Source organism: Lactuca saligna, chromosome 3 (assembly GCF_052625555.1).
Source record: "Lactuca saligna cultivar CGN05327 chromosome 3, ASM5262555v1, whole genome shotgun sequence".
Taxonomy (NCBI): Eukaryota; Viridiplantae; Streptophyta; class Magnoliopsida; order Asterales; family Asteraceae; genus Lactuca; species Lactuca saligna.
This window is the reverse complement of record NC_136419.1, coordinates 20,862,551-20,934,639: the sequence shown is the minus strand read 5'-3', so window position 1 is coordinate 20,934,639 and position 72,089 is coordinate 20,862,551. Positions and strand designations below refer to the sequence as shown.

The window sequence follows — 72,089 nt, the reverse complement described above, 5'->3', positions numbered from 1 at the left end:
CATGTACGCTAAGTAACCTGTACATCCGTGCTGAATATACTGTCGAGCTCTGGCGGTTGAAAGAAACCCTGACCCCAATCTGGTTCCCTCGCCATATACCATCAGTTGTCCCCCACTTGGGGTTCGAACTACCACTCTTTGTCTCTCGTAATCTATCATGCTACCAAAACGACTAAGCCAATCCATACTCACAATCACGCATACTTCCCCCATGGAAATCAGAATCAAATCTATCGGAAAGACCACTAAAAAGATCTCCAACTGACATCCTCAGTATACCGAAGAAGTAGAAACTTTGTGTTCGTTGGCGATGGAAACTTGCAACAGACACTCTAGCTCGTCAACTGGTACACCAAACCCCCTACCAAATATCTGAGAAACGAAAGACCGACTCACCCATGAGTCAAATAAAACCAAAGCAGGCAAGGAGTTTACTAAAAACGTACCTAAGCGCAGGTACCACATATAAGCATAACACATATATAATAAACGAGGTAAAGGAAAAAGACATACCAACAACCACATCTGGTGCTGCTCTGGCCTCTTTTATCATAAGTTGGAAAGCCCGCCCCTGAGCCTTTGGAGGCTCAGAATTAATAGGCCTCCTATCAGCGATCCTCAAAGTAGCTGGCACTGGAACCTGCGTCGGCTTAGCGGCTAGCAATGGGTAGTTGGCCTTCACATGGCCAACCTGATCACAGTGGTAGCATAACCTCATACCCAAAACTGGGGCGCCTTGGCAGCAATCCTTCACATAATGCCCATCCTTGCCACACCTGTGGCACCCGCTACCCGTTCGACACACTTCAGAGTGACTCCAACCACACTTTCCACATGTGCGGCTCTGCTGACCCCCAGCCCTAGAATCAACGGTCTTAGACCGCTTCGGCGCCGGATAAGACTGTGTCGGGGCCGGATGCTGCTCCCTCAACTGCAGCTCGATCTCCAACTCACGTCGCCTAGCGACCTCCTACAACTCCAACAGAGTATCACATCGTTGGGTGGACACAAATTGACGGATGTCAGTCTTGATCATGCTCAGATAACGAGTCATCTGAGTCTGCTCGGAAGCAAATTTTGGGCAGAACATTTCCCTCTTTGTGAACATACAGGTGATCTCCATCACCAACTCTCCATCCTATCTCAAACTCAAAAACTCCTATGCCAACCGCTCCCGCTCCACCCGTGGAACATAGCGAGCACGTAACATCTCCCTAAACTGCTCCCAAGTAACAATAGCTCTCTGATCATCAGTGTATAATCTAGTCGTCAGTCTCCACCAATCCTTGGCCCCTAACCTCAGCAGGTTCAAGGCACATCTGACCTTCTGGTCAGTAAGGCATGAACACGTGAAGAAACATCCCTCCACATCATACAACCACCTTATAGTTCTAATCGCATCTTGTATACCATCAAATGTCGGGGGCTTCGTGTTATTGAAGTCCCAATACTGGAAACCCCGTCCAACTCCACCTCCTTTTGCCATTGTTATAGCTGATGCAGCTGCAGCGGCAGCCGTCTCTGCAAGGGTTGCGTAACGCTCGTCAAAGTACTCAATCATAGTGGTCTTAATAGACCCAAACATCTCAGGTATCTGCACCCGAAACAAAGCAGCAACTGCATCATGTAGGACCTCTCGAATCCTGGCATCTAGCTCATCCATCCCCATCTATACCACAGGCTCAGGTGCTATCAGCACCTCCTGGCCTCCGTCCCCCAATCCTGATCCCGACCCGAATGCAGTCACAAATCGTCTCGTCATCACCATACTGAAAACACACCAACAGATATCAGATAATCACATAACAATAGGGGACCAACTCCTGACTAAACCATAAGGGTTGTGAATTCCTTGCTACGCATATGGGTCCTGTGTTTTCAGTAGTACGAGCCCACACTACCTTCCAAACCTACCCATAGTTGTCTCAAGTATCACCACATCACCCTAAAAATATACATAACATAGCTAGTGCCCAACCCTCATTCTTAGATGAATCCTAAACCGTCTTACGATTTCCATGGCTTATCAAGACCCCCCTCCCTCCCAATCCATGAAACTTCCATCAACCCTGCAGTACTAGCATAGGCTAGCCATACATAACGCTGGACCCTATAGACTTTCGAATATCCAATCCAACCCTAAGGTCGAATTAAACATTCTCAGGCTATAAGATCTTGATTACATACATCCGTGATGCATACACAAGTAACTACAGTAATGCTGTCAATCTCATATAAGGAAAACTCTATGTTAGCGAGCATCATGTAATCAGGAAATTCTATCATGCAACTCCTGAAGATCCCTAGCCTAGTACTAGCATGTTGTTCTAACATATCACATAATCAAATAGTTGTATGGTATTTTGGGATCTACTTACTGGCTCCGGCTGATCGTACACCTTGCATCCTCCTTCACTTAGTTTGAAAACTGTTTTAAAAATCTTTTGAAAACCTTTCCCTGATTTGAGATTGGATTCACACGAATGTTCCTCCAATTCACTAGAACCAAGGCTCTTATACCAACTTGTAACACCCATAAACATTCAAGCCAATTTAAACTTTTTTAAAAACATTTCAAATCCATTAAACATTACAAACTTGTTTTCAAATGTATCATATCAGAGTATCCCAAAAACAAATTCATGAAAAGTGAAGAGCTATACAATCACGCCTTAGCCTTGCCCCGATCTCCTGAAGTACCTGAAACAATAAACTGAAATTGTAATCCCGAAAGTTTGGTGAGTTCCCCTAAAATACCGATACACATATAGTTCACATAATCATGTCAGCAACTTCATGACATAACAAAGTGAAACAGCATAAATTGGGTCCACAACTTTACAGACTGGATTACCCCCTGGGCCCACAGTGTGAGTCTGGATTGCTTCCGGCCCACAACTCACATTTGGCTTGCCATCGAGCCCACAATACGAGTCTCCCTTAGCCCATAATAGGAATGCTCCCAAGTTTGTTGGATTATAGCACGAAGCAGTCTCACCTCAACCCATCCCACATAACATATCAACATGTATCATAACTAATGCACATACAGATAATCATACAGTATCACAGGTAGTCCTACAGATCTACCCGACTAGCATATCAACTGGAATACATCACTAACTCAACTCAACATATCAATAACTTCTAGAATATCAAATCTAGTAGGCTGACCTTGGTGCCTTAGACCCCTTAGTATAGTGAGGATAACTCACCTTGCAAATGTCGGCTCGGTAACTAAACTCCAACTCTCAGATCACGACCATAACTCCACCACCTATTATCATAATAGACCCATACTCGTAAGTTCTCAATCTTCCAAGGTACCCCATAAGTCAACGTGACATCCCCATTTTCACGGCCAGAAAAGACCGATTTTTTTTATGCTTTGTAAAAGTCATAGTACCTCTTTTAATAAAAATGTTGTGGAATTTGTTCCTAACAAAACATGATAAATACATTATCAAATCATTTTCAAAGAAAAGTATTTTTATTAATTTTAAAACATTTAGGATGTCATCGTCAATATAGAAACATAACCATAAACAGAACTTATATTCATTATCACTAGTGATTTATATCTCCTTAATCTCTCAATGTAATGTGACTTCATATCAACACTTGTGATATAAATAAACTGAGTGGGTCAGGTTAGGAAACCTGGTGAGTACATACGGTTTTAAACCCACAATAATATAATTATTATGTTTAATCATCAAACAGTTAACCCAATTACCCATCCCCATTATCTTCTTTACTCTTAAGGATATACCATAAGAATCAACTATTTCTCATTCATTCATTCCTAAGGATTATCCTAAGGAATAGATACGAAGTCCATCGTTATCAGTGAAACAGTTGTCAAGCACAACTATTAGTTCTATCACATAGGTGCAGTTGCTATAATTGAGACATTCTATGTGAGGCGTAGCTGCCAATATTGTTGTTCGAGCACAATTACAAAGGTACCTCGTTTATTGACAGTATCGTTTTCGAGAGTCCACTCGCAATACACATCAATGGGTTTTTAGAGTACACCGGTGAACACATCGTTCACAACACCTACAGGTTGCGAGCCTGCTAGTGTTCTACTGGACTGTCTAGAATAGTCCATGGTTGTCATCTATACTCTACTAGATGACGGGGCCATCGCTTGGGGCATCGCTTAGGTCATCATTTGGCTCATCGTTTTAGCTCATCGCTTCTCACCATATTTTACCACTTATATATATCATCGATCATCATTCATCTCATCGCTCATCATTTATCTCATCTTTAATCTACCCATGTTCTACCCAACACATTTTGTAGATATAAAATACGTATACAGTTTAAATCATTTGAAACATATATAAAATCGTTCATGCGGCATAAACAACAAGTATTCAAGTAATATGCACACATAGAACGTAGGTTATATAAAATACTTCATTTTTATGTTTAAGATGAAAGTAACTATGCACCCGCCTGATAAGGTGGTGACTCGGTACTCGGGTAACACTTCGTTTACTTTAAACAACACCTTTGACAGGACCTAGTATCATTACCACTAGAGTTTAGTATAATATTCATCGAGACTACTTAATAGTCTAACTATTATTACTATTATATAAGCGTTAAACAATACTCTCCACCCACTATGTACAGACAGGGGCCAGACATAAAACACCGGAGGGCAGGACCATTTTGGCGTATAGCACTTCTGAAACCCAACAACCCTATGCGGCCCTTTAAACCAGATTCCCCGTACCGTGGGTGGTTAAAAAGATATTATAACGACAGTTATATAACTCATAATAATAGCCAAAATATTTATTATAAGGTCCTAATAACATTACTATATTGAATCATAAGCTATACTAAAGATAGGCTAGGCGTAGCTCACTTACAACGGGTTTTCTCAAAATCGGGCTCCGCCGAAGCAGAGTTTATGAGCCAAAGGCTCTTCTTTTCGGAGCCGCCGGGTGCTCCGGGGCTTCCGCCTCGTGCTAGGGGATTCCCTAGGCTTTTTAGGGGTTTAGAGAGAGGTTTTAGAGAGAGAAAGAAGGGATTGAAGAAGTAAGGAATGAGCTTCCCCCGACACCTCTATTTATAGGTTTCCTGGGGTATCACCACGTCATGGTGCCTCTCACCAGGTTGTGGTGTTGCGTAGGCTCCAAGGTTTCGCTTGGTGCTGACACGTGGCATCACACACAGGGTGGAAATCAACTGATTTTCAAAAATTCGTAACTTTCGTATACAAACTCCATTTTTGACTTTCTTTATATCCACGCGTAGGTAAAAACAAGATCTACAACTTTTATTTAGACTCTGTTGGCTAATTCTCGGCCGATCTTAAATTTCACGGTAGGAGGAGATTAGACTGTTAAATGACCGCGAAGAATTCGTAACTCCTTCATACGGACTCCGTTTTCGTCTGTATTTTCATCGTTGAGTTCCTATTAATGAGATCTTCAACTCTCATTTAATTCATGTAGGCCAAAAACCACTCGATCTAGAATTAGAGTTTCGGGCCGTGCACTGCTAAGTCAAAATCTTAGAAAAATCATAACTTCTTAATACGAAGTCAGATTTGGGCGTTCTTTTTATGGACGCTCTCAGGTTAACATATTATATGGTTTTCATTTGGATCAATAAGGCTAAAAGTCTCTCTATCGTAAATTCACTATTTACGTCTCCCGGTGTCGTGTCAGTTTTGCCGTAAAACTTCGACGGGCCATAACTTCTTTGTTATAACTCGGATTTCAGCGTTCTTTATATGTACGGAACCCTTGAGACCTATTCTACAACTTGGTTAAGATTATTTTTTCTAAATAATCTTTGGTCTAAAAGTCATTTCCGATCACTGTTATCTCTAACTTGACTAGCCCGGATCTACGAGCGTTACAATTATCTCCATCTTAGGATGATTACGTCCCGGAATCATCAACGGATCAGGGCTCACGTGATGATTCCATACATTATCTCTTCATCTTAAGTAATAACCGTAACTTTGATGTTTCTTCGAACGAGTATCTAACTCTAAGACTTCCTGACTACAGGCGGTGCCCAATCTCGGACTCGCTCTCTATCTCATGTTAGACTTTCAATTGTGATCTTCATGTCACGATCTCGATCTTTATTGGAGACTATTTATTTAAAAAACTTGAGATAAGTTTCTTCCTTCGATTATCATAATAGACTGATGGGTCATGTTCTAATGACCTCTCATCGTATGATGCATTGCTTGGACTCAGGTCTTTTAGATTCAAATTCCAGAACATAAAATACCTTCCTTCGTGTTCTAATGTGATATAACCACGTCACAGCATGTAGCACTTCTAGCTACAAGCTTCTTTAACAATGAGCGCGATACTTCTATTGATCGCTTCGATTATCTTTCAATTCAATCTTATGGCTTAAGTCAGATGTTACATCGAACATGGTTCTCTGAACCACCTAACATACTCATCGTAGTCGGACACAGTTTGATATGGCCACTAGGTTCTGAATAACAATCATCTTCTTAATCATTACCGAAACAATGGTAACGACATACTTGAATAAAACAGAATCAATTACTAGCTTTTTGGTAACCTTGTGACTTTCCCTGATCCAAGTGTGAGCCATGTGCTTCCGATAGTATAGGCCTCTACTACCATTCACACCTACGCATACTCTTCCCAAGTATTGTCTCACAGTTCTCCAAGTCATTATCACATAAACAATTTTAACACATACAAATGTGTCCAAACAATCATATAATTTTCCCTAGACTCTACTAGGACTTCTTCCATGCGTATCTTCAATCATCAATTCTGCTTCACTCGGTTGGTGATGGAAATGTCATACGATGGGACAACTTCGGGAATTACACCAATTGTTCCACCATCTTGCCAATCGAAGGTGTACTTCAGACGTAGCGTACTCCTCTAAACGTACTATATGACATATTCTAAAGACAGGATACCACTCTTACGATATCTTTTTATTGGTGTCATTCACTATCGCAAGCCATTTCATTTCCTCTATTTACTCAATTATCTATGAGACTTCACCGTGACGTTATTTTAACGGAAGCATGCATTCATTGCATCAAGACGAGAATATAAATAGAGAAGATTTAGAAGTGTAATCCTCCTTATTACTTCGAAAAGTTACATGCCAGTTCTAATACCATAATTAAACGTTTAGAAACCTGAACATATAAAGTTTTCCAGATCCGGTCGGCAACAAACCATAGATCCTATCATATAATGCATATCACAAATCATTTAGCACATAAAAGCATGTTAGGCATTTTCCCTAAATAAGCTAATGTTTGTGTCTATTCAGGTGTATTACCTAATTTTTATTAGACACACTCCTCACAATCATTGCTTAGCATTCTAAGTTTGAGTCTAGAAATAAATCCAAATTCCTAGTTCACTTAAACTAATGCTCTGATACCAATTGTGACATCTCCATTTTCACGGTCAGAAAAGACCGATTTTTTTTATGCTTTATAAAAGTCATAGTACCTATTTTAATAAAAATGTTGCGGAATTTGTTCTCAGTAAAACATGACAAATACATTATCAAATCATTTTCAAAGAAAAGTATTTTTATTAATTTTAAAACATTTGGGATGTCATCGTCAATACAGAAACATAAGCATAAACAGAACTTGCATTCATTATCACTAGTGATTTATATCTCCTTAATCTCTCAGTGTAATGTGACTTCATATCAACACTTGTGATATAAATAAATTGAGTGGGTCAGGTTGGGAAGCCTGGTGAGTATATAGGGTTTTCAACCCACAATAATATAATTATTATGTTTAATCATCAAACAGTTAACCCAATTACCCATCCTCATTATCTTCTTTAATCTTAAGGATCTGCCATAAGAATCAGCTATTTCTCATTCATTCATTCTTAAGGATTATCCTAAGGAATAGATACGAAGTCCATCGTTGTAAATGAAACAGTTGTCAAGCACAACTACTAGTTCTATCACTTAGGTGCAGTTGCTAGAATTGTGACATTCTATGTGAGGCGCAGTTGCCAATATTGTCGTTGGAGCACAGTTACTAGGGTATCTTGTTTATTGACATTATCGTTTTCAAGAGTCCACTCGCAATACATGTCAATGGGTTTTTAGAGTACACCGATGAACACATCGTTCACAACACCTACAGGTTGCGAGTCTGCTAGTGTTCCATTGGACTGTCTAGAATAGTCCATGGTTGTCATCTATACTCTGCTAGATGACGGGGCCATCGCTTGGGGCATCGCTTAGGTCATTGTTTGGCTCATCGTTTTGGCTCATCGCTTCTCACCATATTTTACCACTTATATATCATCGCTCATCATTCATCTCATCTCTCATCACTCATCATTTATCTCATTTTTAATCTACCAATGTTCTACCCAACACATTTTGTAGATATAAAATACGTATACAATTTAAATCATTTGAAACATATATAAAATCATTCATCCAGCATAAACAGCAAGTATTAAAGTAATATGTACACATAGCACGTAGTTTATATAAAATACTTCATATCTATGTGGACCGTTTGACGAAGAGTGCCAATTTTCTCGCTATAAGAGAGGGATCTTCTGCAGAGAAGCTTGCTGAGATTTATGTACGGGAGGTGGTGGCTCGGTATGGGGTGCCGAATTCCATTGTGGCTGACCAGGATGTTCCTTTCATATCCATGTTTTGGAAGAAGTTTCACGAGGAGTTGGGTACCCGGTTACATTTCAGTACTGCATATCATCCACAGACGGACGAACAAAGTGAGCGGGCTATTCAGACGCTCGAGGATACGTTGCATGCCTGCATCATTGACTTTGGTGGGAGCTGGGACTCCTATCTCTCATTTGCTGAATTTTCTTAAAATAATAACCATCATGCCAGTATTGGCTTGCCTCCTTTTGAGCTTATGTATGGGAGGAGGTGTCAGATACATATTTGTTGAGGCGAGGTTAGACAAAGAGTGATGAGAAGCACGAAGATAGTGCTTAGGACGACCGAGATTATCCAACAAGTTAGAAAGAGATTGCTAACGGCCCGGAGCCGCTAGAAGAGTTATGCGGATCAATGAAACTCTGAGCTAGAGTTCCAGTTAAGGGATTTAGTGCTTTTAAAGGTATCACCCTAGAAGGGTGTTATTCGCTTCAGGAAGTGGGGAAAGTTGGGCCCTAGGTTTATTGACCCTTTTCAGAGTATTGGCGCATATGGGCAAAATGTATTACCGGATGGAGTTGTCGGAGGAGTTGAGGCAGTTTCATGATACCTTCCATGTTTCCCATTTGAGGAAATGTATATATGACGAGACAACAGTGGTCCCTTTATAGGATATTCAAGTCGATGATTTCCTGAATTACATAAAGAAGCCTAAGGTAGTTCTGGATCGGAGAGTGAAGACCTTGAGGAAAAAGCTAGTGAACTTGGTCAATGTTTAGTGGCAATACTGGAAAGGCTTGGAGTGGATGTGGGAGCCTGAGTCTGAGATATGTGAGCACTATCCTGATCTGTTTCCGAGGATTTCTTCAATGGCGAAGTCTGATTCTAGTGAGGGAGAATTGTAACATCTGATCATCATGTACTTTTATGTTAATACCTTGACCTAATCAAAGTTTGCACATTTGGTCCCTTGTGGTTTAAGTTCCACCTTTCAGACCGTGCAATGGGCGTACGTGAGGGTAGGCGCAACGTACTCGTGAGAAGCCTGGGATCGTAGAAGCCATGCTAGTATGTTGGGCTTATATGCGGTACGTCGGGCGTACTATCCCAACCTCTAAACCCTAAATTTTAGGGTTTCATCTCTATTTAAAGACATTAAATCACCCTTGGACCTCCCATAATCAACCTCCATGTAACGCCCGTAGATCCGGGCTAGTCAATTTAGAGGTAATAGGGGTCGAAAACGACTTTTCGAAAAAAGATTATTTAGAATAAATAGTCTTAACCAAGATGTAGAATATATTTCAAGAGTTCCGTACATATAAAGAGCGCCGAAATCCGAGTTATAACGAAGAAGTTATGACACGTCGAAGTTTCGCGACGGAACCGGCGCAAACACTGAGAAGACGTAAATAGTGATTTTATGATAGAACGACTTTTAGCCTTAATAATCTAAATGAAATTCGTATAATATATTAACCCGAGAGTATCCATAAAAAGAACACCCAAATCTGACTTTGTATGAGGAAGTTATGATATTTCGAAGTTTCAGCTTGACAGTGTACGACTCGAAACTCGAATTTTAGTTCGAGCGGTTTTTGGACTATGCGACCTAAATGAGAGTTAAATATCTCATTAATAGGAACTTAACAATAAAAATACAGACGAAAATGGAGGCAGTACGAAGGAGTTACGAATTCTCCGCGGTCATTTAACAGTCTAATCTCTTCCTACTGTTAAATTTAAGATTGGTTGAAAATTAGCCAACCGAGTCTAAATGAAAGTTGTAGATCTTGTTTTTACATACGCGTGGAAAAAAAGAACGTCGAAAACGGAGCTCGTATGCAAAAGTTATGAATTCTTGAGAATCGGGTGATTTCCACCCTGTGTGCGACGCCACGTGTCAGCACCAGGCGAAACCTTGGAGCATACGCAACACCACGACGTGGTGAGAGGCACCATGATGTGGTGACGCTCTTAGAGGCCTATATATAGGCTCGGGGCTGCCTCTTTTCATCACACCTTTACCCAATTCTTTCTCTCTCTAAAACATCTCTCTACCCCCCCCCCCCCAAACACCCTAGGGTAACTCCCTAGCAAGAGGCGGAAGCCCAGGAGCACTTGACAACTCTGGAAAAAAAAGAGCCTTCGGCTCAGAAACTCTGCTTCGACAGATCCCGATTTTGAGATAAACCCGCTGTAAGTGAGCTACGCTTAACCTATTTTTAGTATAGCTTATGATTTAATATATTAATGTTATTAGGATCTTATAATAAATATTTGGCTATTATTATGAGTTATATAAGTGTCGTTATAATATCTTTTTAACCACTCGTGATACGGGTAATCTGGTTTAAAGGGCCACATAGGGTTGTTGGATTTCAGAAGTGTTATACGCCAAAATGGTCCTGCCCACCGGTGTTTTATGTTTAGCCCTTGTTTGTACATAGTGGGTGAAGAGTATTGTTTAACGCTTATATAATAGTAATAATAGTTAGACTATTAACTAGTCTCGACGAATATTACACTAAACTCTAGTGGTAATGATACTAGGTTCTGTCAAAGGAGTTGTTTAAAGTAAACGAAGTGCTGTCTGAGTACCGAGTCACCACCTTATCAGGTGAGTGCATAGTTACTTTCATATTACACATAGATATGAAGTATTTTATATAAACTACGTGTTATGTGTGCATATTACTTGAATACTTGTTGTTTATGCTGGATGAACGGTTTTCTATATGTTTCAAATGATTTAAATTGTATACGTGTTTTATATCTACAAAATGTGTTGGGTAGAACATGGATAGATTAAAGATGAGATAAATGATGAGCGATGAGAGATGAGATGAATGATGAGCGATGATATATAAGTGGTAAAATATGGTGAGAAGCGATGACCTAAGCGATGAGCCTAAGCGATGAGCCAAACGATGACCTAAGCAATGCCCCAAGCGATGGCCCCGTCATCTAGCAGAGTATGGATGACAACCCTGGACTATTCTAGACAGTCCAGTGGAAACACTAGTAGTCTCACAACCTGTAGGTGTTGTGAATGATGTGTTCACCGGTGTACTCTAAAAACCCATTGACATGTATTGCAAGTGGATTCTTGGAAACAATATTGTCGATAAAAGAGATAACCCTGGCAGCTATGGATTTAGTGCTTGTTGAGCAAACCCAGGCAACAATGGATTTTATGCCTATTCCTTAGGATAATCCTTAGGAAATAATGAACGAGGAATAGCTAATTCTTAGGGTAAATCCTTAAGAGTAAATAAGATAATGGGGATGGGTAATTAGGTTAACTGTTTGATGATTAATCATAATAATTATATTATTATGGGTTGAAAACCCTATGTACTCACCAGGTTTCCCAACCTGACCCACTCAGTTTATTTATATCACATATGCTGAAATAAAGTCACATTACACTAAGAGATTAAGGAGATATAAATCACCAGTAATAATGAATGTAAGTTATGTTTATGCTTATATTTTTGTATCGACGATGACATCCCGAATTTTTTAAAATGAATAAAATAATTTTCTTCGGAAATGTTTTGATAACAAATTTGTCATGTTTTACTGGGAACAAATTCCGCAACATTTTTATTAAAAGAGGTACTCTGATTTTTATAAAGCATAAACAAAATCGGTCTTTTATGACCGTGAAAATGGGGATGTCACACTCCACCCCTTCCAAACCCTAATCTCGAGTGTATTCATTGTGAGTGAAGATCTTGAAGCTTGGTGGTGATTTTGGTGGCCTTTTGTTGAAGAAGAAGACTAGTGAAGAAGGTGGTGTTTCTTGCAAGGTTATGGGTCGAGAAACTACTTCACCTTGTGCATCTTTTGAAGGTATAAAGATTATACCTTGATGTGTTTCCTTTTAGATCTCCACATATGAGTGTTTATGAGCTTTTTGTCCCAAATCTTAGACCTTTGTGAGTATGGAGTATTCCAGAGCGTATTAATTGTCCTTTTATGCATTTTAGGTATTATTGATTCATAAAAATGGTTGCTTGATGGTCCCTTCTCTTTCCATGTAAGAGTTTGGTAGTGTTGAGTATGGCTTAAGTTATAGTTTTAAGGTTTAAGCTCTTTTCATCAATGCAAAGGCTTAAAGATTTGGACTTTATAGATTACGATGTTCTAGGAAGGTTATATATGTGTTTGGATGCATGTCTTAATGATTAAGATCATTATGGAGTGATTTTTGGGGCCAGACAACGTACGTCCTGCATACTCCTGGCTACGCCCAACGTAGCCAGGTTTGACCTTGATCCCACCTGGTCTTTCGAGTACGCCCCGCTTAGAAGTAGAGTATGCCCACGCATTGGGTAGTTGACCTTTGCTGAATTTTGACCTTAGGTCAATATTTAAGGCTTTGGACCATGGGAGGGGTAAAATGGTCTTTTTGACCTTAAGGGGATTAGTTGTGGGATTTGAACTCACTATTTGAGTTATGGAATTTAATTATTAACTAGGTTAATGATTGTGTTATTAGGCGAAGTCTAGTTCCGACAGTTCGGGTGTGAGATTTATTTTCATCAGTATCCAGTGAGTCTCCGCACTCATTCTTACATGTGTGGTAGAATAGTTGTATTTGTGATGACCAGCTAGGTGTAACTATTATTTTGTATTATGTTGTTTGTGTGTGACTGAGACTTCGGGTAGTCTCCAGGGTTGTTGATAACCCATAGGGCGTGTTGTTGCCCACTACGATTGTTGATAGTCCATAGGGTTGCTGATAACTTATAACAGTTTATTTATGTCGTGTTGTATGTGGTATCTTGGGGAACTCACCAAGCTTCGTGCTTATAGTTGTTGATTATATTTGTTTCAGGTACTTATTAGGATCGTGGGAAGGCGAAGGTCTGATTGTACACACTCGTTGGGAAAATTTATGACTGGGCATTTTGTAGCACTTTGATATTTTGTGATGAATTGTATTTGACACTTATGTTTTCTGATGACTTGGCTTATGAACAATATTTTTGGGTACTTTAAAAATGAAAATTTTGGTTTGAAATTGAAGGTATTACAAAACTTCTATGACATTAGATCATTTATAGAATTTGGGCTATTGTTTGGCATTGGGCCTTCTTGGATTGGACCCATAATAAGCTTTGGGTGCTATTTAGGATTTTGGGCCATATTGGGCTTTTGGATCTACTGGGTTGGGCCTTGGTTTTTTGGTCCAAGTGAGAAAAAGGTAAAATGGTCTTTTACCATGAGTGTTGGACAATTGGACTAGGATTCCAAGTTATAGGTTGTGGACTGATTATTAATTGGGTATTATTTGATGGTATTAGCATGAGGATTTTCCAGATTAACAGTCTAAGCTGTTATCTGAGATATTCAGCAGCTTGAAGTGAGTTTCCTCACTGTGTTTGGTGGGTCGAAGGCACCAATGCTGGCCCATGGTTTATTAAGATTAGGATGGTAGTTGTTTACATGACTCTTGCATGTATGTTATGTGGTAGTTGTCTACATGACTCTACATGAATCTTCCACTAATGCTGGCCCATGGTTTATTAAGATTAGGATTCCTAGCATTACTCTTGTACTCGTATTACCTTCATAATCTTTGTAATCTCAAATTTAAATCGATAAAACACATCAAGGCGGGTGATTATTATCACCTCCCAAGGCTTTATGCCGGAGATCCTACAAAGGATCAATGGCTTTCCTTGTAACTTATTTTTCTCGCCTTGATTACCATTTGACACTTGCATTGCATCAAACACCACAACCTCTCATATAATCTACTCAAATTACATTTGATCATTTTTTGACCAAAACAAACATGAATGAAATTTGATGGCATTGGGGTCCTATTTATAGTTTAGGTAACTTGCAAGCAAAACAAAATATGAATTTATTATATAATAGATTTAATCATAATTCAAATCATTTCTTTTTACGCAATCAGGAGGCTTCTGAAAACCCTATAAAGACTCCCAATTCCGTTCACCCCTTGGATGATTCTAGAATTGTTTCTTTCGTTCAATTATTGAACATTTACAATTCACACATTGCAACTTTAATTAATTCTAATTAATCCTAAATTAACTTTAGATTAATTTTGATTAATAATTCATTAATTCTAATTGATTTCTTATTAATTTATTAACCATATAAATTAACAAATCAATTATTTAACAATTGATATTATTTTAATTTATTAATCACATAACAAATTAACATATCGATTATCTATTCCTAATTAATATATTAATCACATAATATATATTAACAAAACATTAAAAAGACTTTGTTTCTATTTTTTTAAGTTTTTACCAATTTATTTATGAGCTTAGACACATTAATCTAACAAATTATATAGTTATAACAAATTAATTATAATATTATCAGATGAAAATCCTATGTACTCATCAGGTTTCTCAATTTGACATACTCGATTTCTTTGTATCACGGATAGCGGTATAAATGTATTTGATGTTTGGATCTGATGAGAGATTAAAAGAAATGTAGGTCATTAAATGTTTAAAGGTCAATGATGAGTATGTTTATGCTTATGTTTCTTGTATTATGACATCCTAAGTTTTTTTATAAATCAATAAAAAACATTTATTTGAAAATACTTTTACGGGATAAATTCTGCAAAAATATAAACTTTGTTTTTAAACAAGCATAAATAAAAATATTTTTTTAACCGTAAAATTCAGGATGTCACACCGGAGACCAAAATCACAAAAAATTATTATTATTATTTTTATTTAAATTCTTCTGGATCCTGTCCATAAGTTATGACAAACCTTGACAAACCACAAGGTCCAATTTTACAATTTTGTCTCTATAAAATATTATCTAAAGTTTTTATTTCAAATTCCATTATTTTATTTGGATAAGAATTTAAAATCAATCAATTTGGACAAACAAAGTTATCATCTTAAGGATCACATCCAAATACTCCAACTTCAAATTAATAATAATATAACCACTTGGGTTGTGGTGACTTGGTAAGATATGTGAAAGATATAGTGGATAACCTATTGACTCATGTTCAAATCCTGGCACCACTCAGCCCTTGTGGTCATGGAGGTTCGCCTGCAGTGACTCGAGGGCATGATGCAAAGCTTTATGTTTGCAGCGGGGGATTAGTCGGTGGACGAAAGCTGGCCCGGAAACCCTCGTTAGGGAAGTTCCCTTTCCAAAAAAATTAATAATAATATTATGAGATGAAAATCCTATGTACTCATCAGGTTTCTCAATTTGACGTACTCGATTTCTTGGTATCACAGGTAGCGATATAAATATATTTGATGTTTGGATCTGATGAGAGATTAAAAGAAATATCGATCATTGATGTTGAAAGGTCAATGACAAGTATCGTTATGCTTATGTTTCTTGTATTATGACATCGTAAGTTTTTTTATAAATCAATGAAAAGCATTTTATCGAAAATATTTTTATAGGATAAATTCGGCAACATAAATAAACACTGTTTTTAAACAAACATAAATAAACATGTTTTTTGACCGTAAAATTAAGGATGTCACACTAGAGACAAAAATCACAAAAAATTATTGATTTTAAACATTTCATGCAAATCAATTTTTTGGATATTGTTCATAATTTATGACACAAGGTCCAATTTTACAATTTTGTCTCTATAAAATATTGTCTAAAGTTTTTAATTCAAATTAAACGGATGCAAAATAAAATGATTGCAACGACAACAAGAGGAATTATGAGTGCAGGGTTAGTATTGGAACGATATATAAAATTCCAATTTAATCAAGAAATAACGCAACGTGATAGAGGTGATCAAGTTTAAATGTACAAATTTACGTAATTCAGTCGCAGGAAAATATGAGTGTTAACATATGCAGGTTGTAAAATGTGGCAGGACCACCAGGATATCAATGTAGGGGTAAATTTGGAACGACAAAAAAAAAGTAATGAAACAGATACGAATGAGATGTGTGCAGAAACCACTGTTTGTGAAAAATCCGGCAAGACTCTCAGTAACACTCATATTTTTCACAACTCTTGTTGTCCCTGCACTCATGAATTAAATCTTTGTTTGTGAAAAATAAATATGTCAAAAAAAAAAAAACCAAAATTCAATTAAATTTTGTTAATGAAAAAAGGTTCTTAGATAAGTGAGTAGATGTGAAACATCAAGTAAAGTTTATAAGAAGGAATTAAAATATGATACATGTGTGATGAAAATATGGCACGAACGCGAAGATATCAATGTAGGGGTAATCTTGGAACTACAAAAAGAAATTTAAAGTAGTCAAACATATACGAAATAAAATGATTACAGCGACATCAAGAGGAAATTATGGGTGCAGGGGTAGTATTGGAACAATATATAAAATTCCAATATAGTCAAGAAATAACGCAGCTGGAGAAATCTGTACAACTCATATCAGTTAGGAAACAGGTGCATATATGTGTAAAACCAGCAACATGTATACAGGAGTGTAATTTTGGAACAAACTAATCAATAAAAGCAAACTTCAGTTGCAAAATATAACAAATGGAGAACGTCTAGAGGCGGTAGAAAGTAAAGTGTATCATGTGGCAGCGATATCAAGTTTTGAATACAGGGGTAATGTCCATGTCATATACTGGTTTTTAATATATTAAAGGAAATGAAAATTGAATAAAATTTCGGTTTATGAAAAGTAAATATCTTATAAGAAATCTGTTAACATTTTAAAAAAAATCCAAAATTCAATTAAATTTTGTTAATGAAAAATGAGTTTTATACATAAATGATTACACGTTTGGACAGAACTTAGCTGGAAATATGGGTCCATAAAAACAACAAACTCCACATGAAGGTCGATATTATAAAAAACATAAAGTAAACTTTATATGAAGGAATTAAATTATCATATATGTATGATGAGACAACTAAAAACAGAGGAAATATGTAATTTGATATATCCATACATATATCAATTTGGAACAAAGATAATGGATACGATATATACAATTATGGAAAAACATCCAAAATAAATACAAAAAACAAAAGTGAACCCCTTTAACAGCATTGTAGATAATATATAAGAAAATTATTATACACCAATCAGCTAGAAAAAGTTAAAAAATGAAATTTCATAGTCTAGCAAACTATACATAACATCATTTTGAAGTTTAAAGGGGAGGCAAGTGAAAAACGTACATGCTTCAACACTGCCAAACGTCTTGTCTTCCTTAAGAAACCGGATAAAGTCATGAACTTTGATGTTGAACACCCGGACAATGATATCCGCTCTACTATGGGAATCGATTTGGCGATGCGTATCCATATAGCTGGTGATCTCTGGCCACTTTACATTACATGTGAATGTGATAAAGTTTTGTGGATTGCCATACACCCGACATATGGAAAGTGCATCTAAATAATGGTTGTACATGAACCGGGGACCACCTGTGAACGACGTGGGCAAAAAAACACGTTTCCCAACAACACCTGCCTCCCTATCTCCCTTCGAAAGCGCATCATAGAGTCCGCTAACATAATCAGAACGGAGACTTGCCTGATGTTTTATAATGTAATCCAAACGGCTCTCCTCTATACACGTATATGCATCTACCAAATACTATTGGAAGAGTCGCGATGAGTTCAGAATTGGAGACAAGATATGTTGACGTGTATGGATGTGATAGGCATAATACATATTTACTGTAAGATTTTGAGCAGTTGTACATCTCTGATTGCCAAGCCTCAAACGGGGTGACCAACCTTCTTCACCATATGGAAACAATAGCGGATACTGTAAAGGCATGTAGCTCGGATGGAGCTTACTGATTCGTTGAGGCTGGCCAGATTGTGTGTAATGTCATATGTGGTACATGTTGTGTCATCACCACTAACTATACATCCCAAGGACCCTGGTAAGGGCAGATCATACCTACGGTCTTGTATGTTGTTAAATAGCCGAACCACATATGACTGCAGATTACTTCCTTCAGCCATCTGTTTTGCAGTCTTGAAGGTCCGCACGTATTCATTATTCGTACCCAAGAAGTCAACCAAAAAACTGACAACAGTATGATCCAAAGTGTTCGCTCCAGGACGACCAAAAGCTCTCAAACAATTTTTAACCTCATGATTTGTATCAAATAGATAAAGCTGTAAAAACCTCGGACCTTTTGCGGTATCGGGAGACAGGGACCCAATCTTATGACTAATCTGACCTGATATCTTAAAAACATATGGACCCTGACTATCATTGACGTCATCATCAACATTAGCCCCAAAAGAAGTCATGGAAAACATACTATTATAAGCCCTAATATCCTTTAAAAAATTTCGACTCTCGTACAGGCTAATAAATTGAGCGGGAAACCTAGAAGGGTATGGAAGAACGACACTCCCAACTCTACAAAAATGAGTGTACCTTGCATGAGCGGCCGTCAGTGACGAGTCTAGAACGTAAAACTACATGGTTCACAATTTAAATGAAACCGATAGAAAAAAAAAGCAAACAATACTAGTTGCGTGTTCGGGTCTAGTCGTATAAACCAAAAAAGATTTAAAGTTCTTACAACTGTATCCAACGGGGTCTTATATTTTGATATGTTTTTTAAATTGTATCATTACTAATGTTGGATGGGCGAGCGGCGATTGCCGATGGTGGCACCGACGCACCTGAGAGTGATGTCGTTTCGCAATTTTGATGGTCGATGGGCTGATGAGTAATGTCTCATGGTGATCACTCGACAATTGTCAGGCATGGATAGAAAATATCATTTTGCCTTCGTACAATTATTATTTTAATTTTCTTTTTCAATTTAAGTTATATTGGGCTATTTATATTGGATTGTGCTATTAAAATATAAAGTATGAGCTATAAAAATACATGTATTTTAGCTGTCTAAAATACTAAGGTAGTTCATTAAAATTATTTAAGGTGGGTCAATAACTTTAATTATATATACAATGTTATAAAATTAAAAAAATAGGTGGGTCAAGTGACCCACTAAACTTCAACATAGCCTCGCCACTGCCAGCCGTAGATATATTAAGAGCCCTTTCCACATACCAGAATAACGCACCACAATACTCACATACCCAGCTACAATCACCACAATCACCGTACTCGGGAAGCACAGAGAGTCGATCAACACAACGACACTTCCGTCGACCAACTAAAGGAACAGCAGCAGACGACGAAGAACCTTCATCCCGACACCGTTTGGGCGGAACCACCATTACATAGATATACGACCACAGAAGGACAATAAAGGAACGAAAAAGACGAGAATGGAAGAAACAAAAGAAGAACAAAACACAATTTTTACCCTACAGAAACGAAGAGCGAGGCCGAGAAAGAAAAGCGGATGATGACGAAGAAACACAAACAGACGGAAAAGAAAAAGGAGATCAGGGATTGATAAGCAAAGTAAGAGGAATAAGACACTTGGAACCCAATGGAGATCAACACGAAGACGGGAACACATTAAAAATACAATAAATTTACCACTTTTTAGACCGCCTACCACCAACACAAATATGTATGAAACATTGACAAAAGTGGAAAAGTAAGGAAAATAGGAGAGAAAGTTAATATAAGTTCAGGGACCAAATACGAAAAACAAAGGGTTTACTGTTACTTTTTCTTCATAATCTTAATATATATATATATATATATATATATATATATATATATATATATATATATATATATATATAGTAGTGGGGTACCCGCGCGATGCGGCGACGACTATTTTTCCTTTCGACAAAAAGATTCTAGGCGCCGATTAGTTCTTGTTAGGTGAAAAGTTATCTCAGTGAGGTGGTGCGACTGTAATCGTATATGATAATAAATGAAAACCAGCATGTTACTATTTTAATATATATATCGATAAGGTTTATACAAAATTTGATTTTATATATCACGCAAAACTTCTTGATACACCACATTTGATGTGTAAATTCCTCTCCCCTGAAATTCTTTTGTAGGTTTCACTAAGACCTTTGTATTCTCACGGGATATCCCTCTGGAAAGTGCCACATAAAGTTGCCCATGGGAGAATACTGACTCTGGTAGATAAACACCAACGTTTGGAATTGTTTGACCTTGAGCTTTATTGATTGTCGTAGCAAAGCTAAGCCGAATTGGAAACTGTTTTCTTTTCAATTTGAATGGAAACATGTCATCATCGGATGGACAAAGAGGGATTCTTGGTAAAAAAACTCGTTTTCCGGCATGAAGGCCAACTGCTATTTCCGCATCGATCACGTTCATCTGAAAACCTTTGCATATCAATCTTGTGCCATTACATAAACCATCCGAAGGATCAATATTCCTTAACAGTATTATAGGGCATCCAGTTTTGAGTCGAAGGTAATGAGGAGGTAAACCACTGATATTGATAGAGTTTAAGAATTCCTTCGGATAGAAATTGTTCTTATCATCTTCTGCGTCATCAAAACTATAGTAAATCCTCTCATCTCCACATAACCTATCAATCAGTTGATCATTAATTTCATCAACACTTTCAGTTTTTGTTGATAGTATCGCCCTGGAAATAATATACTCTGAAGAGCCTCCATTGATGTGCAAAGAAGGAAAGATTGCATTAATCAACTCGTCTTTTGATTTGTCTTGGTCAGTGTAAGGAATGCACATATCATCAGGTATTCGGACAAAACTTTCATCGATGGTTTCTTCATCTCCGTTGCCAATTCGTATCAAAAAATCTGAAAACCATGGATCGGCTAGTGCTCTCATATTTATAGTTAAACGTATTTTTTTAATCAAAGACCAAAGAGGTGACATCCTCAAACTGGCGTCTACAATCTGTGCTCTAGTACCACGTCTGAATACTGGTAACACCTGCCTAAAATCGCCTCCCAAGATCATTATCTTTCCACCAAAAAGGAGGCTCAACTTTGTAATGTCTTGCATCGTTCGATCCACCGCCTCTACTGCTTGCCTATTCGCCATTTATGCTTCATCCTATATGATTATTTTGGCCAAACGAAGTAGTTGTGCAACCCCACTTTGCTTATTGATTTTGCACATTGAGTTATTATCAAGATTTATCGGAATCTTAAACCGCGAGTGAGATGTTCTCCCCCAGGCATATTATTAGCCGCAACACCGGATGAATCTGTCGCAAGTGCAATATGACCATAGGACCGAACCTCGGCAAGTAAGGCTTTGTACAAAAATGTTTTCCCAGTTCCACCAGGACCATCTATAAAAAACACACCCGGACGATTCTGATTAACGTGGGTCATGATCTGATCATATGCATTTTCTTAGTCGGTATTGAGAGAATATTTTGCACGAAGGTGTTCATCATCCACAACAATGGAGTACTCCTCTTGGACCTCACGATAAAATCCAGATTCCAAATTGATGTGTGTATTTACCATAGGAAGATCAAACTCATTGAGATGCTTACCCATAGATTGCAAAATTATAGAGATATCCATAAGAACCATGGTTTGAACTCGCTCAACACTTTCACATTGTCGCATATAATCTTCAGAAAGTGAATTATAGTGGTCATCCCATAACTTGCGAACATCTCCGGGTTCGCAATAAATGAGTATTGTTGCAAATAACCTTCTAAGAGCACCTGGAAATTGATATAATGAAGCCTCCATAAGACATTGAGATAGGTTATCATCGGTCTCTATTAACCCTCTCTCAAGAGCAGCTTTACGAAATGTTGGATGTAACACGTTGTTCACCGTGTAAAGATCTTCAAAGCATGTTGGCCCTCTAACATGTGATAGAAGAACCCGTAGGTAGTATCTCTCTCCTTCGGCAGGGTTAGCAGAAACCAATCAGCCTCTCATTGCTCTCTTTTTCCTTTGCTTCCAACAACGTTTGGTTGAATTCCATGTAAAGTATCTTGGGAATTCTTTATATAGATATTGCCTCGAAATCTCATCCATTTTATTCATGTCAAAAAATGCAGTCAACATTGAACTCTTATCTTTCTCCATGTCCACAATATCAATCATTGAATCATTATCTGAGAATCTAACCAATTGTTGGTTCGGGAGATGAAGATGCAAAGACATGACGAAAGGGTGGATTTGAGAAAGCACAAAGCTAAAAATCCTCCATATTGCCTCAGGGGGTGAGACGTAATGTGCATCTTGATATCTTTTAATCTCATTGATGATGGGTTCCGCTCCATCTTGATTAATGTGGACAACTTGTTTGTCATGTCCCTTGTAAACGTATTTAAAAGCATATTTCACAGATTTTATGCTCGAGCAAACCTCGACATTCATGTGGCAATTGAACATCATTAACAGCTTCGGGTTATATGGTACCACCCATCTGTTATCAAGTGTATTTCCTCGTACGTTGACCTCTATCCCATTGTTTCTCCTCCTATATAATGGATATGAGTCTTCTCCTTGTGTCGTCGCTTCATTAAATTGTCTAGGATATCTCCACCGACATTGTTTTGGCTCTCCTTGCATACATGGACTGGTTTCTCGTAAATGACCACAAGGACCGTGCATCATGTGCTTCACAACAAGTTCGTGCATTTTGGGATACTTTTTCGGATCGGGAAGTTCAGCACACACCATTTTGTCATAATGGTCAGCATTTGTCATCTTGTGTTCTGGTCTCATTATCAAGAGGAAATGTGCATGTGGCAAACCACGCTTTTGAAACTCCACCACATAAACATATGTTCGAACCACACCCAAGATATGATGCTTTAGAAGTTGGTCCTTTAGATCCTCTAATTTTGCACGAAACACTCTTGATACAAGGTCTGGTCGATCTTGTGCACTTTGCCCGGGTTTCAAATCATCAACAATTTCTGGCCAGTTTGGATTGCATGTTACTGTAAGGAATATATCAGGCTTTTCGTCATCTTGAACTAACGTCATTGCATCTAGGAACCTTCGTCGCATGTCATGTGGTCCACCAATGAAAGATGTAGGTAAGACTATCCGTTGGCCGACTCTACTTGGTTCAACTTCACCGGCATTGACACAGTCAACAATTCCTTGGTAAAGGTCAGATCTTATCTTCTTTTGGTTTAGCTTACAAAAAAGCAAGCGTGAAGTCTCGATCTTTATGTAGATATCTACCACAAATTGTTGTAGCAATCTTCTTCCCAATTTCACACTATAAGTTTATAAAACATAAATAAAAAGAATATTATATCTACTAACTCAATACATAAATTTGTTCAATACTTGAATAATATAGATCAAAGATAATAAATTGCAACATAATAGATATATTAAGGTTACAACAACAAAATACCAATAACCAATATTCTTACATAAACAAACCACCAACAAACGTTCTTAAGTTGTTTATTTTTAAAATTGAAATACATAATTATATCATCCATAAATCACCCTAATAGCATTTGCTTCTGCCATAACCGGCTCAAATGCAACCCTCGAAATGGATGTAGAATCCAAAAAGTTCACTGAAATTAATTTTTATACATTAATACTTCATATGGATAATAAAAATAATTAATTTGTTAAATGATTTTAACTGAAAAGTTTATACTTACTCCCCCCTCGGCTTCGATATTTAACACGAGATACATATATGATCCATTTCTCTTGAATTGATCGCGCGAGTTTAAAAGGTAAGGCTTCAGGACCACCATTCAAAATCAACTGAATTACATAGCCACTATAATAATTTGAAATATTGATTTTAATAGTACTTATAATTAAAATCTTAATAATAATAATATCAAAACTTACGATTGATCTCGAAGAAGTAAATCAATCGAACAATCATGGTGTAAAAGATGTCCATCAATAACTTTGCCAACAACATCTAAACCACCATTTAAGTAAAACAAATTTTAGTTATTTTTTAAAAAATGAGTTAAATATTATATTGTAATAACTATTTAAGAATTACCGATCAGATTTCGTTGATGTGGATTTCTCATCAGATATTCAATAGACTCAACCAATGGATAAGTCGGAAAATGATTTTCAATGACTGGCTCAAGTAGAGTAAATCGTGTAGCTTGGTTGACAATTATGACATATTGATCATCAACAAAGTTGTATCCTTCATACTTGGGGAAGTCATCGGGAGTGGAATTGAGTTTAAAATGATTTATAAAATATAAGCGGCCTTGCATACCTCTTTCTAGGTATCTTCCTATTAAAGAGCTAGGTACAACTACCACCATTTTTTCTCTCTAGTTAATAAAAAATTTGTTAAAAAAATAGTAATAGAAAAACTCTTTATATGGTGAAATTAAGCATTATATATTTGGAACTTACATTTTGGTCAACTACAAGCATAATTAGTTTGCTTTCCCTTATATCCACCCAAACAAAATCAATCCGAACACAAGCAAAATTATACCACGCATATGGACTATTGAGTGACCGAAAAGAGTTAACATTGAAATACATATCCATTTTCTACAAAATTTAAAATAAAATGTAAAAGTTAAATAATTGATAACAATATTATTAATTTAAATATTAAAAATATTCATAATGTTCATAACAATAAATATTGTATCTATAATTATTAAAATAAACAATAGAAAATACAAATATAAAATATTTCAGACTTTCATTTACAATATTAATTTAAATATTAAAAATATTTAAAATGTTCATAACAATAAATAGTGTATTTATAATTATTAAAATAAACAATAGAAAATATAGATATATAATATTTTAGACTTTCATTTACAATGTTAAAAGTTTTAACAAACCTAATTTGATATCATAAATGCTACAAAATTTTATTCTTCATTATATTTTAATAACAACATATTAAACTAAAACCAATAAAAATAATAACTATTCATATAATATATTTCTATAAATATTATACTATTAATATCTCTATTTCTTACATTTGGTCTTGTATATATTTGCATCCACTTTTATATCCAAATCTTTAAACGGTTTATACTTATATTTTAAATGATTTACATTTGTTATAGTAAATAAATATAAAAGAAATTATATAGAGTATAACATGTAACAAAAAAAAGATAATGATATGTAAACAAAATAAAACATGTAAATAAAAGAAACTACATAGTATTATCAAGTTTTACACGTAGGAATAACTAATACTATATTACACGTAGGAATAACTAATACTATATTAAAATATAACAGAGTAAAACATATAGCAAAAAAGGATAATGATATTTAAACAAGATGAATAATGTAAATTGAAAGACTTCCAATTTACCTCTATTTTGGTCACAAGTCAAAAGTAAGCACTGCCCTGTATCATAGACATGATTAAAACAAAAATAAGTTGTTAAAAACCAAATCAAATCTAAACAAAATTGTACGTGTTACTCTAAAGTATATACTAAAAACTTGTTGCTAGGTAAATGAAAAAAAAAACAATACACATCACTTTATATTAAAAATTGAAATTAATCAAATTTAAACAAAATTGTAAATGTTACTCTAAAGCATACACTAAAAAAATTTGTTGCTAGGTAAATGAAAAAAAAAATCAAAACACATCACTCATTTAAAAATAGTAATTGCGATTTAGCTTTTGTATATCAAAATACAACAGAAAGAAAAGGAAGCATACATTTTTTTTCTAAAACTCAAGCTTCTACAATTTGTTTATCAACCAATGAACATATTTATATTGGTTTTCCTTATGGAATCTTTTGCTAGTACTGTTTTTGAACAGTTTTTTTTGTCTATTAAACAGTTTTTTTACAGTCTATAAATTGCTGTTTTCTGACAAATAAATAGTATTTTAGACAGTCTGAAAAATACTATTTATGACCACATAATTACCTACTAATTTACTGTTTTTGACATTGGTTTTTCCTACTTTTCACAGTCAACACTACTGTTACTTTTCACAGTCAACAATACTATACAACCAACAATACTATTACTGACAATATTTGTACCTAACAAAATATTTTACAATTAGAATTTTTTTTTTCACATGCATTCAATTTGTGTTTTTAAAAAAAACGAAATTCCTTTATTTGTTTTATTTTATTCGTTATTATAAATTCCCAGTTTCACATAAACACAGAATCTAAAAAATGTACCTTAACATTTATGATATGCATTAATTTTTTTATTCTATTCATTAATAATAATAAAGCATCCAACTTTAACATTAACACATTCAAAAACATATAGAATATAGATAAATTTAGAATGTTATGACAATAAAAAGTGAGAAAATATGATATTATTATACAAAACTTGTATGATCAATGTTTACAATGCAAGAAATAGCATCATAATTTCAATTTTTTGTTATATTATAATCGAATCAATTAAAATAAGATGATATTTCTTATTCCTTACAAGGAAGCACAAGAAATATCATTGTACTTCAATGCCGATATAATCATGAATAGCAACTTATTTTCGTAAGAAAGAAAAACATAAAAAAATAGGATCCCATAATATAGAAATCTTTGAAAGTACGATGTTATTTCCTACTTTATAATTTAAAAATTGGGAAATAACAAGGTACTTGCACGATTTCTTTATCATTTAACCTTACTTTAACATACATACATATAATTACACACTTATGAACGGATTACATAATAGAAAAAGTATCATATTTCTACCCCTACTAATTTTGAAGGTTGTCCAAACATATCAAAAACTTGTGCCTAGCAAAAAAAAAAAAAAAGGTAAAATATAAGTCATCATAAAACAATATTTACCAAATAGATGTAGATTCAAAAATATTTACCAAACAAGTGTAGTTTTAAAATTTTATATTTTTAAACTTTCATTTTATTTTTACTTAATTTCTTTTAAATATTTTTTGACCTCTCTTTTTATAAAAAAATTGCTATTTTTATCATTTTTTTTATAAACCCCATTTCTTAAAATAATTTGGTAACGTAAAACAAAGATTGTGTCACTACATTTAACTTTAAAATTTGCCAAATTACCATACCGTTCTAGTATGTTAATCTATTTTCACATAAAAAATTAATATCAAAAAGTTTTAAAAAGATCAAAAGAAAAATATTAAAATATATGAAAATAGAATAAAAGCCTGAAAGTTTTAGAAAAAATATAAACTTTGAAACTACACTTATTTGATAAATATTTTTAAAACTACACCTATTTGGTAAATAAAATTTTAAAACAAAATATAATCATATATATTTAAATAAAAGTATAAAGCAATTTTTAAGGCTAAAAAGTTTCATAAACATTTGATTTAATTAAAACTTTAAATTCTATAATGATATCATATAGAAAAAAAAACCTCAGCAAATATATGAAGAGTTTAGAAAAATATCAACTACCTTCAATAAGTATTTATTAAACAATTAATCATACCCTTTCATCAGATCTGAAAAAAAAAACATAAACTATGAGTTAACTATGAATATATATAACATGAAAGTTTAATTAAAGTTAAATAAACACCAATAATTATACCTAAATAACATAAAAGTTAGTTGGTGCAAATTTGATAACATTCCTTCTTGATCTGCTTGCATTTCATAGAATTTTTATGTGTAAATAGATAGAAAACAAAAATGTTGAAATGGTTCGTTCAACAAATAAAAACGCAATAGAAATATAACCTGGTAATATTCTAAAACACAAAGTAAAATCAGAGTTTCATTCAACATCCATGGGATGCACCATTCCAGTTTTTTTGACCTGAAAAAAAAAAAAGATTTTTGTGGCTAATGGAGTTTGTTCATTATTATGGAGAAGAAAACTGAAAAATCAAACCAAGTTAGAAACAAAAACAAACCTTTCTGGATGTATTTTTCTCTTTCTTCTTCTTTTAGGTTGTTCTAATTTTTAGCTTTCTATCTTCATATGTGTTTTGCTTTGTGGTAGGATAAAATTCTATTTGAAGTTTGACATGGCAGGAAGAGCATCAACACAAAGCTATAGAGAAAAGTAGAATATAAAGTAAAGTAGAAGATTCAGTGAAGTGTTTGTAATATTTGTCTCTTTTGTATTTTAATATGTAGTTTAAGTGCTTTAAAAAAACTATATTGTTTAAGAATGAAAAGTAAAGAACATGATGCCAAGACAATTGTACATGATGGCATAGATAGTTTGATGAAAACTACAACCGAAATAGTTTATATTTGTTATCATCTCTTTGTAGAGATTTAAATGGTATTATAACTAAAAATAAAGAGTAGAAAATACAAAAAATTATAATTTGAACTTTTATATTATGTTACTGTTGAACTGCAATCTTATTTTTGTATACTTAAATTCCGTCAAAAGTTTGAAATATAAAGAGAACGATACAAATAAATGAAGTTATAAAAATTTTGGTATAAAATATTAAAACTTATGAATCTCAATTATCATTCTTTGATCATATGGATTGAAGTTTTAATGAGGTATTTATTTTTTATTTTTATTGTCTTTCATTTACACGTAAATTTCATATTTCAATATTTATTTTATTAATTTTCATTTATATCCTCCTATATATGTGTATAAAATTAAATTTGTAAAAAACTAAGTTACTTTTTATTAGTTTTAATAGATTACGTTTTTAGCAATAAGTTTAAAGGGCAAATGCTACATGAAATTACATGACATGGAATCGCAAGCAACACCAAAATCTGTTTAAACAAGATAATAGGTAGACGGTTTGGCGATCTTTTTGAATTATGGAGAACAAAACTCAAAAATCAAAACATGTTATAAACAAACGAACCTTTCTATCGTTTGTTCAGCAAAATCTTCGAAAACCTTGGGATTATATTAACCCTAAGACATGAAATCGAAACAACCAAGCAAAATCGGTTAGCACAGGACAAACCGTAGGGGATTTTGGCGAGTTTTTTGTGGCTAATTATAGAGAACAAAACCCAAAAACCGAAACAAGTTATAAAAAAACGAACCTTTCAATCGTTTGTGGAGCAAAATCTTCGAAAACATTGGAATTGTATCAACCCTAACACATGAAATCGAAACAAACAAGCAAAATCGGTTAGCACAGGACAAACCGTAGGGTGTTTTCACGATTTTTTTGTAGCTAATGCCGTTCGTTCCAAATTCTGGAGAAGAATACTCAAAAACCAAACCAAGTAATAAAAAAAAACGAACCTTTCAATCTTTTGTTCCACACGATCTTCAAAAACTTCGAGATTGTATAAACCCTAGCCCGTGAAATCGAAACAAAAAACCAAGGATCCGTGTAATGGCGACTGTATTAAGAGAGATTTAGAAGGCGAATCGATTAAGAGAGGAGGAGGAGAGATCCGCGTAATGGCGACTGGATCAAGATAGATGTAGACGGCGAATGGATTAAGAGAGGAGGAGGAGAGATTTTTGCTATCATTAGAAACGGCGGAATGAGGGAATGAGAAAGGTCCATACAATTTCATGAATGGATTAGAGGGATCCGTGTATTTGTGTTTGTGGTGTCCTATTGGTTCAAACAATTTCACACGGATTACAAATATCAAATAATCATGACCCTTCATTTTAGATCCAAAGGTCCATAATTGATCTCCTTGATTTTTAAGATAAATGTCTTAAATTATAGAGGGCCCACAAAGATAAACCTTTTATAAAATGGTATATATATATATATATATATATATATATATATATATATATATATATATATATATATATATATATATATATATATATATATATATAGGGTTAGGTTCATGTGAGACGGTCTAATTTTGTGAGACTGAAACGCATTTTTTTTTATTTTTTTTAGTTAATTCAAGTTCCGAAAATAATATTAATTTTTTTTGGATTTTTTCATTTATTTTGCATTTTAAAATTATTTTTTAGAATATGTACAGTGTAATATTTTATTAGAATATTTCACGTATTTTTCAAAATTTTTTTTTTTAGTTAATTCAAGTTCCGAAAATAATGTTTAAAAAAAGAAATTTTAGATTTTTCCATTTATTTTGGATTTTAAAATTATTTTTTAGAATATGTTAGTGTAATATTCTATTAGAATATTTCACGTATTTAAAAAAAAGGGATTTTTTTTATTTTTTTATTTTTTATTTAAATAATTCAAGTTCCGAAAATAATATTTAAAAAAAGAATTTTTGGATTTTTTCATTTATTTTGCATTTTAAAAATATTTTTAGATTTGGTTTTACGGTCTTATAAAATTAGAATGATTTCAAATGAACCTGAACGTGTATATATATATATATATATATATATATATAATAATAATAATAATAATAATAATAATAATAATAATAATAATAATAATAATAATTCCATTATTTTATTTGGAAAAGAATTTAAAATCAATCAATTTGGACAAACAAAGTTATCAGCTTAAGGATCACGTCCAAATATCTCCAACTTCAAAGAAAACCAGGATTGTAGTCAACAATGGCATAACATCTTCCACCTACTTACAGAAAATTTCATATTTTGCCATAGATTTCTTCGGAACTTTCAATAATTCACCCCCAAACATCAAATTTCTGAACTTCTGCCATTCATGCTTAAGTATCATAACATTGTGATTTGTGCTTTCTTTACAAGCTTCATCCTGTTTTACATCCATCTTAGCAAATATTTTTGAAAAAAAAAACTTCTGTTTTGCGTGTAAGTAGTCATTCTTGCACTGGTAAATGGGATTAAGATGTATTCACCCTCACTAATCAAAACCCATTTCATAAAATTTTCAAGAAATCTGGAAGAGAGCGCCAATCAGATCCAAGATCCACATTTGAGGAGCGTTGACTTCGACTATTGATGTTTCTTCAAAGGCCTTCAATGCTTTTCGAGTGATGTTCATATCTATCGGATAAATCTTAAAATACCCATTTCAAGAAACTCGTTGTTCAAGTTGTGAGAAAGCTGAATTTGATGGTGGAGGAAGGGAAAGGCAACGAAATCTATAACAAGGAAGAGCAAGTTGAAGCGGATGAAAATGGAAGCCCCAAAAGAGGGATCTTTGTGGGGTTTAATATTAGGGGCCCAATCGATTGGCTGAGAATGCTATCAAGGGAAACACATTGGAGTTCTGTGGTCGCTGTTGTGGTTGTTTATGGAATAAATCAAGGATTCGGTGGATCTCTTGCTAGAGTGGGCACAGAGTACTACATGAAAGATGTGCAAAAAGTTCAACCATCTGAATCACAAGCTTTCACAGGAATAACAAATATTCCATGGATTATTAAACCCATTTGGGGTCTTCTTACAGATGTCGTTCCCATTTTCGGGCATAGACGCAGACCTTATTTCGTTCTTGCTGGTAAAACCATGTATCAATATATGTTCATTCATATACTTATTTAGTTTGTAATCGATCGATTTATTATCTGTATATTCGCAATTTTTCCAGGTATTGTGGGAATTCTATCGATGTTTTTCTTGTCGTTCCATGAAAAGCTGCATATTGTGCTAGCACTGGCGGCGCTAACAGCCGGAAGTGCTGGAGTTGCTATAGCAGATGTGACTATTGATGCGTGTGTAGCACAGCATAGTGGCGTTCATCCTTCTCTTGCTCCAGATATGCAAAGCTTATGTGCCTTGAGTTCTTCCATTGGAGCTCTAATCGGATTTTCTTTGAGCGGTGTCTTTGTTCATCTAATTGGTCCCAAGGTTGCTTTCTTGTATTTTTTCAACACAAATTGCAACATCTAACGTTTTTTATATCGACAACTGACCTGTTTCCTTTTAAATTAAAGGGAGTTTATGGGTTGCTAAGTATACCATATGCGCTTGTGGTACTGGTTGGTGTTGTGCTAAAGGAACCCCAATCACCTAGCTTTGCTTATAGACAGGTACATATAATTAACTAGCCTTTGTTTCTTTTTTGAATGAGTACTACTATGTTTGTTTGGATAAATTGTTCTTTTTCAAGACTTAACGAGACCAAATGCCCTTTCTACCCTTAGTTTCTTTAAAATAAAGTTGACAATATTCATCAATTTTTGGAAAAAGGAATTGGGAGGAAAAAAGTAGAAAGACAAAAAGGTAAATGGTCGGTGTCTTAACCCATTAAGCCCGTTAAGTAAAAAAAGAAACAACCTGTAATTGTAATTTTTGTAGCCTTGGTCCAATGCATGTCAAACACAGTATATGGTTTATTGTTGAAAATTGACTTGTTTGGGTATGAATCAGATCCGTGAGAAATTTGTTGATGCTGCTACGGTTATGTGGACTACTCTGAAAAGCGAGGATGTATGGAGGCCATGTTTGTATATGTATCTCTCGTTTGCTTTGAGTTTGAATATCTATGAGGGCCTCTTCTATTGGGAAACTGATTCAAAAGCCGGCCCATCTTTCTCCCAGGTGTTTATTTATTTATTTATTTATGTTATATTTCTCTCTTTCTCTTTCTCTTCGTTACTTATTATTATTATTAATTATTTTTACAAAAAGGACGCCCATACCTATTATTGACATATTTGTGTTTACATATAACAGTTTATTTTTTATCATCTATAATAATATTTTTCACAGATACTTTTATATCAAAAACATATTTTTTATAAACACAATAATTATTTATATAACACATGTTATCAAACCCCAGTAAGTTGATAAACACTTTAAATAGGCGATTAATGTATTAACCACTATAATATTGTGTATGCAGGAGGCTATTGGTTTTGTTTTATCGATTGGCTCAGTGGGATCCCTTTTAGGCGCGATATTATATCAATACACTTTAAAAACTTATCCTTTCCGAGCTTTACTATTTTGGACTCAATTATTTTTCGGTTTATCAGGAATGCTAGATCTTGTCTTCATCCTAAGACTGAACCTTAAACTAGGAATCCCAGATTACTTCTTTGCGGTTATCGATGAAAGTGTGTTTCAATTAGTCGGGCGTTTAAAATGGATGCCACTACTTGTCTTATCTTCACAACTTTGTCCACCTGGCATTGAAGGCACGTTCTTCGCTTTGCTCATGTCAATTGACAATTTTGGCCTCATGTCTTCAACATGGTTAGGTGGTTTACTTCTTCACGTCTTGAATGTTACAAGGACACAATTTGACAACTTATGGTTGGCAATTTTGATACGAAATGTGCTGAGAATTGTACCTCTTTGTTTTCTGTTTTTGGTGCCTAAAAGTGATGCTGAGTCATTGGGGTTTTCACGTATGGAAGTATTGAGTGTTTTAGAGGATAGTGAAAATGGTATACAAGTAACGAGTAGTTTAGAAGAAGATAGTGAAATATTGTTGAAACATGAGGAGGAGGTGGAACTTTCGCCACTTGTTACTAGTGTTCGTAGTTGATATAGGGTTTTGAATGTGTTGAGAAACATTATTCTTTTTGTTTTTTTGTTAACTTTATTTATTAAAGAGGGAAAATCAGGTGAAAATTTCGTTATATGTTTATTGAGAAAGACAGTAGATACGATGTGAAAGAAAAACTTTTGCTGAAGTTTTTAAATATATAATATGCGACTCTTTATACATTATCTGCAGTCGTATCCTGGGTATCTTATTGTAGTAGTATGTCTCCATTTATATATCATCTACACACTTGAATGTTCCGACTCATTGCTCAAGTCCAATTCAGTAGGAAGGTGTCATTGCCCCATGACCACAAGAAGTTTCTTTTTTCCGCTTATCTTGTCCAACTATGCGTCAGCCCACTAAGCTTTTCCAAACAATGCAAAGGACCTAACTGCAAACAAGTTTTTAAAATTATATTGGCAGAAGAAAAATATGGGAAATGTGAGGTTTATATATAATATCCAAAACTTAACAAAGGACCTAACTGCAAACAAGTTTTCAAGCAAGGACCAACCTGAAAAGTTAATGGTCCATATCTGCAGATTAGCGCAGGTCGGTTGACTATTAATACAACCATTCAGCAACCCTAATTTCTCGCTCAATCGCCGTCTCGAATTCTATTAAACCTTGAATTTGAATCTCCCTTTATCCTCAGTTAGTGGCGTTTTCGATTTCTAATGATTTCATTCATTGCTGATGAAATCTATGGTAGCTGCAGCTATTTAAAAATCTAGATCTTCGTTCATCAAAACCTACTAAAAGCCGAGCACCGGTAACAGAAGTTCTCATGAATTGTACAGCTACAGGTATCTCTAATCTTTCATGTCAAATTCGCTATAAATACATGTTTGTTACATTTCCTAGAAATCGCGAGCTAAATCTAGTTCTGTAAAAAAAGGATTATTTTCGATTAGTTTCTTTCTCTTTCTTTTATGTTAACTACATATCGTCGTTTTAGGCATCTTAAATAGATCAATTCACCATTGGTACTAATAAGTGTATTGTTCATGTCAAGAGTACTTTAAACATGTATTAGATTTATACCCTTAGAAATCACGAGCTTAAGATCTGTTTTTTTTTTTTTTTTTTTTACTGCCAAAAAGTCAATTCGTTTGGATTATGTTTTTCTCATCCCGTTGAAGTGAACTACATTTACATAAATAGCTCAAATTACTGCGGATATTACTATGTATTTACACACTGTTGTTAGATTCTTCAGAAAAGTTAGCTTTGTTTGGATCTAGTTTTTGGTTTCACCATACTTTTTGGCTTAAGAAAATTGGTAATTTATGATTTTGTTTTTGGTGATCTGTTAGTAAATTTGAAAACATATGATTTAGCACTAATCCCAGATCCTCAAATCTTTGGCTTTGCAGATATGATCTATGTCATTTCAAGTTTCGATAAACAGAAAGAATCGGCAAGTATCAGTACTACTCCAATGACAAGAGTGGTTCTTGAACTTTATATGACATCATCAACAGGAGTTCTTCAAAAAAACAAGCTTATCCTATAACTATCAAACTTTGAACATGTGATTTGTGTGGATTATTTTGAATATGCTAAAATCAGAAATCTTGGCTTCTTGGTTCTTTTTAACAAAGATGTTCACACTATCAAAGGGATATGATTGTACTATAATCCTCGGGCAGCACCAATGCATATCTGGATATGTTGTGCTCATTTGAGACGGGTGCATGCAAAAATATGTATTGCACCCGTGTCACATGCGCTCAACGTATCAAGATGTGCATCTGGGCTGCCCGTGGATTATAATACTTTCTTAACCCTTTGTTGGATGAAGAATTGTGAAGCCAAGGTTTCGGGTTTTGGCATTTCCAAAATAAGCCTCAACTTTGGAACCTAATTTGTATACGTTAGGTATCCCTATTTACCTCGTGTCCTCTTGTTGTATTAAATAGTTCAAGATTGAAACCAATAAAACATATGCTTTATCTTGTTTGTTTACTGCAGAATTGAATACAAAATCTTGGTTACTTTTGCTTGGTGGTAGATTTGTAGTCTGGGGTTATCTAGAATTTTAAATAAGAATTTATACCTCATCATGTAGATGTGGGGGAAATTGATTGAACGAAAAGGGGTTTGATAAACACAAATCAATTGAACCTTCGATGGTAAATACATGTCAACTGAAACAAGTGAAGATGATGATGGTCATCTTGAACCACTACATTCATGTAAATATAAAGAATAATATCAATATTGAATATCAACTAGGATTTTGTCGACTGCACGTTAGCACGGTGTCAATCCGTTATATTTGTTGGTAGATAAAGATACGAGGTTGGTACTACTGACTAACTTCTATATATCTCATCGAATAAAACGTATTCCATGTCACCAAATTCATACATAACGTATATAAAAAGAAGCATGAAAATGTAAAAAACCGGAATTTATACCGACAAGTATATAAGTAAGATTTGTTTTTTAAAGTTGACAATGAAAGTTTAAATAATAATAGATGTATTGTATGTGACCACGGATATATGTAGGAAACGTACTAAAAATTATGCATGAAAGTGTAAAAAAAATTATATTTAAACGTAGATAAACTCGAATTTATAACGACATATATAATAGAGAGGATAAAAAAGAAAGTTTATAAAATCGAAGTGATGAAAATGATATTTTATAAAGTTTAAATCCAGAAGTCAAAATGATTTAAAAAAAATAGAAAGATAAAAAATATAATTTTAAAAGGTTGAGGGGTGTTAATCGACGGTGGAAACTTCCACCAAATATTGGTATTTGATATATAGTATAAACTTCCACCAAATATTGGTATTTGATATATAGTATAATGTAGATGAGATGAAGAACATATAGACATTAATTTTTTTAAAATTGTTCCATTATTGTTTGTAAATTATAAATTACAAATCTTTTTATCTTGCATAAGTGGTTATAATACTCATTTTTATATTTTAGTAGTTCAAAAAATCAAAGAGGGCCTAAAACACCCATCCCAACTTGCATCAATGTTAGATTCACTATTCAAATGAAAATAGAAATTATTAGTTATTTAGTCTTGATTCAAGTTTCGTTTTCTTTTTAGGAATTGACGGTGCTAGTGCACTCCATCCTTTTGACTTAGCTCTAGTGGGTGATCAGGATGACGAGGCTTCTGTGCCTTGGTCTCAGGAGGATATATCCAATTTGTTTGCTTCTTTTGAGAAACTAGTTATTTATTGTGTGAGTCATTTGGTAGTGAGACAATTGTCATTAGAATATCTAATCGTGACACTAGAATGCTAACTACGTTTAATGATCTTGTTATCGAAGGCAAACACAAATATGAAATTGAAAACAACTAAACCTCATAATTACATTGGAACTTCCTCGGATCCCAATTGGATTATTGAAATGAATGAAGAAATGGAAGTGTTGTAAAGAAATTAAACATCGATAACTGATCTTTCATAAAATCGTAACACTATTAGATGTTGTTGGGTTTATAAAATCAAGTATAAAAGCAAATGAAGAGATTGAGAGATCTAACCCTAAATTAGCGGCTAAAGGCTATAATCAAAGAAAATGCATAGATTCCGAGGAAACCTTCTCACTTGTAAAAAGGTAACACTTAGAGTTTTAATCACTCTTGTTTCCAATAATATTTAAGAATTATTTCAATTGGATGTAAATAATGCATTCCTTTGTGGTGAACTCGATGAGGAGGTATATATGACCATACCTCAAGGTTACCACTCAAAAGGTGATAATCGTGTGTGTAAATTGCTGAAATCGTTGTATGATCTCAAAGAAGCCCACAAAAGTGGAATGATAAGCTTTTTTTTTTTTTTTTTTTTTTTTTTTTTTTTTTTTTTTTGCATTATTGGAGTATGATTGTGTTGAGAGTATTAATGATTATTCACATATTTATAAATTCTAATAAAGATTCTATCGTTGTGTTATGTTATTAATGTATGGGGATTTTGTTGTTTTAACCGACATTAATGTAGATGAGATGAAAAAGTAATAGTTTTTGACTAAAGAAACAGGTAAACATAGATTTTTTTTTCTAGGAATTGAAGTAATTGATATAAATTTTGGTATTTGTTTAAAACAAAAGAAAGTACTATCTTGAATTGTTACATGAGTTTCGTATGTTAGGGTGAAAACATGTGAAAGATAAAAGTTTTTTTTTTAAAGTCAAAGTTCTTGATTATGGGTAAATGTAGATTTTTTTCTAGGAATTAAATTAATTGATACAAATTATGATATTTGTTTAACACAAAGAAAGTACCATCTTGAATTGTTACATGAATTTGATATCTTAGGGAGCAAACATGTGAAAACTCCATTAGATCCTAATGTTGTTATTAGTGGTAATGGAATTGATCAATACAATATATTGCTTGAGAATATAATTGAATATCATAAATTAATAGGGAAACTACTGTATTTAACAATTACAAGACACGGTATGTCCTATACTATGCAAACCTTGAGTCAGTTTATGCACAACTCTAGGACTATATGATTCCGTGGAAGAGTAAGGTGCTGTTTGTTTTTTCAAAGCGAAAATTCATGAAGTCTGCAGACCACCTCTGCAATCCTCTGTAGAAGATGTGGAACAAACGGCTGCAACCTATAATAAGAAGCATGTTTATTTTTTAACATCTGCAGTAAACTAAAATTTAAATAAACTAATTTTATAAACTGAAAATAGTTTTCAACATTGAAATTTAATAATTCTAGTCTTAAAACATTGAAATAATAATAACAAGAACATGTAAAAAACAAAAATATAAAACTTAAAAAAAAACTTAAAAAAATGTAAACGAAGCTAATAGTTTTATTCTAGAAAAAAAAAACTAATTTTAAAAAACATTAAAAAAGAAAATAATAAAAAATTAAGAAAGTATTGCAAACGTTGTCTACAAAGTTCGTAAAAAATTACACACGTTCAAAAAGATGTAACTGAAATTGAAAATATTATTAATAAAATGGTAAAAAAAATTAAAAAAATCAAGTTAAAAAAACAATCGTGGAAATTATAAAAATAAATTGTATCACATCCGTAAATAAAAATTTAAGAAAATCAAAGTTAAAAAAAAAAAAAAAATTAAAAAAAGTTATACAAAAATTCTTAAAAAAATACTTAGAAAAAATGAAAGCTGAAGAGGTTAGAAGAGGCAAGTCAAGTGCTGCGCCACGCAGCACACGCGCATATGTTTTGTAGTCTGAAGTCTTCCAAAAAACAAACTGCTGCGAGAAGGAAAGTGTTGCGCGTGTGCTGCGCCGCGCAGCAATAAGTGGTTTGAAGAGATTTTTGTAGAAAAACAAACAACACCTAAGAAACAAGACCTTTCTAGGTCTTCCGCATAATCAAAATATAGGGCTTTTGGCTTAACTTGTGAGTTAATGCAATTTTTTTGACTTATGAGTAAGTGATTTAATCTCTGTAAAAGTTTTTTTTTTTTTTTTTTTTTTTTTTTTGTGACAATGAATATGCTATTAAGTTATCTCTTTATCCAGTTTTTCATGAAAAAACAAAAAATTTTGAGGTTGATGTTCAATTTATAAGAGAAAATGTTTCTAAAGGAATTTTAAAAACTGTTAAAACTAAGTCTAAAAATCAAATTGTTGATATTCTTACAAAACATTTAACCTCTAGTGAGATTGACTTTTTGTGTAACAAAATGAAATTATTTGATCCTTTTCAAAGATAAAGTGTTTCTTATGTTAATCTACAGAGAGAAAAGGCGGGGTGTTGAAATAAATAACACGTTTTATATGTCAAGGATAACATAAAAACACTTATTTATAATGTGTTATTAACTTGGTATGTTTGTTAATGGGTTATTTAGTCATTAACTTTAAGTTGGAGGAGTGATGTCTTGAGTTGTACGTTGCATAAAGTCTAGACCATTTTAGGAGCATTTAAAGTGTAATGCCTAGTTACTGGTATGTATTTTAATAGAGATTTGTTCATTTTGCTCAGGAACTCGACGAGTTGGAGGCCCTAAACTTATCGAGTAGGAATGGAAATTTAGGACACATAATGAAACCCTAATTTCAGGGTTTTGCACCCTATTTAAGCACCATAACCTCCAGAGGTTAGCCTCATTTGCAGCCTCCATCACCCCAACTCCTAGCCACGAAACCCTAATCCACCTTGGAGTGTTTTTGAGCCATTGTTATATGTTCTTGGTGATTTTGAAGCTTGAGAAGGAAGGAGAAGCTTGAGGATTCAAGAGGAAGCCAATAGATCCGGAAGTTGAGCTGCATTTCTGACTCATTTGAGGTATAAAGTTGATACCTTGGCTTTCCATTGCTTAGATCTTCACTTAGGGTTGTATTTTGTTACTTTTGGGCCATATTGAAGTCATTTTTGAGATTTGAGTGTATCTTGAGGTTTTGACTTCATATCTAGACACTCATGAGCTTATGAGGCTTAAAGTTGCCAACTTTATCAAGCCTTGGCCCTTCCCCATGCCCTAGATCTCTTATATAGCTTTGTTTTGGTGTTTCTAGCTTCATGACACCATACATGGATATAAAGTTCACAACTTTACGTGGAAACTTAGTCATAGGGGATCAGATCTATGGCTTGGAAGCATTGGGCCCAACAGAAAGCGACTTAACGGATATAGACCAAGGGGGACTCGATGAGTTATTCATGCAACCCGATGAGATGGATCGTGGCCCAAACCTTTTCTCTTATGGAGAAACTTGTTGAGTCTAGGAGACGACTCAGTGAGTTAGACATGGTTTTTGGGATTTGAAGATTGTAGAACTCGACGAGTTCAAGATGGAACTCGACGAGTTGTCAGCAAAATGCCCCAACTATGTATGAGGAGGAACTCAGAGACTTCATGAAAGAAATCGACGAGTCGGATCGCGAGTTCAGAGTTTCCCGACTTATGGAACTCAAAGAGTTGATGGACCAACTCAGCGAGTTGAGTCAACCAGATGTTGACTTTGACCAGGATGTTGAATTTTACCAAATGTTGACTTTGACTTTAACCTAAGTTGACCCTTAAAGGGGTATGAGCATGAAATGGTAAATAAAGGAGATTTTACGCGTAGGAGTTTGAGAGAAGCATATTTCAGAGCTGCGGAGAGTTCAACTACTTCACATCATTTGAGGTGATTTACTTTCCAGTAGAAGGGGGTCGAAGGCACCAATGCCGACCCACTAGTAGCTGATTATAACTGAGATGATTAACTGTATGATAATTGTTTGGTATACCACTATCTGTTATGCTTTATGTGCTAATATACTATGATATTATGTGATAGTGGTAGGAGGGGTAGGATAGTCCCTGGTTACCGGTTAAAAGAGACCGAAGGGGTAGGCCAGCACCCAGATATGTTAGGCAAGTTATCGGTTGAAAGAGACCGAAGGGGTAGGCCAACACCTAGATATGCTAGGCCATAGGGGAATTGTATGTATATGATACGATATTACGTGGTAGTGGTAGGGGTGAAATAGTCCGCGAATACCGGTTGAATGAGAACAAAGGGGTATGCTAGCACCCAGATATGCTAGGCACTTACCAGTTGAAAGAGACCTAAGGGGTAGGCCAACACCCAAATATGCTAGGCAGGTTACCGGTTGAAAGAGACCGAGGGGTAGACCAACACCAAGATATGCTATGCAGTATGTTATTGTATGGTATGTGGTATGATGGTGTAACTCACTAAACTTTGTGCTTACGGTTTTCAGTTTTGGTTTCTGGTACTTCCTCTTCAAAGGGAAGGGAGCTGGCTTGACTGCAACGCATCACACATGATTTTTCCGCACTATGGATTCTTGGGATTTTGTACTCTGATATTGATGTGTTATGACATATTTTGATTATGGATACATTTGTTTTGATATGAGTAGCACTATGACATTTTTAGACAAATGTTTTATAATTATTAAATAAAAATGAAATTTTTGGTCATAAATTTTGAGATGTTACAAGTTGGTATCAGAGCCTTGGTTTGAGGGATCTGGACACACCTTCGGGGGTATTTGGACTCAAATCGAGGGTTTGAATGTTTTTACAAAGAAAATAGTTCTTCAAAAATTTAAGATGAAGAGTTTTTGAGAAAGAATAAGGTGTGTGATGCGTGCAATCAGCCGAACTCAAGTAAGTTTTTCCTAAGATACCCATACATGTTTGCTACGATACATGATGTGATTATGAGAACTGCATGCTAGATTAGGGTTAAGGATCTAGGACATATGCCTTATCTGCCTATATGAGAACTGTATGCTAGATTAGGGCTAAGGATCTAGGAAGATGCCTTATGTGCCTAGTATATATGCTTATCGAACTGTATGATAGTACTGACTAGTCAGTGATATGATAGCCTGGATAGGATATGCTTGCTTTGGGTTACTCAATGCCCGAATGCTGCTTGCTTTGTGCTTTAGGAATCCTAGTTATCTTCAACCAACTTGTAAACGAATATGTTAAGTTATATTATGAGGACCAAATAATTTCAGAAGGTTAGGTCTAGCCCTATTTCACAGCTCTTTTTTGATTCTAAACATTGTAGGACAGGGTCTCTAATTCGAAGAATTATCTGGTCTTAGTAATATGTAATGGTATTCGCGAGGTAGTTAGGGGGAGATCGTAGGGACTCCTTATGCAGCTGATGGCGGAGAGTGGGTCAGAGATTACCCTAGGGTAAGCCTAGGATGAGATTAGTACAGAGAGTAGTAGTAGTGAAAAGGACATGGTGAAGTCAAGGCAAACCTTGAGGAAAGTACAGATAGATGTGGAATGTAGTATGGGCCCATACTACTGAAAACAGAGGATCCGTACTCGAGTCAAGGAGGGATGAGATAGAACCAGGGAACTTTTAGAGTGTGTGAGACCTATCGAGGTTATGAAAGACCCTTATAATTATGTGTTTTTTTCGGAATGTGGTGACACGTCACAGAGCAGGAGGTTCAAGCCTGGATCAGGATCAGGTTCAGGTTCAAACACGGGTTCTGAGCCGGCTGATGATGCATTACGTGATTTCATCGCGTCAGAGATTACGAGAGGCATTGTTGAGGTGACCCCGGTGATTTTTGGGTCGATAAAGGAAGGGATCATTGAGCTGATGGAGGATTGCCTCAGGGAATCCCGGAGTGACATGGAATCTAGACAATCAGGGACACACACACTCTCCTTCAAGGACTTCAGGGGATGTGGTGTGCCAGACTTTCACGGGGTGAAGGTGTTGGATTAGTGTCTAAGTCCATAACTATTTTGGTATGTACTTGACCCGATGGTGCATGGTCCTTTTGGGTTGCCTTCACCAAAGCAACTTGATAGGATGAATTATGGAGAGAAAGGATTAAATATGATTTATTAATATATTATGGGAATAATATATTAAAGGAGAAATCATATTGTTTAATTAATATTAGTCAATAATTAATTGGTAATTAGTTTTGTGACTAAAAGAGATTAATTAAACTTAAGGGACTGGAATTGTAATTATAGGATAATTGCAATTTGGGCCATGGATTGCCTTGTATTAAGGGATGGACGAATTCTAATGGGAAACCCATAAGGAAATCGTCCATGGGCTTGATAAAAGGAGTCTATGGGTTGTTTAGGGCTTAAGCATCAAATTAGGGTTTCCTTGTTAGATAACCCTAATAGCCCAAGTATATAAAGACCCCTTAAGGCTAAAAAACGTGGCTAAGCTTCTTGTTAGGGTTTCTACACGTTTTTGGTAGCCTCCAACCTCTCTCCTCTTCATCCTCTTGCTTATGGTGTTTGTGAACCATTAGAGGAGTGACACTTGTGACTCTAAGCCTTCCAAAGTCAATTCAAGGAGGAATTGGGATTGTTATTGCTACATAACAATCAAGGTATGATCTTAAACCTAATTACATATTAATATGATTACTTGAATGCTAGAATTAGGGTTTATAGTCTTGGATTCAAAGCATGTACATTAGAGAAACCTAGATCCGAGCATTAGGGTTTGTATGAGCACATAGGATGTCTTATGACCAAAACCCATCAGTGGTATCAGAGCCTAGACTGGTTTCTATTGTATTGATGCTTAACATGTTTGAAAAAATTCGATTTTTTGGATTCTGGAGGCTGGACTCGCCGAGTCCATGGCTGAACTCACCGAGTCCATGCCTGACTCGAGGAGTCAACTCGTCAGATAATGCTTATCTCGGGATTTCTTGCTGTTTTTGCATATGGATAGTTACCTTATCATGTTAGATCAATATAAATCCGATTTTATGATATATATGACTATATTCTTGATCTAATTAAAGATAATTATCAATTAACAAGATAATTGTTTCCTTATAAGATAATTGATTAATTATTTTGAGTAAATTGATAAATTGTTTTGCAAGAAATCATTAAACAAATCAAATATGGATAATTATGTACTTAAATGTTAGTTTAGATTATTTGTTATTTGATCCTTGTTGTTATGAAAAGTTTCATATTTTCCTCTTTAGGTTTTATAGTTTAAATTTGAACCCAAAAGTTTTGAAGTTTTGAAATTTAAATAGTTAAAACCCTGATGTTTTGAAAAGTTCAAATCACACCCTTATGGTTTTATTAATTAATTAAGGAGTATAATTAAAAGAGGTTTAATAAATCCATAAAAGTTTAGGTTAACTATTTAATTGAATTAAAAGTGTAATTATTAAAATTAACCACATAGTATTTTAAAAGTATAAAATACACCCTATACTATATATAACATTAAAAGTCTAACATTATATATATGTATGAGTAAAAGTCAGTCTTACCGTTAGTAGGCCCCATTCACGAAGCTGGTCTATAAGGGGTGTTTAAGGAAATTGCCTATAAAATGGCGATTGAATGGGTATCCACTCTTATCCACCGCACTCTTGACTAGTTGAGGGTCGTTAGCCGAACGGGTAGGATAGGACGAAACCTTCCATTATAAGTATAATGAAATACCAAGTAACTAAATGTTTTTCAAATTCCCAATCTTAGTTACTTAGGCAAAAGTGAATCGATGCAATTCCATAAAATTACACTTTGTGCCCTTGCGAAGACGTTAGTGGAGCGTGTGTGGTTTACCGGCACACTAAATGGTTCTAAGCAAAGGTAGCAAAGGGTGACTCAATGTTTGTCATAGTTCGGTGGAGCGTGTGTGGTTTACCGGCACATCGAATAGGTGATTGTAACGTGTGAGGGCACCATGTAGTTTGCATGGTTATTCACACCCGCTTTGTGATCCTCGACATCCCACTCACAAACAAGAGGGGCATATTGAGATTTAAACATGCCATTGAAATGTTCAATGAATCTCAAAGGATCTAGGAGTTTTCATAGATTTAAAACTTAAATTTCTTTTTCGTTTTTCATGGTGAAAATTAGTGAATCGTCATTCACTTACCTTCAAATGTTCTTCAATTTGGGTTACAGCATCCCTCTCCCGAGTTGTAGAATATTGTGTTGGGTCCTAGCCTTGGAATTTCATTTGGGTGATTTACCAAGGACTCAATCAATAAACTAACTTGAATCCGTTTTTCTCCCGATGTCAAAGTTCGACAACTATGGTCTTCTCAAATCCCGTGGAACAAATATTCCACATGAAGATGATATTCCACGATTCGATCGAGGAACAAGAAATCATGCTTCACTTCCTCCTCCTCCTCCAATTATTCTCCCTAACCCACAAGATTGTAAAATTGAAAGGTTCAATATCACTCAAGCCCTTTTGGCAAGTAAACGTAAAAAGGGAAAGTTCGTGTGTGCACACGTCCTAGGGATGAAGTCACACATTGATAGGTTAAGAATGTTGGGATCCGTTGTCTGTGAGGAAATGGCTGTTGATTGGGTTCTTCAGTCACTTCCCAACTCATATAGTAAGTTCGTAAGAGAGTACTATATGATGAGCTACGACGTGACCCTTATAGATCTCACCTATATGCTTGTTGCTGCTGAATCAACAATGGTTTGGCGCAACAGAAAAGCAAAGTTGATTGGTGAATCTTCTTTCAAGACCTCTATGGATATATACAATGGAAATGAAAGACATGCAATGATCGAAAAGTTTGATCATAAGAGAAAGGCGATGTCTGAGGTAGTTCCATGTGTTGTTCCAAAAGAGTCAGTTTGCTTTTATTGCCAAGAGAAGGGGCATTGGAGACGAAGTTGCCCTATTTACCTAAGAGATCTAAGATATGGGAGAGTCGAAACGTATGGCTCTAATTTAGGTAAAATCCATTGACTAACTCTTTTAAGCTTCATCCTAGATTCTGAATACATAATGTGATAAGATTACAATTGATGTTTAGAAGGATCAAAGAAAAGAAAAGAAGCTTAAGGGAAGAAGTGAGCAGAATCTAACCGTGAAGGAATGGATTTCGATCGCGTTTCTCGAAGATTAGATTCTTGAGCTACTACACAGAGTTAGGATTAGATTGCTAAGAAAGATGTATTAGCATAAGTTTTTCAATGAGTTGCATTGTAAGGACAAATTTTTCCGCAATAAAATAAATTTTTTGATTTTAAATTTTATTTATTTATCCTTATAATGGCGTGTATGAAAAATTGATGTTAAAATTATTAGCAATAATGGATTAGTTTCTTATTGTGTTATGGAAAGTCAAGAATTTACCAAATAGGGAGAGTTTCTCATCGCCCAAGTTTCAATTGGACAGAAACTTGGAATCACACAACTTGGTTGCATGATGACTGAGAAATTTCATATTTGGAAATTAGACAAATTCGTTGACAAAGTGTCAAGTGAAGGACTAGGAGATCGAGTACACAAAGTTGTGTGTTGATCAAGTTCACCATAAGAGTAACAAAGATATTCGTCATGATTTACTAAAGGTTTAGTAAATATGATTATACTTACAAGATTAAGTGTAATTTTGAATTGATTAAAGGGTTTAGATCAATGGCAAAACGAATAAGAAGAATCAAATAGGCAGAAAGATAAGAGTTTCTCCATTCTAAGAAGAAGGGAGAGTAGCTTTTATGCTTTATGATAGGTCTTAATGATTAAGAACCATATCTCAATTGATCCTCTAAGTGAGTCTTGGTACAATTGTATGTCCAAGAAGAGGAATCAAAGATTGAAGAAATGGTCAAATCAAGAAGTCAATCATACTTCGTTCTAAAACAAGTCTTAAAGTCAAGACTGTGACATTGAGTGAATAGTATTAAGAAGGTTTATAACATTCATCAATTGTGGAAAGTTGTGATGTCTTGGATAAGACAGAGACCAACTAAGACCAAAAATTATGAAGTGTTTTGTTTTGATAAAAACTACACTAACTCTTGAATATTTGTCAAGAAATGTTTATTGACAAAAGAATATTATATGTCAAGGAGTCAGTGGGAGTCTTATTGGTCTGGAAAAGTTTCAAGAACAAATCAAATAAACCTTATCAATCATCACTGGCACACGAGTTGAGGTTTACAACCTATCGTGTTGACGTTATCTTGTTTCTGTGCTGTTTCCAATTGAGTTAATTATGCACGTGAGTTCTATGAGTTCTCATTTTGAACGCATAAAAGGCAAGGCACCTTGATCAATGAAAGGTACATTAATAGGAAAAAGGTGAGATGCTTAACTACTTGGAAGACGTGGTGGGCAGCTGTGCTACCATAAGGCAAGAAATCAAGATTAAGTAAGTTCGATCCATATGAGTTTGAATTTGTCGTAAACTTTGGTTTTTAACAAATTCACATGGATAGGAACACATACACTGTTTAAAACTAAGTGTCATAAGATTTCCTCCTTCATGAAAATGATTGTGAGAAAATGCTTTCACTAAGAAAGATTTTAAAAGATAGTGATTGTAAAATTGCATTCTCGAATTCGATCATGGTTACGACATCCCTTTCCATAATTTGAATTGTGAGGTTTGACAATTAGTCTTAATTGTTAAGACACACATATGAACTATCTAAGGCAAAAGTGTATAAGTTCAAGAAGCCTTGATAAAAGATTATCAAAGCACTAAGTATTAGAAACATGAACTTAAGAAATTCAATAAGTATTGTTTTTTTTTTTTTCTGAAAGTTAAGATGTTTATTAATACATGTTGAAGCTAGTGGGAGCATAAGTGTTATGTTTTATAATAATCATCATGATAGTGGGAGCATAAATGTTATGATTGTATGATTATTAAGGCACGTATTGCATAGTTGGCAATATTAATTATAGAAAACAAGAGTCATACTTTGCAAAGTTGTAAGAGTTGAAAGGTTGTTTTGCTATAATTAAGGGAGAGAATATTATGCTTCATTTCAAATCTAAAGGATTAGGTTGAGAAATGTTAATAAACTTAGTCAAGGGTACATAGTGTGTTCTTAAAGTTTCGATTATGATTACGACATTCCTCTTCACAATTCGAATTTTGAGAACATAGAAAATAAAACATTATGCGTCGTGTCCCATACGCTTCGGGTATAGGATCGATTGCAAATGATTTAATGTTTAACCATTCTAAAATTTTCCAAATGTCTAGCGCATTTAGAGGGAAAAGGGACTAGAATCGGTTTTGACTAAAATAATTAAACAACTATCAAAGGACAATCCAAAGTTCGACGAGGATTGGTTGCTTGTGAGTAGTTGGAAGCATGGTATTGAATGGACCATATTGACATTATGATGAATAGAAAAGATTCTATTAAGAAATTAATTGTCATATGGAAAATATGGAAGCGTGTCCATATTGGGAAGTAAATATTGAAAATCTAGGACTAGATTAGAAACCTTTATGCAAAAGGATGTTCAAAGGAATGTACTTTGAGTGAGAGACATCGTATTTAAGGAATTATCTTGTAACAATCTCCGATAGAGGACTTTGTAATATCATTGGCAATAGTTTTTGAGACTTTGGTGCAGTGACATTACAAAAGGATCGTTGCATAAAGTGTTAGAATCTAGTATATTCTATAAGTAACAAGAATTTGATATTCTTACACTTAAGGAAATGGATTTGGAGTTGTGAAATGAGAATGATTGGAAATGTGTTCAATTTGTCTATTTCACAAAAGTAAGAACCATAGGTAAACATTGTGTGCATGCTAGGAGCATGGGACAAGTGTAATAATTCAAGTAAAAAGTTGATTACCCGAAATGACAAATAATGAGTAATCGATATGCTGATAAATAAAACGTGTTTTGTTTATACTCAAAGGTTTGAGGCCATATGGGATTAGTATTATTCTTGTGTTTCACCTTGCATGTTTTGACTTCTAGAATAATTGAGTTTATTAAGAATAATCGAATTATTCGAACGGGCCACAGTAGTTCATATGTTGGAAGTAGATATGAATGAAGATTGTCGTGAATTGGTGTGTGGATTGTCTAAAAGAGTATTAGACATAAGCAAATGTTTGTTGCAACGTTCATGAGTGCTTACAAATATGATTTGAGCATTGGATTAAACCCACGCTCACTTGGATCACTGTCTCGAGTGATTAGTGAGACGATAACATCTTATATTCTTGAAACCGAGATGTGTGAGTTGTATCTTGTAAATCGGTTGCACATTGACCCGATGGTGCATGACTATTTTGGTATGTACTTGACCCGATGGTGCATGGTCCTTTTGGGTTGCCTTCACCAAAGCAACTTGATAGGATGAATTATGGAGAGAAAGGATTAAATATGATTTATTAATATATTATGGGAATAATATATTAAAGGAGAAATCATATTGTTTAATTAATATTAGTCAATAATTAATTGGTAATTAGTTTTGTGACTAAAAGAGATTAATTAAACTTAAGGGACTGGAATTGTAATTATAGGATAATTGCAATTTGGGCCATGGATTGCCTTGTATTAAGGGATGGACGAATTCTAATGGGAAACCCATAAGGAAATCGTCCATGGGCTTGATAAAAGGAGTCTATGGGTTGCTTAGGGCTTAAGCATCAAATTAGGGTTTCCTTGTTAGATAACCCTAATAGCCCAAGTATATAAAGACCCCTTAAGGCTCAAAAACGTGGCTAAGCTTCTTGTTAGGATTTCTACACGTTTTTGGTAGCCTCCAACCTCTCTCCTCTTCATCCTCTTGCTTATGGTGTTTGTGAACCATTAGAGGAGTGACACTTGTGACTCTAAGCCTTCCAAAGTTAATTCAAGGAGGAATTGGGATTGTTATTGCTACATAACAATCAAGGTATGATCTTAAACCTAATTACATATTAATATGATTACTTGAATGCTAGAATTAGGGTTTATAGTCTTGGATTCAAAGCATGTACATTAGAGAAACCTAGATCCGAGCATTAGGGTTTGTATGAGCACATAGGATGTCTTATGACCAAAACCCATCAGAAGGACCCCAGTGTGGCCAAGAGATGGATTACAGACATCGAGTCTGTAGAGTTGACAAGCTTCTGCCCTAAGGGGTCGAAGGCCCTGTATGCTGCAGGATGTTTGAGACACAAAGCTAGAGACTTGTGGGAGGCAGTCAGTGATTCGTTGGGATCCCCATCCATTGAGGCTATGAGTTGGTCAGACTTTGTGACCGAGTTTAGGGCTTAGTTTGTGCCAGCTGTGGAGCTTCAGCAGCCGGCTAGGGAGTTTCTTGCTATAGATCTATATGGGGGTGACACCCCACACCTGAGCTGTTCGCTACAGTTAGACTAGGCCAGTCTAGGGTGAGAAACCTTACCTTAAACAAGTCTGTGCCTGAAAACGCCATGACATGCGAACTAGTCACTATCAAGTATGATTATAACGACTCACATAGAGATTAACTCCATCATAAATTTACAGAATACATATACATTCTTGACGATACGAAAACATACATACACTGATACTCGGTTATAAGGTTTTAAGACCACGACACTTTTATAAACAGAAAATATCGAATTTTCTGGGAAAACATACAATTAAACAATACCTTCTACTTACAATAGAAATACAAGATTTTCCGGATTACATTTTTATATACATTCCCAAAAACAGAAAATACTCTTGCATTAATACTTGGTTTTGATACATCACTTTCAAACCGTTTTATAGAAAATATCAGATTTTCTGGTGTTTTATGAACAATCCAAATCTTTTCATTCAAACATGCTTACGAACTCACCAACATTATATATGTTAACATTTTCAAAAAACTTGTATTCTCAGAGAATCGTTAAGCGGAAAGGTCAACAAGAACATGTGGAATTTGTCATATTTTGTTATGATCATACATTGAATATTTTGGCATGTAATTTATGATACTGTACTTGATGTAAACAATGATGGTTGTATTTTGATATGTATGATGATGGTGTTGTCTTGTTTCTATTATATACACTGTGATGATATTACAAGATGAAGTCACCCAAGCCCCCAGATGTTTCCGCCGTCTAGTTCAGGGGTGTGACAGGCGCTCCTGATGTCAGTCGAGGGCAGTTGGACTTTTTATGGCCCCTCTAATTGCAATGAAATCAAATCAGGTTTGACGTCTAAATGGTAAGGGTAGGAGTTGTACAATCCTTGCTAAAGTGCCCGATCTTGCCGCACTTGTAGCAGCCCGAGCCTCCAGCTCTGCAAACTCCCTTATGCGGCCTGCCGCATTTCCCACAACGGCTTCGGTCTGGATGGCCCTTCGAACAAGAGTCGGATCCCTTGGGTTTCTTCCCCGAAACCCCACTAACCTGCCCAACCTCCGCCTTCCTCTTCCGGAAGTTCTCAATGTCAATCTCCCTCTCTCTCGCCATGGCTATCATGTCCTCCAAGGTTGGGCATGCTGAGTAGCTGACATGTTTCTGGATGTCAGCCCTCAGCATGTTGTGATACCGAGTACTCCTCATCTCCTCATCTACTTCATAATGAGTCACCAGTAAGGCCCTCTCCCTGAACTTGGATGTAATCTCCGCCACCGACTCAATCGTCTATCTCATATCTACAAACTCCCTGGCCAACTGCTGAAGCTCTACAGCCGATGCAAACTCAGCCCTAGACATGGTCACAAAGTCCGACCAGGTCATTGCCTCAATTTCTGGGGCTCCCAATAAATCATCGACGACCTCGCACGAATCTCGAGCTCGGTCCCTCAAACATCCTGTAGCATACCAAACCTTCGACCCTTCATGTCTGCAATCCACCTCCTGGCCACAATGAGGTCCTTCACCCCGTGGAAGTATGGCGCACCACACCCCCTAAAATCCTTTAAGGAGAGTGTGCGTGTCCCTGACATGCCTGATGCCATGTCGCTCCTGAACGCTGTGAGACGCTCCTCTATTAGCTCGATGATCCCTTCCTTTATCGACCCAAAAATCACCGAGGCCGCCTTAAGGATGCCTCTCGTGATCTCAGACGCGATGAACTCGTGTAGTCCATCATCAACCAGATCGGAACCTGCACCCGAACCTGAACCTGATCCTGACCCAGACCCTAAACCTCTTGCTCCGAAACGTGTCACCACCATTATGAAACAAAACACATAATTGTCAGGGTCAAACATAATCTCGAGAGGTCTCACACACTCTACAAGTTCCCTGGTTCCATCTCGGCTCTCCTTGAATCGAGTATGGATCCTATTCTATCAGTAGTACGAGCCCATACTACCTTCCACATATATTCGTACTTTCCTCAAGGATTGCCTTGACTTCACCAAGTCCCTCTTACTACTACTGCTTGCTGCACTAATTTCATCCTAGGCTTACCCTAAGGTACTCCTCCAACCTACTCTTCACCATCAGCTGCATAAGAAGTCCCTGCTACCTTTCCCTAACTAGCACACAAATACTATTATATATTACTAAGACTAGATAATTCTTCGAATAAGAGGTCTCTCCCTAGAACAATTAGACTCAAACGAGAGCTGCGAAATAGAGCTAAACCTAACCTTCTGAAATTATTTAGTACTCGTAATATGTAACTTAACATATTCATTTACTAGTTAGTTAAAGATAGACAGATTCCTAAAAGCGCAAAGCAAGCAACATTCGGGCATTGAGTAACCCAAATCAAGCATCTCATATTCAGGCTATCATATCACTAACTAGTCAATACTATCATGCATTTTAATAAGCACATAAAGCAGGCACATAAGGCATCTTCCTAGATTCTTAGCCCTAATCTAGCATGCAGTTCTCATACAATAGGCATATAAGGCATCCTTCCTAGATCCTTAGCACTAATCTAGCATGCAGTTCTCATAATCATATCATATCATAACATGACATGTATGGGTATCTTGGGGAAACCTTACTTGAGCTCGGCCGATTGCACGCATCACACACCTTGTTCTTTCTGAATACTTTTTATTTTAAATTTTAGAAAACTATTTTCTTTGTAAAGATCTTTCAAACCCTTGATTTGAGTCCACTCGAAGGTGTTTCCAAATCCCTTAAACCAAGGCTCTGATATCAACTTGAAACATCCCAAAAATTCAGACCAAAAATTGCATTTTTAAATTAAAACAGATTTAAAACCATTTGTTTGAAAACCACATAGTAATAATGTATATCAAACCAATGCATCCATAGTCGAAACATGTCATAACAAAATCATATAAGAGTATAAATCCCATAGATATTTGGTGCGGAAAATGCGGTGTGATGTGTTGTGATCATGCCGGCTCATTTCCCTTCGAAGAAAAAGGACCTGAAACAAAAACTGAAAACCATAAGCATAGAGCTTAGTGAGTTCCCCCATCATACCACATGCCATACAATAAATATACCGCCATGCATATTTAGGTTCCCGACCTACCCTGCTGAGCATATCTGGGTGCTCAACCTACCCTTGTCAGGCATACCGGGGTGTCCGATCTACCCATTGTCAAGCATAATTGGGTGCTCAACCTACCCTTCCTGACATATTTGGGTGCCCGACCTACCCTCCAGTTTATTTCAACCGACTACGGGGACTATTTCATCCCTACCCCCACCACATAAAAACATAACATAACATACTGTCAGACATATCTGGGTGCCCGACCTAACGTGTCGGTCCTTACAACCGATGCTGGGGTCTATCCTACCACTATCACATAATAACATAACATACTAGCACATAACTCATAACAGATAGTGGCATACTAGAAAATTATCACACAGACAATTATCTTAACTATAATTAACTACTAGTGGGCCGACATTGGTGCCTTCGACCCAAATCTACTGGAAGGTAACTCACCTCGAAGTCGTGAAGTAGCATAACTGTCCCCAGTGTTGGGATCAACTCCTCTCAAACTCCTACACATAACAATCTTCTTTAATTACCCTCTCATACTCATAAACCCTATAAAGGTCATCTCTGGTCAACGTTAAAGTCAAGTCAACACCCTGGTCAAAGTCAAGTTTTGGTCAAAGTCAACATCTGGTCGACTCAACTCGCTGAGTTGGTCCATCAACTCGCCGAGTTCCATAATCCATAAAACCCTGAAGTCCCGATCCTACTCGTTGAGTTCTTCCTTATAACATAGTCGGGACCTTTTACCCACAACTAGTCGAGTTCCTCTTTGACTCGTTGAGTTCTCCTTCATACAGAGTCAGGCTATTTCACTTATAACTCGCCGATTTCATCCTTGAACTCATCGAGTTCCTCTTCATATCAGTTGGGACATTTTGCCCTCAACTCGCCGAGTTCATCCTTAGACTCTTCGAGTTCTTTGATCCTTAAGTCCATAAACATGTCCAACTAGTCAAGTTCTCTTCCAGATTTAACAAGTTTGTCCAGTAACAGAAAAGGTTAGGGAACCACGACCCAACTCAACAAGTCCTAAGAATGACTCGTCGAGTCCCCCAAAGTCTAATTCCATATAACCGATTTTTGTCAGGCTTAATGCATCCAAAACATAGATCTAGCCTCCTAGGGTCGATATAACATGTAAAGTTACAAACTTTACGTTCACACATGGGCTATTTAGCTCAAATAGCTCTAAAAAGTGGTTCTTATGATGCATGGGACTCCCATGGCCATAAAGTTGACACCTTTATGCCATGGAGTCCTTTAAAGACTCTAGATCTGATGTAGCACCTGGTTCCTGGTACGTGAGTTTTGCCTAAGTACCTTGTGTTTTTGGCCGTGGACTTGGCGAGTTGGAGGCCCGACTCGCCGAGTAGAGACGAGACTTTGGGGCACGGTTAAGATGGCGACTCGACGACTCCATATTATGGACTCGGCGAATCTGTGTTGTCAGATGAAACACTAATTTCCAAGGGTTTGCACCCTATTTAAACAACCATTTGCGCCCCAACTCCGCCCCATTCACCCCTAGAAGCTCTCCATACGTTCTAGCTCTTGTTCTTGTGAGTTTGAGGCATTTTAGGGGGTGTTCTTGAAGATTTTGAGAAGGAAGTGGAGTAGATCAAGAGGAAGGGAAGGAAGCCAAGCATCTTAGTGTTCTCTTAGTGATTTCTTTGAGGTAAAACTCGTTTTCCCCCTGTCTCTATGCTTATAACTCCATTAAAGTCTTCCTTGAGCCCTTCCCTAAGCTTGTATGTGCATTATATTTCGTAATAAGTTGATTGGCCTCTAGATCTAGGCATGGTTGAGCTCCAGGAGCTCAGATCTACTACCTTTATGGACCCATGTTGCATGAAGACCTTAGATCTACTCTTTTGGTGCATTTTGAACCCTAAAACCCTCATGGATGAATATTTACACGTAAAGTTGGAAACTTTACGTGTTATTCATGCTCTAGGAACCCAGATCTATGAATGACATGAACTAGATTCGAGCAAAATCATGTATATGACTCGGCGAGTCTAGTCGCAAGTATCCGAGATTGTCCCCTTTTAGCTGTGTCGAGTTGTGTAGTGAGTCCAGGGTGGACTCGGTGAGTTGGAAGCCAAAACTCACCCATAATGGAACTCGGCGAGTCGATGCCCAAACTCGGCGAGTTCAAGGCAATCTCCTTAGATCAAGATCAGACTCGGCGAGTTGTTCATACAACTCGGTGAGTCGCAGCATAAGTGTTCATCAGATGAAGATGAACTCGCCGAGTTGTTCATACAACTCGGCGCGTAGGATGAAGGACTTGAACATCAGTTTGGATGGAGAACTCGTCGAGTTAACGCCTAACTCGACGAGTAGAAACAGAATCCAGGTCAATAGATTGGACAGGGACTCGGCGAGTCGGGTCAACTGAAAGTTGACTCTGACTTTGACTTAGGGCATGATCAGGGGTAAAATGGTCTTTTTACCAAAAAGGCAGTTAGCAGTTTTTGATTGAGTAAGTTGTGGGAATTACAGCCGGAGGATTTCCGGAGCAGCAGCAGCAGTAGACAGTCAGTTCCCGATCAGATCAGCAGCTACTCCGAGGTGAGTTGCCTTCCAGTAGCAGTGGGTCTAAGGCCACAATGCCGACCCACCAGTAGGAGATGTATGATAGATGATTGTCTTTGTGATATCATCTAGGTTTGCTACTACTTGATATGTTATATGCTAGCATGATATGTTGTATGTGATAGTAGTAGAGTTCGGTTGTTAGGACCGAAGGGTAGTCAGACACCCCATATATGTCTGATATTATGTTTGTGTTATGATATATGTGGTGGTAGTAGTAGGGGGTGAAATAGTCCCCGAGGTTCGGTTGTTAGGACCGAAGGGTAGTCAACACCCCAGAATAGCTCGACATGGGCAGGTTAGCGCCCCAGAATGGCTTGACACGGGTAGGACGACACCCCAGAATGGCCGCACGGGTAGTCGGCACCCTAGAATGGCCGTACCGGGTAGTCAGGCACCCCAGAATAGCCTGGCAGTATGTATGTTATGTATTGTATGGTATGTGGTACGATGGGGGAAATCACTAACCTTTGTGCTTAGATTTTACATTTTTGGTTTCAGGTACCTCTTCATCGAAGGGGAAGGAGCTGGCACGGTAGCGGCACATCATGCACACACACTGGTTTCCGCATCTATTAGATTTCTCTGGGATTTATACTCTGATATTTCGATTGGTTGTATGATTTGGCTTTTAGACATGGTTTACGTTGTGATGTAGTTTGATCAACAATGTTTTTAATTATTAACGTTTTCTAAAGTAATGTTTAAAAAAAAAACGAAATTTTTGGACGTGAAAATTGGGTTGTTACAAGTTGGTATCAGAGCCCTGGTTTGAGGGATTCGGACACACCTTCGGGGGTGTTTGAACTCAAATCGAGGGGATTAAAAGATTTTGGAAAGAGAAAATGTTTTCTAAAAGGCTAAGTAAAGGGGTTTTAAGAAAGAACAAAGTGTGTGATGTGCGCGACCGGCCGAGCTCAAGTAAGTATTCCCCAATGTACCCATACAAGTTTATTTATGTTTATCAGTTTCTATAGTACAACATGCTAGAATAGGACTAAGGATCTAGGAGTGATGCCTTATGTGTCTGCTTTATGTGCTTCAGTATATGAAAGAGTTGCATGCTAGAATTGAGTAGATAGCAATAGGGTAGCATGTTTAGGTTATTCCTGATAGTACGAGTTTAGCATTGTACGCTAGTTCAGTTCTCTCTACGAGGATAGAGTTGCTTGAGATTGTTTTCCTTATGTCCAAATGCTGTTTGCTTTGTGCTATGTGGGCTTTGAAGTGATGGGAGTGAACTGTTAGGTGAATACGTTAAAGTCACATGTGATCAGGGTTGAATAATCTCAGAGTGTTGGATTTGACTCTATTGCGTAGCTCTTGTTTGAGTCCTAACCGTGGTAGAGATGAGTCCCTTACTTGAAGGATTATCCGAGCCTCATCACATGTGATTGTATTCAGGTAACAGTTAATTGGCATCACCAAGAGGCCTGCAGCAGCTGAGGACTGGATAGAGTAGAGTCAGAGATTTCCTTAGGGCAAGCCTAGGATGAGTATAGCAGTGGTCAACCATAGTAAAAGGGATCCGGTGGAGTCGAGGCAGTACTTGAAGAAGGTATGGATAGATGTGGAAGGTAGTATGGGCCCGTACTACTAGAAGCAGATGATCCGTACCCGAACCAAGGGAGGCCAAGATAAGACAAGGGAACTTGTGGTAGATGTGATCCCTCAAGAAGTAGTAGTATCACTACCAGTTATTCTTTCTATATTGCAGAATGGTGGTACTACGATTGAGGCCAGCAGTGGGCAGTTCAGGTTCGGGATCGGGTTCCGAGCCGGTAGACGAGGGGCTACGTGAGTTCATCACGTCAGAGATTACAAGAGGCATCCTTGAGTCGACCCCCATTATCTCCGGGTCGATCAAGGAAGGGATCATCGAGTTGATGGAGGATCGCCTTAGGGCGTTCAGGAGCGACATGGCATCTGGCCAATCAGGATCTCGCACGCTGTCCTTTAAGGACTTCAGGGGTAGTGGTGCGCCGGATTTCCACGGGGTGAAGGAACCATTGTTGCCAGGTGATGGATTGCAGACATCGAGTCTACACAGTTGACTAGCTTCTACCCCGAGGGGTCGAAGGTGAGGTATGCAGCAAGGTGTTTACGAGACCGAGCTCGAGATTGGTGGGAGTCAGTGGGTGACTCTTTGGGAGCCTCAGCTATCGAGGCTATGACCTGGTCGGACTTTGTGACCAGGTTTAGGGCAGAGTTTGCGCCGGCTGTCGAGCTTCAGCAGCTGGCCATGGAGTTTTTGGACATGAGACAGACGATGGAGACCGTGGCGGAGATCACCGCCAAGTTCCGGGAGAGGGCACTGTTGGTGCCCTAGTATGCGGGCGATGAGGATATGAGGAGGACCCGCTACCATGACATGCTCCGGGCTGATATCCGGGAGCACATTAGTTTTTCAGCCTGCCCCACCCTGGACTCCATGCTTACTAGGGCGAGGGAGAGGGAGATAGATTTGGAGCATATCCGGAAACGGAATTCAGAGGAGGGACAGACAGGAGGGGCTTCGGGGAAGAAGCCCAAGGGATCAGATGGTAGGCCGAAAGGCCAGTCAGGACCGAGCCGCTGCAGGAAATGCGGTAGGCCGCACGAGGGGGCGTGCAGGATGGGATCATTAGGCTGCTACAAGTGCGGCAAGACTGGGCACTATAGCAGGGATTGCACTGCTCCGGCAGCAGTTATTCAAACATCAGAGTTGATGTGTTTCCACTGCAACCAGAAATGCCACAAGAAGCCCAATTGTCCCCATTTGATAGCTTCAGCGCCAGTGAAGGCACCAGCTCCAACGACCCTGCGGATCACAGATGTCTGGCAGGGCAAGGCAGAGGCTCCAGTGGTGAGGAGCCGGACATTTCAGCTGACCACCGAGGAGGCACGCGCAGCACCCGATATGGTGATGGGATCGTTCCATGTGAACGGTATCCCAATTCAGGTGTTGTTCGACTCGGGTGCATCCCGATCGTTTGTGTCCCTTGCGCTTAGCAAGAAGTTTCCTGAGTCTTCGGGCATGTTGGATTGCCCTTTGGAGGTAGAAATTGCTGATGATCGATCGGTGCGAGCATCGATGGTGTTTCGGGATTGCGTCTTGCGTTTGTTCGAGGAGCACTACTTGGTAGATTTGGTTCCCATTCCGTTGCGTGAGAACAAGGTGATTATAGGCATGGATTGGTTGAGCCCTAATGGGGCGGTGATAGATTGCGCATAGCAGCTAGTGCGAGTCCGGACCCCAGGTGGGGGAGAGTTAGTGATTCATGGCAAGAGGCTACAGTGTGGACCCTCAGTCTGTTCAGCAGCGAGGGCTAGACGATACCTTCATCAGGGATGCACAGGATATGTTGCATACGTGATGGATACCTGGGAGACGGGTAAGACGACAGTGAGCGAGGTTCCAGTGGTGCGAGATTTCGCAGATGTCTTCCCACAGGAGCTTCCTGGGATACCTCCGGAGCGACAGGTGGAGTTCAGGATTGACCTCATTCCTGGTGCGGCTCCGATAGCCAAGGCACCATATCAGCTGGCTCCTCCTGAGATGCAGGAGTTGTCTACGCAGCTGCAGGAGCTGCTAGACAAAGGATTCATTAGACCGAGCAGTTCACCTTGGGGAGCCCCGATTCTGTTTGTGAAGAAGAAGGACGGGTCGCACCAGATGTGTATAGATTACCGGGAGTTGAACAAGGTAACGTGAAGAACCGTTACCCACTCCCGAGGATTGATGATCTCTTTGACCAACTTCAGGGAGCATCTTGGTTCTCCAAGATTGATTTGCGTTCGGGTTATCATCAGATGAGGGTCAGGGAGGAGGATACGCAGAAGACCGCGTTTCGGACGCGCTATGGCCACTATGAGCTCGTGGTGATGCCGTTTGGGCTCACCAATGCTCCTGCCGCGTTCATGGACCTCATGAACCGTGTATGCAGACCGATACTGGATCGGTCTATGATAGTCTTTATCGATGACATCTTAGTTTATTCCAAGATGCAGAAGGAGCATGAGGAGCATCTGAGAGAGGTTTTGGAGACCCTGAGGAAGGAGAGCTTGTATGCCAAGTTCTCCAAGTGTGAGTTTTGGTTGCGCGAGGTGCAATTTCTCGGACACCTTGTCAACCAGAACAGGATTCTGGTCAATCCGGCCAAGGTCGAGGCCGTGATGAGATAGGAGGTTCCGAAGTCTCCATCTGAGATTCGGAGTTTCCTAGGATTGGCAGACTATTATCGGAAGTTCATTCAGGATTTCTCCAAGATAGCCATACCCCTGACACAGCTGACGAAGAAAGCCTTAATCTTTCGGTGGGGACCCGAGCAGCAGGCAGCGTTTGAGACACTGAGACAGAGATTGTGCGAGGCGCCGATCTTAGCCCTGCCAGAGGGTGTAGAAGATTTTGTGGTTTATTGTGACGTGTCTATTTCAGGGTTGGGCGCGGTACTGATGCGGAGGGGGCATGTCATTGCCTAGGCTTCGAGGCAGCTCAAGCCTCACGAGGCGAACTAACCGACGCACAATTTCGAGTTGGGGGCGGTGGTTTTCGCTCTCAAGATTTGGCGGCATTACCTCTATGGGGTTCGGTGTACCATTTACACGGACCACAAGAGTTTGAGGTACCTCATGGATCAACCGAATCTGAACATGAGGCATCATCGGTGGTTGGACGTGGTGAAGGATTATGATTGTGAGATCCTTTACCACTCGGGAAAGGCCAACGTGGTGGCCGATGCGCTTAGCCGCAAGGCGGCGCCGATCAGGGATATTTGCATGAGGATGACTGTAGTGACTCCCCTGTTGGAGCAGATTCGGGAGGCTCAACAGGAGGCTATCAAGGAGGAACATCAGAAGAGCGAGCGTGTGGTGCGTCAGGTTTCCTCCTTCGATTATGATAGCCGAGGACTATTGACACTACACCGCAGGGTGTGGGTGCCGTATCACGGAGGCGTGCACCAGATCTTGATGGAGGAGGTGCACAAGTCCCGATTCTCTATTCATCCCGGGGCAACGAAGATGTATAGGGATCTTCGTCTAGATTATTGGTGGCCCTACATGAAGTGGGATGTGGTATGGTACATCGAGCGGTGCTTGACCTGCAGGAAGGTCAAGGCCGAACATCAGAGACCGCATGGGAAGATGCAGCTGTTGGACATCCCGTTGTGGAAATGGGAAGACATCATCATGGATTTTATCACAAAGCTTACCAGGACTGCGTGTGGAGTAGATTCGATTTGGGTCATCGTGGATCGATTGACCAAGAGCGCGCATTTTATTCCGATCCAGGAGAGCATCTCGGCCAAAAAGTTGGCCGATATCTACATCAGGGAGATAGTAGCGCAGCACGGGGTGCCAGTGTCAGTGATATCAGACCGAGATGTGCGATTCACTTCCAGATTTTGGAAGAAGTTTCACGACGAGTTGGGCACTCGTTTGCGTTTTAGCACCGCCTTTCACCCGCAGACGGATGGTCAGAGTGAGCGGACCATCCAGACTTTGGAGGATATGTTACGGGCATGTGTATTAGATTTCGGTGGTAGTTGGGATACCTATCTTCCCTTGGCTGAGTTCTCATACAACAATAGCTATCACGCGAGTATTGACTGTCCCCCATTCGAGATGTTGTACGGACGGAGGTGCAGGAACCCGATATGCTGGGGTGAAGTTAGCCAGAGGGTCATGGGGAGCACCGAGGTGGTGCTCGAGACGACCGAGAGGATCCAACAGGTTCGGAGCAGGCTTCAGACTGCTCAGAGTCGGCAGAAAAGTTACGCCGACAAGCGTCGATCCGACTTGGAGTTCCAAGTCGGGGATATGGTTCTCCTGAAGGTGTCGCCTTGGAAAGGCGTCATTCGATTCAGGAAGCGGGGCAAGTTGGGCCCGAGATTTATCGGACCGTTCAGGGTTGTAGCCCGGGTAGGCAAGGTGGCGTATAGATTGGATCTGCCAGTCGAGCTCAGCCAGATCCACAACACTTTCCATATCTCTCAACTGCGGAAGTGCTTAGTGGATGATTCAGCAGTAGTGCCGTTGGAGGATATTCAGGTTGATGACAGCCTGAATTACATTGAGCGCCCAGTCGCAATCCTCGACAGGAAGTCGAAGGATTTGAGGAACAAGAGGGTGGAACTAGTGAAGGTGCAATGGCAGCACCGCAAGGGTTCGGAGTGGACTTGGGAGCCGATAGAAGATATGATGGAGCATTACCTCGAGCTGTTTCAGGATTGAGCGACAGACTTCGAGGACGAAGTCTAAAATAAGTGGGGGGGATTTGTAGCACTTGGTTCCTGATACGTGAGTTTTGCCTAAGTACCTTGTGTTTTTAGCCATGGACTCGGCGAGTTGGAGGCCCGACTCACCGAGTAGAGATGAGAATTTGGGGCGCGGTTAAGATGGCGACTCGACGAGTCCATATTATGGACTCGGCGAGTCTGCACTGTCTGATGAAACCCTAATTTCCAAGGGTTTGCCCCCTATTTAAACAACCATTTGCGCCCCAACTCCGCCCCATTCACCCCCAGAAGCTCTCCATACGTTCTAGCTCTTGTTCTTGTGAGTTTAAGGCATTTTAGTGGGTGTTCTTGAAGATTTTGAGAAGGAAGTGGAGTAGATCAAGAGGAAGGGAAGGAAGCCAAGCATCTTAGTGTTCTCTCAGTGATTTATTTGAGGTAAAACTCGTTTTCCCCCTGTCTCTATGCTTATAACTCCATTAAAGTCTTCCTTGAGCCCTTCCCCAAGCTTGTATGTGCATTATATTTCGTAATAAGTTGATTGGCCTCTAGATCTAGGCATGGTTGAGCTCCAGGAGCTCAGATCTACTACCTTTATGGACCCATGTTGCATGAAGACCTTAGATCTACTCTTTTGGTGCATTTTGAACCCTAAAACCCTCATGGATGAATATTTACACGTAAAGTTGGAAACTTTACGTGTTATTCATGCTCTAGGAACCCAGATCTATGAATGGCATGGACTAGATTCGAGCAAAATCGCGTATATGGCTCTTGCACGAAGCAGACTCGGCGAGTCGCTCATCTGACTCGGCGAGTCTAGTCGCGAGTCTCCGAGATTGTCCCCTTTTAGCTGTGTCGAGTTGTGTAGTGAGTCCAGGGTGGACTCGGTGAGTTGGAAGCCAAAACTCACCCATAATGGAACTCGGCGAGTCGATGCCCAGACTCGGCAAGTTCAAGGCAATCTCCTTAGATCAAGATAAGACTCGGCGAGTTGTTCATACAACTCGGCGAGTCGCAGCATAAGTGTTCATCGGATGAAGATGAACTCGCCGAGTTGTTCATACAACTCGGCGATTAGGATGAAGGACTTGAACATCAGTTTGGATGGAGAACTCGTCGATTCAACGCCTAACTCGACGAGTAGAAACAGAATCCAGGTCAGTAGATTGGACAGGGACTCGGCGAGTCGGGTCAACTGAAAGTTGACTCTGACTTTGACTTAGGGCATGATCAGGGGTAAAATGGTCTTTTTACCAAAAAGGCAGTTAGCAGTTTTTGATTGAGTAAGTTGTGGGAATTACAGCCGGAGGATTTCCGGAGCAGCAGCAGCAGTAGACAGTCAGTTCCCGATCAGATCAGCAGCTACTCCGAGGTGAGTTGCCTTCCAGTAGCAGTGGGTCTAAGGCCACAATGCCGACCCACCAGTAGGAGATGTATGATAGATGATTGTCTTTGTGATATCATCTAGGTTTGCTACTACTTGATATGTTATATGCTAGCATGATATGTTGTATGTGATAGTAGTAGAGTTCGGTTGTTAGGACCGAAGGGTAGTCAGACACCCCATATATGTCTGATATTATGTTTGTGTTATGATATATGTGATGGTAGTAGTAGGGGGTGAAATAGTCCCCGAGGTTCGGTTGTTAGGATCGAAGGGTAGTCAGCACCCCAAAATAGCTCGACATGGGTAGGTCAGCGCCCCAGAATGGCTTGACATGGGTAGGACGACACCCCAGAATGGCCGCACGGGTAGTTGGCACCCCAGAATGACCGTACCGGGTAGTTAGGCACCCTAGAATAGCCTGGCAGTATGTATGTTATGTATTGTATGGTATGTGGTACGATGGGGGAACTCACTAAGCTTTGTGCTTACAGTTTACAGTTTTGGTTTCAGGTACCTCTTCATCGAAGGGGAAGGAGCCGGCACGGTAGCGGCACATCATGCACACACACTGGTTTCCGCATCTATTAGATTTCTCTGGGATTTATACTCTTATATTTCGATTGGTTGTATGATTTGGCTTTTAGACATGGTTTACGTTGTGATGTAGTTTGATCAACAATGTTTTTAATTATTAACGTTTTCTAAAGTAATGTTATAAAAAAAATGAAATTTTTGGACGTGAAAATTGGGTCGTTACATCTGAAGTCTTGACCCCAAATATGCTTGCATCCATAAATGGTTCCTAAAAGCCCTAAACTACTCCATGAAGGGATCTAATAGATGAATATACAAGGTATAGTCTTTATACCTCAAATTAACTGGAAATGCAACACCAACTTTGGATCCACTTGCCTCCTCTTGAATCCCCAAGCTTTCTACTTCCTTCTCATGCTTTAAATCACCAAGAACACACAAAAAAGGCTCAAGAACACTCAAAATGAATTAGGGTTTCGTGAATAAGGCTTGGAGGTGATGAATGCTGTAGTTGAGGCCAGATAAGGCGTTTAAATAGGGTGCAAACCCTGAAAATTAGGGTTTCACCCTTACAGCCATAATCGTTGAATCGAGGCCTCTCGACTCGTCGAGTAGGCTTCATTTTTGCATCCAATCTTTTGTTCCTACTCGACGAGTCTGGGGCCTCCGACTCGTCGAGTCCTTTTGCAAAAAAAAAAAATGAAATTTTAATTGAAAATATATACCAGGAACCGGGTGTTACACAACCACAAACTAATGACATTTTATGAGCCATCACAAAATGCCAAGTCTATTCCTAAGAGACATAAGAGACTAAAACTTCTTCTAATGTCTTTAGGATCTCACTTGCTTCAACACCTTGTAACAAGTTCATAAAAATAGTTAATAAAGTTTGTAAAACTTTAATAAAATTTTGATCCTCAAAATGGCCACCATCTTCGTTTCTTGTTAAATAATACAACCATTTTATCAAATCAACATAAATAACATCACAAATGGTCCATGGCTAGTTTATGCACATAATACATATACACACACAAAAATATATAAAACAACACTTGTTTTATCAAGACATTTTTATGAATGAAAGATTCATGTAAACTTCTAGTCATAAAATTAACAATTATAAACATTTTATAGCTGTTGAGTTTTATTCAAAAATAGTCTATAATAAACTATGAATTTAGCAATGGAAAGATTTTGAAATGAATAAACTTAAAAGCATTTTAACCCACCATGGATCATTTTGCAAAGTATGGAAAGATTAAAACAACCATAGAAAGAGAAAAAAAACACCGCCTTTGAAGACTTTGATTCACATGTGAGTTTGGAAGTTGATGAAGTGAGGTAAAAACCCCAAAGTGGAAGTTCTTTATATGTATCTACTAATCAAGAGTAAACCACTTCAAGATGTTAGTCTTCACTTGTATTAAACACTTCTTAATCCTTGAAGAACTTATACCAAATAAGCCTTAAAAGAGAAGCAACTTAGAACACTCTAACTACATAAAACTTTTCTAGCAAGAAGAAAGGAAAATACAACACATTTCTCTCGGATTTAGAGGGAAAAGAAGAGAGAAAAGAGTTGAAAAAACTAGCTTAGTTTTTGTCTAAACTCTTCTTTATATACTTACATGCACATGTAAAGGACCATACTTCCACTTAATGCATTAGTAAGGTGGTATAAGAAGGCATGGGTGTTAGTTGCAAGTCAAACAAGCAAGTCCTCACATCCTATATGATCTATGACTTTAGAGAAGAAAACAAAGGCCAAGAGCGTGTTACACTTGATCTTAATAACTAGCTAGTTACATGTTTCAATTAGATGAACAAAAAAGTGTCCAAATATATATATATATATATATATATATATATATATATATATATATATATATATATATATATATATATATATTCATACCATATAAATATAACTAGTTTTTATTCCCTGTTTGTTGTTAAAATGTTATTTTCATAAAATAAAAATTTTCCAACTAAATACAAGTCTTGATAATATTAGTGGTAATCAAATTCTAAAAAATGATCAATATGTACTAACTTGCTATAAAGTGTAATCCTATAGAATCATATGTCATTAGCAAATAACATTCTATAATGACTCTTGGGCATAAATATCTTTCAACTCTTGCATGTATGCTTATATGCTTGTTGGATTGGGCCTAATTATATGTTTATTGAGTTTGGTCCGCTTGGTTGAAAAATACCATTAGACTAGGCCCGCTTGGTTGAAATTAATTGTTGCGTTGGCTCGTTATCTTGTATTGTATGTAGTATCTTGATGAACTCACTAAACTTTGTGGTTATGATTTTAGTTTACATGTTTCAGGTAATTTAAGTAGCCTAGGTACGATGTGAGTGCATCATATTTGCTTTGGTGTTTTAGATATTTCCACACTTTGATTTTATTATGACTCGGATTTTATGATGTTGAAACAATTAGATGTTTACTCTTTAAGGATGAAATTAGTATGATTTTCTTGTTTTAAAAATGAATTTTTGGCTTGAAAATTTGGGATGTTACATGAATTTTTATAGTGTATTAATGGATAAAGTTTCTAATTTTATCTATTTAGATGGTCCAAACAAACAAGATCTAAATAAGTCTCAAAAGTGCCCAAAATGCACTTATCTTCATGAATGGAGAAAACAGAGCTCTTGCATGCATTATTTACTCCAATTAATTAGAGATGGAACCAAACATGAAGTTCTTCAAACTCTATGGAACAAGCCTCAAAGGGACAAAAACTCACTAAAATGGACCAAAAACTCAACCAACTCCTAAATATATGGATGAAATGAAATAAAGCTTGGACCTTTTGAACTTGCAAGGGTCCAGAAGTGATAAGAAGGCTGATTACTTCAACTACAAAGCTCCATTGATCAATCTTTCTTGTTTCCTTCACTCTAGAGCATTAAAACAACACTAAAATGGACTTTAGGAGAGATGATGAACTCAAAACTCTTCAATGGAGGCTAGGGTTTCTTATGGAATATTTAGAAGGTGATGGAGGTTGTGAATGACAAAACCCTAGGGGTTTGTTCCCCATAAATATGACCAAAACCCTAGAAAACGACATCAACCCAAAGGCCTAGACGCCCTATGCCTCCAAGTAAAAACACTGATTCTTTGCTATTAATTCCTTGATGCTTTGCTCTTTCCTTCCACCTCTCCATGGAATTTAAAACCACCAATCAAAGAATGAAAAAACCAAATCGAAACTCGAGTGTTACACTTTTTCTTTAAACACTCGTTTTTTTTTTTCTCCTTGTGCATTCAAGAAAGTAATTAATTTGCTTACACCATAATTTCTTAAAGGAAAAAAGAAAAGTGTGTGTATCAACTATTCCTTTAATTTTTCAAAACTCATCTTCTCTTATACAGTCTGCAAAAGTCATGAAAACATGTGGCTAATTTACACTCCTTAGATGTCAAGATTCTTAATGGTAATAGAACTTTGTCGAATTGTACAATACACGTTTCGACCAAAAATTACCTAGCGGCCGAAATACCTTACAAGATCATATACACCAAAGTAGCTTACGTAATCAAATGTGCCAAAATACAAACAAACAAGACAATATTCAGTTTGATTTTCTTTAATTAATGAACAAGTGATAGGATCTCATGACCCCAACTCAAAACTAAAAACCTCTAAAAGTATGCGAGCATCGTGTGCCATTCGAAACAAGTGCCATTCGAAACAAGATCCATGATATATACATCAACAAATGGACAATGAGAGTTCCGTCTACAATGAAATCCGATGAATTATGGATGAATCCAAATCTCCCTCTCATCTATAACAATCAACCTATCTCTTGTTTTGTAAAGTATCTAGTGCATCATCATAATCAATTTGAGCCAATACTCCTATCATTTTAACTTGACATAAGGAAAAACTCGTATCACATGATCTAGCAACAAAAGATAATACTATATTGAAGCCATGTAGAGAAATCGATTATTTTAACTTGACATAAGGAAAAACTCGTATCACATGATCTAGCAACAAAAGATAATACTATATTGAAGCCATGTAGAGAAATCGATTATTTTAACTTGATATAAGGAAAAACTCGTATCACATGATCTGGCAACAAATGATATATAATATTATATATTGAGGCCATGTAGAGAAATCGATTATAACCTGATTGCCAAATTGAGGAAGAAATTGATAATGAATACTTGTTTACAGGGTAAAAATCGATTATGACATAAACAAGAAAGACAAGTTTAAAAATGGATTAGGGTAAGGCAGTATAGGATGAGACGAAAACCGATTAAAGACCGACATCACCTTCCCCGCTTGTTCATGGCCATTGATTAGGATTAGTGTTGAGATCTCGAGAATGTATCATAGTATCTTAATTTTCATAATGATTATAAAGATCTTACCAATACTGACGACTTTCATATTTATATTGACCAATTGGCTTCCCTTTTACGAAGGAAATGTGCCTGGCTAATTGTATGAGAATTGATGAGAATATATCTCGGTGTCTTAAATATATTTCATATTGATTATTAATTCAACAACCACAAAAACCCAACAAACACTAGTAAAGATTATGAAAAAAAAGCTAATTCCTTTAAATCAAGACTAAATATTAAATCCAAACAAACGCACTCCAGATTTAGGCCGCTGCATTGATGACTCCCCACCACCATCACTGTTTCCTCGATCTCCGTTTTGCATTCCGACTGACGGTTGTCCAGTGATCATGTAAGCACCAAATAGTTGGATACCTCTCCTTGCAACTGGTTGTACCTGTCCTTCAGTTATGTAAACACCAAAAAGCTGGATACCATTTGTAGGCTGCTGCGTTGGTGGTGAACCGTTGCCAAACTCACCACCTGCTGCGTTATCACTGCCACCTTCCAGACCATCGTTGGTGTTTCTTGCAACATCAGGTTCTTGTTCACCAGGAATGGGTGCACCAGACAACAGAAATGAACGATTAGCCTGCTGCAATTGTGGTTCATTATAACCAACACCATTGAGACATAGGGCGGTGGTGCTTCCTTCGTCACCACCAAATTTACACTTTTTTCTTGCTTCTTGCCCAGGTGTATCATCACCACCTACATCGTGTGATGCCTCACCCTGTTCATGGATGCTTCGTGTTCGCTTCCTTACATCTATGGTTGTCATTGGATCTTGCTGTGTTTGCATGTCACCTTGAATGGCCATATACCCAGTGCTATTAGCTTCTGCATTGATGTTGACTATTTCAGTATCAGGATCTTCGAATATTGCAGCCTGTTGTATCTGGTTATTATGGTCGCCTTCACTGCTAACAACAAAAGTGGATGGCCCAGTGTCATCATTAGCATCAGGATTTGTTCCTTGGTGATCAAGTTGTCCTTTGTTACCAACATCAGACCCACTTTCTGGATCATTTCCGGATGGAGCATACTCCATAGGCTTTTTGCCCTTTTTGTCTTGCACTTCTTCTCCAGATACAACAACATCGGCTACATTTTCGTTACCATCATCTTCAATTGCAGTCTGCTGTTGTTCTTGTTCATGGTGATCAGCTTCCACCGGTTCTTTGCCTTTATCATTGCTTTGCTCTTCTACTCCAGCTTCACTGTTGCTAATGTTTTCATTGCCACCATCTTCCATTGCAGCCAGCTGTACTTGTTCATGGCCATCACCTTCCCCGCTTCCAGCTTTAGTATCAGCGTATGAGCGACTGCTGCCATCACCATGCTTTGTTACAGGTTCAGGTTCTTGTGCTTGTTTTCCAACGCCAAGTATATTATCACTACAACCATGACCACCGTCATGAATGATCAATGTGGATACGACATTGTCCAGTGGTTTTTCTCCTCCTTCCATTGGTTTTTCGCCTTCAGGTGCACTACTGTTGTTATTGTTGCCTACGCCAACGTTTTCCATTGCAGAATGTATACCCTGTTGTTCGCTATCACCTTCACCATTTCCACCATTGTTATCCTCAATTATGGTATTAGTTTCCTCTTTGCCAAATGCATCATCATCGTGAATCATTTCGGATTCATCCTGATCCTCCAGTAGTTTATTCTCTACCTTGCTGGCGTCTTCTCCGCTAATTGGTGCACTGCTTCCATCGTGCCCATCTTTCACTGCAACTTCTAGAGCTTGGTCAATATGATCAGCTTCACATTCAATAGGCGGATCTGTAGGTGAGCGAGCGACACCACTTTCCTCCTGCTTTGTCTCTCCAACTTTTGGAATATGTTCATCGTCACCAGAAACATCAGGTGCATCGCCACTGCAATCATCTTCACCCTCAGGTATCATTTTGTCTTTCCCACGTTCACCACCATCATCATGACTCATTTCACCAACTTCTGTTGCAGCATTTTGAACTTCTTCATGGCGCTCATCTTCGCTACATGTATCAACCCTACGCTTCGTATCTCCTTCAGTTATTTGAATCTGGTTTTCTTGAATAACAGCATGCTGCAGCGCATCGCCACTATTGTCACTCTTTCCTTCAGGTGTCAATTTGTCCTGTACTGGTTTTTTGTCCTGTGAACTGCTTTGCTTCACTCTTCTCCGCCTGTAGAATATTTGTCCTTTTCTTTGCTCTTCTCTACGTGGCGCACTGCTTCCATTGGATCCATCATTCATTATAGCCTGTTGAATTTCTTCTAGGCGACGAACTTCAATATCTTGACCATTAGTAGTCCCAGAAACAGTCGTTCCAGTCTGTGAGCAACTGCCACCACCAACTGCAGCGGTATGTTCTATCAACTTTTCACTTTCTTCTTCATGTTTTTCAGCACCATCCTCGTTTCCAGTATCTCCCGATTCACTGCACACCATATCAAAATCAAAACCCATTAATTAAACCCTATTTTTATTTAATAGAATTCTGATTGGAAAATTAAAGGTACAATTTTTTTTTTTTTTGAAAAATAACGATAAATTGTAGATCTGAAACTAAACCTTATTAATTATTGCATTAATAGATAGTAGAATGCTGTACACATATATACCCACAAATTAACTTAAAATACTAACATGCACAAACTAAAGCACTTAAATCATACAGACCTTATTGCCCGTTGCGACAGAGATGCAGAAAAAATTTCCTCGTTAGTTGTGCATGCCGATGTCTTCTGGGTCGGAATGATCTCCTTTTTATTTTCCTCTCCGGCTTCTGTGAGGTCAGGCGTAGAAGAAACTGTCACATCATCACGATTAGCATCAGAGCTTTCCGTCTTATCATTGGTCACTTCCATGAGATCATCCGACGACAAAAATCGAACCCTTTTCTTAAATGGTGCCATATCTTCTCCATCAGCATGATCACGCATCCCGGAAAGTGGATTTGAACCTTCAGATCCTTCTGATTTGTTCTCCTGCGTCATCTCGAAGCTTTCATGCACGAAAACCTTACAGATAAAGAAAAAGAGAAGATGAGTATGGTGTGAAATGAACCTCTTTTGAGGTGGTATATATAGTGTAAGAAACGTGAATAGTTCAACAGCATTAATCTTTTTTCCTTATGAAATTAATTTTAAAAATATAATCTGAGGCGGGATTATTTTTGTGTATATACATTGAATTCTTTAAAAGAAAATGACAAAAAGCGATCTAACAAACTACGTATAAGAATAATTGTAACGTAAATATTGTAATCGACTAATCGTATTAATATATCACAAATATATCAAATACAAGCATTTAATTCTTAAAAGATTTAATATTTAATATCACTATACTTCCATATATATATATATATATATATATATATATATATATATATATATATATATATATATATATATATATATAGAGAGAGAGAGAGAGAGAGAGAGAGAGAGAGAGAGAGAGAGGTTAAAAT

At 37.2% G+C, this 72,089-nt stretch overlaps 3 protein-coding genes and 1 long non-coding RNA gene across 6 annotated transcripts; 1 reads left to right on the top strand and 3 right to left on the bottom strand.

Annotated features, from left to right (window-relative positions):
- Positions 1-20,537: 20,537 nt before the first annotated feature.
- On the bottom strand, positions 20,538-21,599 carry LOC145035246 (uncharacterized). The gene has a single exon (XM_078983821.1). The coding sequence runs from the start codon at positions 21,597-21,599 to the stop codon at positions 20,538-20,540; it is 1,062 nt and encodes a 353-aa protein (XP_078839947.1).
- An 851-nt stretch (positions 21,600-22,450) lies between these two features.
- On the bottom strand, positions 22,451-23,521 carry LOC145035245 (uncharacterized). Its single transcript, XM_078983820.1, has one exon. The coding sequence runs from the start codon at positions 23,519-23,521 to the stop codon at positions 22,451-22,453; it is 1,071 nt and encodes a 356-aa protein (XP_078839946.1).
- Positions 23,522-27,009: 3,488 nt separating this feature from the next.
- On the bottom strand, positions 27,010-29,964 carry LOC145033447 (uncharacterized). Of its 3 annotated transcripts, none has more exons than XR_013677559.1 (8): positions 29,702-29,964; positions 29,497-29,549; positions 29,310-29,362; positions 28,377-28,516; positions 28,201-28,279; positions 28,052-28,103; positions 27,916-27,962; positions 27,010-27,264 (listed from the first exon to the last, which is right to left on the bottom strand). It is a non-coding gene; the product is annotated as an uncharacterized LOC145033447 (long non-coding RNA). The 3 variants fall into 3 exon arrangements; XR_013677561.1 differs by having other exon boundaries at positions 27,950-27,962; XR_013677562.1 differs by having other exon boundaries at positions 28,377-28,474.
- Positions 29,965-30,909: 945 nt separating this feature from the next.
- LOC145034692 (putative folate-biopterin transporter 2) lies at positions 30,910-35,842 on the top strand. Its single transcript, XM_078983178.1, has 6 exons — positions 30,910-31,844; positions 31,935-32,194; positions 32,281-32,376; positions 32,717-32,887; positions 33,195-34,651; positions 35,222-35,842. The coding sequence occupies exons 1-5, from the start codon at positions 31,457-31,459 to the stop codon at positions 33,840-33,842; spliced, it is 1,563 nt and encodes a 520-aa protein (XP_078839304.1). The 5' UTR covers positions 30,910-31,456; the 3' UTR covers positions 33,843-34,651; positions 35,222-35,842.
- The last annotated feature ends 36,247 nt before the right edge of the window (positions 35,843-72,089 follow it).

What these genes read in the sequence shown, in the direction of transcription:
- LOC145035246 (XM_078983821.1), bottom strand. Translation starts at nt 21,599, where the DNA reads ATGGCGAATAGGCAAGCAGTAGAGGCGGTGGATCGAACGATGCAAGAC.
- LOC145035245 (XM_078983820.1), bottom strand. Translation starts at nt 23,521, where the DNA reads ATGACGTTAGTTCAAGATGACGAAAAGCCTGATATATTCCTTACAGTA.
- LOC145034692 (XM_078983178.1), top strand. Translation starts at nt 31,457, where the DNA reads ATGGTGGAGGAAGGGAAAGGCAACGAAATCTATAACAAGGAAGAGCAA. An exon ending in TTCATCTAATTGGTCCCAAG is followed by an intron (nt 32,195 to 32,280) that starts GTTGCTTTCTTG and finishes TTTAAATTAAAG; the next exon opens with GGAGTTTATGGGTTGCTAAG. An exon ending in CTAGCTTTGCTTATAGACAG is followed by an intron (nt 32,377 to 32,716) that starts GTACATATAATT and finishes GGTATGAATCAG; the next exon opens with ATCCGTGAGAAATTTGTTGA.